Raw genomic sequence first — 70,707 nt, forward strand, 5'->3', positions numbered from 1 at the left:
TATGAATTGTTTCAATTATGGTAAACATGGTCACTTTGCTCGTAATTTCATTGAGCCAAAGGTAATGTTTAACCATAATCATCCTTTTAACTTGTACGATAGCATTTGTTTAATGCTTGCTGAATTTTTTTTTTTATAGACAGTAAACTTAGGAGCAACTAACCATATAGCAAGAGATTAAACAACCTTTGTGGAATTTCATCAAATTTCAAAGGGAAGTAAATACATATTTATGGGGAATAATGCTTTTGCTATTGTGCTAGGGATAGGTACCTGCAAACTAGATTTATAGGGCAGTCACACATTTTATCTTCATAATGTACTCTACGCTCTAGAAGGTCGGCAAAATCTTATATGTGTTCTTACTTTACTATAATTGGGATTTAATATTGCATGTGTTGGTTGTTATGTAAAAATAAATCTGGATAATATTTTTATGGTTTTAGTTTTGTATTAAATGGTTTTATGGTGTTAGACACCATTAATATATCTATTAATGATTATGCTTATATTTATGTTGTTCAAAATTACAACACAACTAATAATAATGATATCATAACTTGGCATGCTAGATTATGACACATTAGGCAATACCGATTACATAGATTGGCAAGAGCTAGTCTTTTAGGATCAGTTACTAAAAAGATATTGCCTATTTATGAGTATTATCTTGTTGGAAAAGCAACTAGCTTATCATTTAACAAAGCTAAAAGAGTTAGTAGTCCATTACAACTTATTTATTCAGACATTTATGGCCTAATAAATGTGAGGGCAAGACATGGAGGAAATTATTTCATCATATTTATATATGATTTTACATGATTTGATCATGTTTATTTGATCTCACATAAATCTCAAGCATTAGATTGTTTCATTCGATACACTAATCTTGTGGAGAATAAACTAAGCACCAAGATCAAAGCTTTGAGAACTTATCGAGTACGTGAATACCTACATGAAAAATTTATGAAGAAAAATGTATAGCTAGATAGCTAACTATTCCTTATACTTTATAACAAAATGGTATAGTAGAAATAAGGAATAAAACCTTATTTGACATGGTTAGGTCAATGATGGTGCATGCTAACTTACTGATTTTCTTTTAAGGAAATGCATTGTTAACTGCTGCCTACATACTTAATCGAGTGCCCTTTGAATCTGTCTTATCCACTCCGTATGAACTATGGAACAACGACAAACCTAATCTAGGTTATCTAGGCTATTTGCATCCATGAGGTGTGTAGCTTATATTCATAATAATTTTCATGAATATGGAAAACTTGGTCCTAGGAGGAAGATGTGTATCTTTATAAAATATTCTGAACATTCCAAATGATTTGTATTTATTGGTGAAAAAGTTAATGGAAGAGTGACAAAGATTGAATCACATGACGTTGTATTCTTAAAAAAGGATTTTTTTAATAACATGTAAGGTTAGTAAAGATTTTCAATTGTATGAAATGGAAAATCTAGATTATGGCACAACAAGCCATTTCGTAAAGGACTTAGAAGAAACTCTTAATCCTCCTAGAAATAGTGAGAGTGACATTTTATCTATTCCTACTCTCATGGAGCAAGATCAATAGCAATCTCAACCTTGTAGAAGCATTCAGGAACCATTTCCTCATTGTCGATTTAAGATTGAAGGGGAAACGTTCATGATTGCTCTATGAGATGATGATAAGCCTAAATTATTTAGTTGTACTTTGTCTGGTCTTGAAGCAAGAGAATGGATTAAAGCCATAAAAGAAGAAATGCAGTCAATGAAAACTAATCAAGTCTGGGACTTGGTCGATTTACCGTTAGGACAAAGATCCATTGGAAATAAACAGGTTCTTAAAATTAAACGTAAGGTGAATAGGTTAATAGAACGTTATAAAACTCGACAAATGCCCTAACTTTTTTTATAGACCTAATGAACTGGTTTTCCAATCGTACCTTGACAAATTCATAGCATTTTTTATTGATGACATCTTAGTCTACTCAAACGCCTTTGAAAAACATGAATAACAGTTAAGACAAGTGATACAGACTTTAAGAAATCACCAATTATATGTTAAGTTGAATAAAAGTGAATTATAGTTGGAAGGGGTAACATTTCTAAGATAAGTCATCTATGTGGAAGATGTCTTTGTAAACCCTTAAAAGGTTGAAGCAGTCTTAAAATGGGAAAGACCAACTATGGTAACCAAAATACATAGTTTCCTAGGATTTGCAGGATATTATAGAAGGTTCATTAAGGAGTTTTCTTTGATAGTGACTCCCTTGACCCAATTGACTAGAAAGGATAAAAGATGGGTATTGTCGAAGGAGTGTGAATAAAGCTTTTAAGAACTAAAAAGAAAGGCTCATCACCGCTCATATATTGACACTCCCTTTAGAAACTAAAGGTTTTGTAGTGTATAGTGATGCCTCGAGAAAAGGGTTGAGATGTGTCTTAATGCAACATGGAAAAGTAATTGCCTATGCATTAAGGCATTATAAAACTTATAAAGAGAATTATCTAGTACACAACCTAGAGTTGGCTACTATTGTATTTGCTTTGAGAATATGGAGGTATTACCTCTATGATTACCGAGTTCAAATCTTCACTTACCACAAATGTCTGAAATATTTGATATTGCAAAATGAGTTAAATATGTAACAAAGAAGATGGATAGAACTCATCAAAGTTTATGATTGCACCATAGAGTACCAACCTAGAAAGAAAAAAATTGTAGCTGCCCTTAGTTGTAAAAATAAAGCAACCCTGAATAAGCCATTTATATGGGAGGAACAACCAATAATAGAGTTAAGGGAAATAGGGATCCAATTAGACATTGACCTGGAGGAGTGTTAATGGTTGACCTAACAGTACAACCATTATATCAAGAGCAACTATTATAAGCTCATTTTGGTGATATTGAAGGGTATAAGATAAGAAGTAAAATTGATATTTAGATTGAAACCGCATTCAAAGTAACAGATGATGGGACATTGATTATGGGACAATGTGTGTATGTTCCTAACAACGAGATGGTTAAACGAAAGGTTTTGCAAGAAGCACATGAATCCAAGTTCACCATGCACCCTGTTTGTAACAAGATATACCAAGACCTAAAACCATACTAGTGGTGGCCTAACATGAAAAAAGAGATAGCTGAATAAGTGTTGAAATGCGGCATCTGTCAACAAGTTAAGGTAAAAGGGAGCAACTATCATGATCCAATATTTAATTTTTTTTTTTAGAAATTTTCCAAAAAAAATGTCAAATTCTCATAAAATATATTTTGACACAATTTGGCCAATTTCTAGTCATTTCATAATTTTCAACTATCTCTCTTGTTGTTTTCATATTGATACTTTTTTTCAAAAAAGAAAAAGAAAAAAATCAATCAAGCAAAAAAAAAAAAAATAATAAGAACCAATTTAGAAAAAAAGATTTGAATTGCATAATGTTGTTTTAAAAGAGAGGGAATTTTAAAAATTAAAAGCTAGAAGGTGGTAGAATTTTTTAGAGAAATCAAGAAAATAGTAGATGGGTGTGGAGGATTGTAGAGATTAAATATAAAAAGAATATTTTGACTAGTATAAATAAGAGGTTATACACACACAAAAAGAACAAAGAAATTAGTTAGAGTATTAGCCATTCAAAAAAAAACCCGCATCAAAAACACTCTTCCTCATCCTTTCCAACACATACCATCACCCTATACATGCAAAAGAACTTTATAAAAAAACAAGGTAGAACAACAAACAAAAAGTAATTATGTCACATTAATCAACCGCGCCTCCCACCAAGACCCTTTATCTTCCCCAATAGCAAAGGTCTACTCGAGCTTCCACTTATTCTATAAAGTCTCAAGCTCTCCATACAGGATAGCTTCTCTCCTTCATTGTCAACTATAATTAAGAATTACTCTTTTTTTCCCTGCCTTCATAAAAAATAAAAAAACAATCATCTTAAGTATGAAGTCTGACATCAACACAAACCCAAACATCAATCCCACTATAAACACCACCAACATTAGCCTTTAACAAGCCACCAAAAGCTACCAACAATAGTTAGCCATTCATCTTTCAAATCACCACCAGCAAGAACAACCTCCACATGGTAGATATAACACTTATACTTTCAGCCAAAACCTTTCCAACCAAAACCTATTAACTTAAGCTATCAACAAACATAACAACCTTACATTCTCAAGACCTATAAAATAAACCTTAATTTTTTCTCCAACAGCTACTGGTCACAACCCTTTAACCTACAAATTCCATTATGAGTCACCCTAACAAACCTCAACATTGCCAGTCACTCCATACTTCACCACCACATCCTATAACCTATTGTCCAGCAACCCATAAGCTCTATCCTTTTCATGACACCCTCTAGTTGTAGCCTCTTTTATTGTGACAGAACCATTGAGAGAAAGAGAGAAAGAAAGAATCGTGATAGTACCTCACACATCTATTATTGATACACTAGTTTCCACCATTGACAACAACACTAACAATAACCCCTCTCCTTTCTAAGTCACCCATGATTGCCTCTTTAGCAACTGACTAATGGCTCAACCTCCATAAACCTTTGAACACACAATCTATTTCCTCATCGAACCAGCCACGATCAGATCATCCAAACCAATTGTGGACAAAGAGGATCAAGAAACAATATAGAGAGAAGTGAATTTGTAAAGAAAATAAGGAAATAAAGCCAAAATTTTGTGTGTGGATTTCCTTTTTTGCAGGTATGGGTTACACTCAACGCCTCATGGGGAGGAAGAGAAGGAGGAACTGCTCCAAATCCACCTATTTTTTTGTTTCACCTATAATGATGTGTTAACCCACGCACTAACTGGTGGCATATGAAACCCACATGTTGTCATTGTTTCTATATTTACAGTGGTATCTGTGCTTGATTCTAATAGTTGTTGAACAAGCTAAACACCTCGGAAGGTTGATCCATAATCTCTAATTATTTTTTTAACAAATTGTTAAATGTGGTGAAATTTGGGACAAAATGCTCATGTTGTGTATAATCTTTGGATTTTTTAGAGAATAATGATTTGAATTAATGTGTATTTTTTATTTAAGATGATTTGGTAATTTTGTTGAATTGTGAGTTTATTTTTAGAGTTATGATTGCTAATTGAATATTGAATGTTGGTTCATGGATTATTCTTGAGCTTATATTGATTTGAATATTAAATATTGATTAATGGATTATGCTTAGGTTTGTATTGATTCATTTGATTTAGTATGTGATTTCAATGAAGTTCACCAAACTAACAAGAATTGAGTTGATTTTGGTTTTGTTGGATTATTAAGTTGGTGAAAAATGAATAAATGAATTGTTTTAAGTTGATATCTTGATTAAAACACATTATTATGTATTTCCAAACTTGGTCTTGGTCTGATTTAAAAAATAAATCCAAATTTTTGGAGGACCTTTATGCAATTACTTTTGGGTCTTTCATACTATTTTTTACCCTTTTATATTTAATATTTGGAATTGTGACATACATGCGAAGTGTTTTTCTTATATTAAATAAACCAGTTTTCTTTAAAAAAAATAAGAACAACAAAAATCTTTCTATAAAAAATACATTTAAATACTTTTAAATTACATATGATCAAGCCTCTCAAATAAGAATCACATTTGCATAAAAAATAATATATTACATGATGTAGCATTTCTTGAAAACATAAAAAAATATAGTTTTATATCTTTACATGCATTTTTGGATTTAATAACAAGGTTATTAAATCCATGAAAACTTTCTTTACATTTCAAAAACATAAAGAAAAAACAATTTTGATTATTTTTAATACCAAAGATCATATATTTTTATGTAAAATATATTTCCTGTATTAAAAAAAAACAAATGAAAAAAATATTTTAGAATTGTTAGGCTTGACCCATAAAGCTATAGTCTCCTTTACTAGGGTAATCTAATGTTAATCAATAAACAGACTCAAGGATAGAAAATAAAAATATCTTATATCAGACAAATAAATAATATAATTTATTTTAAATAAAATATACTAGAGGTGATATTGGCCTCTTTTTATACCACTAATTTTTTTATCTAAACTTTAAAAACTACTATTTTTATTTGATTTTTAACTAATAAAATAAAAAAAAAAAAATTATTCTTTCAACCCACCTACGACTGAATATCCTAATCTTAGAAAACAACTGCCACTGTACCGCACATGTGCGACACAGGGATAAAAAGGAAAAGCTACAAGGTTTTTGGCATCAGCCTTGCATCATAGTGAAAACGTAACAACGCTTTTGTAAGCAATATATAAAAGGAATTTTCCGAGAACCTTTCCCCATTGCCTCCTTCCTTCAATCTTCCTTTATTTTACCTCTCTCTTTCCTCTTATCTTTTTAGTCAAAGAAAGAAAAGGGCATAAAAGCCAATCTTTATCTTCTCTTTTGCTAACTCTCCACTAATATATATGATCCAAATATCCCATTTCTGTAGTATGTATAGTAGTTGGAAAAAAACAAGCAGGAAAGATACATAAACTGGAAATAATGGGCACTTGTTTGCCTGAAAAACTATCATCAAGCAGGGAAAAGGTGATAAAAGAACTTGTTCAAGGCCATGAATTTGCAACCCAACTTCAAATTCGCCTCCAGAAACCTTGTGGAAATTTTGATGGGCGTTTTTCTTCAGCGGGTGAGCTTGTAGGGAAGATCTTAAGATCTTTTTCTGAGACTCTTTCTGTCATTACTTCTAGTGAATCTGCAGGTGGTGAGATTTGTCAAAATCTAGCAAGTTCACTAGGAGACTCTGCGTGTTATGATGACCGGAGGTCTGAAGATTCCGGCGAGAGCACGAAGAGGCCGGCTACCAAGGATAGGAGAGGTTGTTACAAGAGAAAGTAAGCTTAACTATATATATCCATCGTTATTATGTAAATGTTAGTTATAGATCCAATTACTGCACTTCTAACTTAATTAGGAACCATCATAAATAAAGATATTCATGATAATGACTTGCACTCCTGATACCTTTAGAGGGGGAATTGTGAGATTTTTCCTTTTCTTTTGGATTGTGCTGAATTAATGTGAGATAATTGGTGATACATTTGCATGATTTATTTATTTTTAAAATTTTAATGAAAACTAATACGAACATCTTTGCTCGCTCCCAGAAAGATTTCCCAATCATGGACTACAGTCTGTCCTACGATTGAAGACAGTCATGCATGGAGAAAATATGGGCAGAAGGGGATCTTGAATGCTAAATACCCGAGGTAAATAACCCCTCTCTCTCTCATTTCATTTGATGCTTCATTATTCCGATATATAATTAGGGATCCATTAATTTTGAGCCTCGTTTGATATAAATGCAATCTTGAAAAGTGGTGGAGTCCCCGACCTTTAATTTTCATAAAGCAATCAAAAGTGAAGATGGAAAAAGGAGCACTAGTGGAGAAGGATTGGCTTTTGCTGCTATATATCACTGTACATAGTTAAAGAAATTGCAATTGTACTGTGAAGAAATTATTGTTGCGCTAATCCCACTTTGTTGATTGATCACAGGAGTTACTTCAGGTGCATCCGCAAGGATGAACAAGGTTGCAAGGCAACAAAACAAGTCCAGAGAATGGAAGACAACCCAGACATGTACCATACCACATACATTGGCAGCCATACATGCAGAAACATCCCTGAGGATCCACAAATCATCACAGATTCTGATCCCTGGGAATCTTACAATCTTACGAGTAGTGTCGGTTCTCATTCAAAGATTCCTAGATATGAAGAACAAGACCATCATCCCGTTATGGGGTCATCCTGTAAAGTAGAGCAAGAATCTAAGGAAGATCAGACACCAAGTACTGATCTAGCAGACAATGTTTCGTCTTTAGATTCATTAATGTGGAAGGATCTCATACCAGTGGATGAGCCTCCCATGATGAGGTCTGATTATGAGGTAGTGGATTCTATACATTTGTTCTCATGTACAGAGGTCACCTCTCGGAGTTTGGACATGGATTTTGTCCTCGAGTCTTTTGATTTTGACTGTGATTTTCATTTTGATTAGAGTGAGTTTTCTAGGCTACAACAATTAAATCCTGTTTAAAATTAGTATTCATATATACCCACGTACCTCAACAGAATTCTGTGTACCATTTTTCAATACATATTTGTCTATTATAATTTCTGCTGTTCGGGGTGAAGAAAGATTGTAATGATCCCTAGCTAAAGCATAAATCAGAGAAACTTAGGTTATGTTTTGCATGACTTTTATATTTTGATTTAAGTTCGATAACGCTTTCATTCTTAACTCCATGACGAAAAAGTTATCAATATATTTGACTATTTCAATTTTTTTACTTAAATAAAAAAAGTTAAAATTTATAACTTTTAATTCTAACTTATACTCATTTTAATTTATTCCAAGAGATTTATAAGAATGTTTTTTGAAATATAACTCAAAGTTAAAAATTATTTTTCATAAAAGATTGAAAACAAAATTTTAATAATATTGTTTACAATAATTTAACTATATATGTATTACGAGGGACCCCATGGCAACGATCAGCTTCCACTTTCACACTAGAAAAGTTCATGCTATTGGAGGATGGATTAATTAACCAGGCAGACGTTTTCTTGAAATATTTAATCAAAAGCTCGTCTTCATCTAGAATATTACCGACACTTTACCCGTGGTTCGTCGTTAATCAAATATTTTTTTTAACAAAAAAATATTATATATTCAAATTTATATATATACACACACACAAGTTTTTTTTATATGTTTTTGTAGTTAAAAAACTTTTAAATAAAAATCAAAAGATTTATGAATCCATGTAATCAAATAAATTGAGAATTACATGTGTTAATAAAAGAAAAAAAAATCATAAATGATAACTAAAAAAAAATAAAAAAATCAAGAGACAAGTATAGATCAAAATATTTAATCTCATAAAATGAGATATTTACCCAATTATGTTTGCTAAATTTATTTATTAAAATAATTTTTTTTAATCAATCAAACTATAATAAATATACACACACATATTAAATTGATTGAATAAAATAAAAGGAAAAATATATATTATAGAAAAAATTAAAAAAAAACTATATGGAGATTAATTTGATATGACCTGATCAGCTTGACAAGTTCAAAAACAACCCAAGTGATAAATAAAAATATAGTTTAACTAAAAAAAATTCAAGATAACATCTTTTTGAAAATATTAAAATGATAATATATTAGATCAACTCAGATCAACTTGGATTAATCTGCTAAATTTGTTACTCAAATCATGATACTCTAACGTTTAAGGATGAAATTGAAACAAATAAATTCAACTAGAAAAATGAGCCAAGTAAACCTAGGTTAACCTACTAAATATGGATTATGAGATTAGGATAAATCCATTGAAAACAAATCAAAATAAATTATAAAACTCAATTCTCAATCAGTCTAATATTGATGGATGAAATAAAAAGAAAATCAATGAAATAAAGAACTCAAAAACCCATGACCTAGATCATGAGACTAGAAGAACCTCATAGAACGCCAACTGAAATAAATTATAAGGCTTAATTCCAATCATCATAATATTAAAGGATGATTTTGAAAAAAAAAAACTAAAAAGGGGACAAACAAAATTCAAATAAAAAAATACAAGAAAATAACTGAAGTCAACTCAAGATAATCTGTCAAACTCAGGTCAATAGATCGAGATAAATTCATTAAAAGTAAATAGAAATAAATTATAAATTTCAATTCTCAACCAACTAAATATGGAATGATGAAATTTAAAAACAAACATTTAATTAAAAAATAACAAACAAAACTCTGAGTCAACCTTGCTAACCTAAAAAACTCCTGATCTGAGTTATGAAACTGTGATAACCCTATAAAAAAAAATTATAAAGCTCAATTCTCAATTAACTCAATGTTTATTAAGGATGAAGTTGAGAAAAAAATAATTAAAAAAACAAAAATAATAACACAACTCAACACAACTAACACACAAAACTCGCAATCCTGATCATAAGACTGTGATAACTTTATAAAAAAAAAATCAAAAGTCCAATACCTAGTAAACTTAATGTTGGAAGATGGAATTAAAAAAATTTTAAAAAAAATTACTTTATAAAAAGAAAATTATAAAATCCAATACTTAGTAAACTCAATGTTAAAAGATAAAATAAAAAAAAAAAAAAAAAACTAAGTTTGAAATTTTATAAAATATAATTTTTCACAAATTTTGAAGACTAAAGTGAAAAGGACATTGGCATTTCACTATTCATTACTACAGTCTTTTCATTTTGGTATTTTTTAGTATTTAAGATTGGTCAGGATAGTTAGTGTTTATACATAAATAGATTATTATTTAATTTAAAAAAGGTGGTTATGCATGTGACTAACTTGGACACGGTTTTTGGTAGCCAAACTCTAACTTCAACGACAACATTTTCATCCTCACGATGTCATCTTTATTATTGGGCAGCATGTGTGTCAAAAATATATCGAGGTTTCATCGTTGATGGTTTCTTTTTTTCCTTCCTTCTTCCTTATCTCCCCCTCGGTTCTAGAGCCAACCCATGCACATTTTCAAAGTGACTCTTTAATTTATTTTATTTTAGATTTGGTTTCTTTTTTTATTGTTATTTATTTTATTTTAAATTATCCATGGAATTGGAGTTTTCTTTCAAATTTTTGGTTTTTTTAGCTTTTCAAATTTGTTCTCATTCTTTTGATTTTCATTTTTAATTTATTTTAATTATTCTTTTGAATAAATTATTTTTTCATTTACATCCCTCAATATTTTATATCATTCTCTTAATTAGATAATTTTTTCAATTGCATGCCTCAATATTTTATTTCATTTTATTTTATATCAGATTTGATCCTTATTCTTTTGATTTATATTTGTTACTAACCTTTCAAGTTATGGGTTTAAATATTTGACCAAATTGACTTGAATCTTTTTATCCATGTATTATTTTCACAATTAATTTTTGTTTGTACCATTTTTCTATATAGAGTTATCTCAATTTTATGTATGAGGTCACAAGTTTCATGTATTAACCCACTGTTGCTTAAGAAAAAAGAAATTTAATCCATTTGTTGTTATATTATCTATTTTTTTTTTATCATTTTATCAGATTAATCAAGTTCTCTAATTATCAAATTTTTCTTAGATATGTTTAAAAACACAAACATCTTTTTTAAAATGTAAAAAAAAGTTTGGTACGGCCACGGATGCTATAGGGTGCCGCTACTCTACTTGCATGCAAAAATGGTAGAAAACAAAAGAGTGTGAATGGAACAGATATAGTGGTCGACAAAAAATCAAAGTCCGCGAACGTATTTTAAAGGTAAAGTGGAAACTGATGGAAAACTCACGAAAAGTAGAAGTAGTAAATAGAAATCGAATCTTCTAATCATTACAGTATAATTAAGGGCTAATTAATTTTATATATTTTCGACCCCTTTAATTCTAGTTTATCAATTTCTGCCCACAACATTATTCCTCACCTAACTCATTAAGTTTCAGCCATTTATGCCCTCCTTATCAAAATCTTATTGTATAAATCTTGATTATCACTTTTATATATATATATATAAAAAGATGATTTATCATCATATTCCTATACAAGTATTTCATTTCATCATATATATTGAATTATAGTTTGTTGTTGTTGTTTTTGGATTAAGATTTTACTTCTTTTGTTTTTTTAAGAAGTAAACTCAATAGAGGAAGCATGTAGTCACGAACCCTGAATAGAAATAGTTTTATTTTTTAAAAAAAATAAAAATATCCGGTTAAGAACCTAAAAAAAAAGAAAATACTATAAGCTTCTTTTTTTCCATTGATAACTTGTAGTGTTTTTTTTTTTTTTTTTTTTTTCCTCGTGCTCTCTCTACACTGTGAAGTTCTTTCCATGTTCCATAGTTGGTGTTTTTGTCTGCAAACTTTGGAAAGGATCAACTTCGGATTGAGCAAATCTAGCTGTGTTTTTCCAACCTTTCCTTTTATAAAATACTGAGTTTTCGTTTCATACACTACCTATTTTGAATCCCATATAGAAATGACACAATCCTCTTCCACCACATACAACTTTCGCTACTCTTTTAAAAAAAATTATATTAAAAAAATATCTAATCCAAATTCAATTATTTTTCATGTTAAATTTACCATGGATGCATTGTCATTGTTGTTTTTCTTTTTTTTTTCCTATCCATTCTCTTTGTTCAACATTTATCCATCTTTAAATCTATGACATAGCGCATCTAGGGTTGTAATAAAATGCTTGCTAATATTTAAAAAAATATATAATCTTATTTTAAAATAAATTAAAAATTGAATGATATATAATGGAATAATATCTTAAATATAATTTTAAATTACTTTATTTTAACAAAAAATAATAATTATTTTTTTAAAGAAGCTTTATAAAAAGAGTCTATGTACTTGGGTTGGCGGGCTGGCTCATGGCTCAAATAGAATAGCTTAAAAGTGCATGAGTCTGTAGAGCTAGACCACCATATTTGACTCTTTTTTGTTTTTATTAAATTAAATGAAAGATATATTATTTGCCTAAATTTTTTAAATGAAAATGTTATGTCACATGTAATGACAAACCATAAGTTATCTACAAGTTGAATTTTGACCTCCTGAGATAACCAAAAACATTAGGGTCCAAATTCTAGGATTTAAAAAACCCATTTCTAACCTTAAACTAGTCTTCATTGTTTGGTAAGAAAAGATTATACAAATAAAAAAATTTAGATCTATATTTTCTTAACAAAAATAAAAAAAATAAAAAATGACATTTGTTTTGTCAAATTAAACTTATTAATACTAAAATCAAATTTTTTTTTTATCTTGATTAATAGACAACTTTCTTTTTCTTTTCTAAATTTTCAACGATTCTCTATATCATTTCTCAAAATTAAAGACATATATATATATATATATATATATATATATATATATATAAAAGAAGGTTTATATCAAAACTAAAAAGTCTAAAGATAAAAAGACTCAACGAGAGTATGTGAAGACCTTTTGACATCATTGATTCATAGAGTGCTAATTTTTTTTTCCTTTTTTTTTACTTGAACTTTTTTTTATTTGATCCTTATGTTTCATTTCTAAGAGCTTGATGATCTCACGGGGAGAAATTAAATTCCTTTATTTTTCTCGTCCTTGATTTCATGAAAAATTGTTCGGGTTTCTTACTTTTCGAGAGTTTTTATTTTTGCCTCATTTTTTGCCCTTAATTTTTTTCATTTGATCCTTATGCATATCATTTTTTTTTCTCGGGCTCAATTGCACGAAAGACTTTTCAGGCTTTCCATTTTTCAAGAGATCAATGCTTAAGGCACTATAGTTGATCGATTTATGTTTTTTTTATATCATATAGGGTTTTGATCGGTTCAACCTTATGTGTTATGGGTACTTTACATCATTTTGTTGCAAAAAAAAAAAAAAAAAACTCACGATAGAGTCTCTTTGTTATACCTCAAATCTATACCCACAGCAAATTAAGCATGGGCAACGAAACTAATTCAAACTTTATCTCATGCAATGATATAATTGGAAAAAAAAACATTTGGTGACAAATAAATAAATAAAAAATACTATTGAAATCTACGATGAACATGTTGTGTTCCATAATGAGGAGATAAGATACATCTCCTTCTCAAAATATCTATGAAAAAATAATATTGAACACGAGAGATTCCATACTTTAAGTCATAAGAAGTGTTTAAATCAAGGTTTTGAAAACCACCCCCGGTCATCAAATAAGAGAGCAAAGGGGTTCGAGGGTTAACTAGGGATAAAATCAAGTTTAAATCAAATTTAATAAGCTTAAATTATTGAATAGGATGTAAAGTATATAACAAATAAAAAAAATTGTAAGATATGTTTCATACAGAGATATTATCACGTTAGAATATTTGTTGTTATTATACGTGTACAACTGCTTAATAAAAAATGTTGCACAAATTATTTAATATATAAATAAGCGCAAATTGATCACAAATTAGTTAAAATTTATGGCCTCGTTCTTTTTCCAATTAGAAAAATAACAAATAGGAAACTGCTAGTTATATATTTATTTATTATTAACGGGAAGCATGTATGCAGTAGAAATAATAAAATCAAATAATTTGAGAATCTTTATGGATCTTAAAATAAATATATAGTTATTTAAGAATTTATTACCTGAAGACCTAATCTTCTTTAACTTTGAGTAATTCTTTAAAGGCATGGTTATCACAAACAATAATTCATCAAATTTTCCAGCCTTCAATGGTAATTCATGTGAATCACTAGTAAGAAATTTTATATCTAGAGTGCTAGGTCCATATTCTATAACTTAAGTAGTTTTTTTGTCTAACAAATAACCATACAAAAATAAAGAGCATATCTTACTATTTATAGAAAAATTAAAAAATCATATAAATTGGTAAAATATTAATTTTATCCTTGAAAAATATCTATCTATTAATTCAGGAAAATTATAGAAATTAACTCAATCAAGTCCTTACTTGATTTTTCTAGGTCTAAAATATAATCCTTGTATTAATTATATCCTAGTCCTTAATTTATAAAATATATTTTAATAAAGTCATACTTAATTAAATCATCACAGTTTAATTTATGATTAATGATTCTTAATGTGTGTATCCAATAATATTTTGGTCCAAATAGAAATTTTAATTTTAATTAAATAGAATTAAATAAACTAAACAATTTAATTTATTATCAATTCAACAATTAATTAATTTATATTTGAAGATCAGGTGCATCATCTAGCAATGTGCCATGATCCCTAAATATTAGACAAGTCATTAGTGGTTTAACTTAACCTTTCAGTGATCAGTGTCTCAATGTAATTAATATATTTTTATAAATAATATTTTGATTTAACATTAAAGCATATATTATATCTACCATGTTAAATCATGTGTTCTTTACATAATAGTCATTGATCGTTTAAATAAAATTTGAAAACTCTTTTCAAATCTTATTGCACATTGATCAATGATATTCTTAGTCAATATTATTTGAGAATAGATAAAGTAATTTTTCTGATTCACCTAAATTGATGAATCACTTGAAAATCTCTATATAGTTCAAATAAAAATGTCTATCAAATGATCATTAACATTTCAATCATATCATAGCTGGTCCTTCATTTCATTTATGCTTGATATCTTTATAGGAATTAAAGTGGTTAAAAAATTATTTTCTACGACTGTATAAGAAATTTTAGACCCAAAAAATAAAAATAAAAATGCGTCACTTTTTTAAAGAGGAAGGAGGAGAAATTTCATGCTATGGGAGCAAAAAGTTGTGAGGAAACATCTTGTTGGAGCAAAAACAAAACTGATATTTTGGTCTATAAGGATCATAATAAATAAATAAATAACAAAATAAAGGGAGCTGGATTTATTATATCCGCGAAGGGTGGGTGAAAAACATTTTATCTATGGAGGGCCAGCTAGCTCTTGCTCGCATCTGCCTGGGTTTGTTTGCACATGAAAAGACTACTTCGCCGGCCGTTCAAGAGAGAAGGAGGATGAAGTTATTTTCCGATGCCCCTTCGGTTCATTTCATCCTGATCCAGACGTCCATGGACAGACCAAGATAACCTTCTCTCAGCACCTGTTTAATTTAATAACAATTAAAACTACATGACATTATTTTAAATTTATGTGCTCAAAACCCACAAGGTTCTGTTGAGATTTGTTCCCTGACAACGAAGCATTCAACCAAATAAAATGAAGAAAAAATCCCTTTCAAAATCATATTCACGTACTCAAATAATAATAAAAAAAAAAAAAAAAAACACAGTACGACCACGTCTACAATTCCAACTATCTAGCACACTCAAGGCTTATTCCAACTATCTAGAAAACTCAAGGCTTATTCTCAATTCATTAATTAAGCGATGCCTTAGTTAATGAATTGAGAGGCTTAATTATAGAGTTGAAATATATCCCCCCAAGAAAGAGACAAGAGATTCACGTATTCTAACTATCTAGCACGCTTAAGGCTTTTTATCGCTTGCGTGATCCCATTTTTCTTCCAATATGGAAGGGAAAAGAAACTCCATGCTGTTGGTGCTACTGCTGCCGGAATTAAACATGGCATCAGCCATATCTATTATAGGGTAGTCAGCTTCTTTACTGTATCGACCAGCGGTACTGGAGGGACCTTCGCCACCACTACCAGCACCTGCAGCCATGCTGCTACTGCTGCAACCAGCGCTACCTCCAGAACCCAGACTAAATTCCAGCCATCTAGCGAGAGTAGTTGCTGCAGATGGCTGAGGCTGGGCACTCATAGTCTGGGCCATCTCTTGTGCAATATCTGTTGCCGGTGGTGGAACTGATGGTGCCGTGGCAGACATGTGGCAAGTGTGCTCGCCACGGTACGCCACCTCGAATGTGTAGGGATCGTCATCAAGTCGCTGAACTTGTTTCTTGGCTAGGCAATGGTACAGCTTCTGGTGGGTGCACCTGTAGTAAGCCCTGAGAGGGACAGAGTATACAGTTAGAATAAACAACAAATGTTAATGGCATAAGTGATTAGTTAGCCCTAATAAATATGATTTTAATGAACCTGGTCAGTTTGATTTTTCTAACATTCATTCTTTCAAGTTTAATGCAAAACGATGATCTTCTTAGGGCGTTTACTAAACTCGTTTTTGCCAATAAGCAGTCAATGGCTCAATCTTTTAGATGGTTGCGTATACTAAGTCAATGTCTGAAAGAAAGGTAAAACAAAAACCTAGCATGAAAAAAACGCAATTTCAATATATTAATTATAAAAAGACTTAATTTCCATGACGTCTAAGAAGAGCATTCATATACATATTATGCTTTGATTGTGTCATATATCACGTGTTATCTAGAGGAGTTAACAGTATTCGTGCATATTTTGATTCATTACCTCGGGAACCTTGAACCAAGTATCTCTTTCTGTCCATATTTCCTCCATGTGAAGCCGTCTTCTGGTGGGATTTCAGTATTGCCAAACTGCTGAGCAGGTACCCTCACTGTCCGTCTTTCGGCTTCATCCTTCCTGCATATTTACAACCATAATATATAGTGGCTAGGCAGCCATTAGCCTAACAAAACGAATCCGAACTTGTTGAGAAGCGGTCTGATAATTCCTAAGCAGGATTACCATATATATAATTGAAGGAAAGGTATGCATGAATTAATATACTTAAAGTTTTGAATCTTCAGACATGTTCACAGAAAAAAATATGGATAGCACGAACGATATGCTACCGACCCTCTTTCCCAAGAAAAATGGGTTAAATGGAATTGCTTTTATGATATACTTTCCTTACAATTTCATTCGTATGTGAGTCGTAAAGCATGTCTAAAAGCAATTCACATTGAACTATTGCAGGTTTACAAAGATGATTCTGAAGTGAAACACAAGTCATCTACAATACGCGCACTCGAAGATGTTACGGTATACTAAGGTTTTGATGTTATGCAAACTAAACATAAGCATTGAAATTTCTCACCTTCTTCGTTGTCTTTGTGACGATGATGAAGAACCTCTGCCAGGATCTGATGCATCTATTGCTTGAACATGATCTGATCTACTACCCAATTCAATAAAAAAGTCTCCTGACCCCATTTGCGTCTTCTCAGCACCAAGGACCTGTGATTGATGAAACAACGTCTCCATGGCTGATGGGCATCTAGTCCTTGGCCATTCCTGGAGGGTAGGATCAATATTCTGCTGTTGCTGTAATTCCCGTGGCTCACGAACCAACATGTGATGAGTATATGAAGTGGTGTCTTGTTGATGAACATTTAGCCTTTCCCTGGCATTAATAAAAACCCTAATGATATCTTCACATGACTTGGAAAATATCTCTGGCTGGCTGGCTAAGTTTGCTAGGTTTAATTCAAGGTCTTTAGCTAACTTGCACCCATGAAGGATTAAGGAAATGGTCTCGTCCATATTGGTTTCTTGTTGTTTTCGAAGGTTTTTGAACATTAGAAGAGATTTGAATGGGGTTGATAATCAATGGAGCTTTGAGGGAGGAGTGCTTTCTATGTTGGTGCTCGGTGCTTAATCTTAGAGAAAAAGTGGGCAAATTATTCAAAGTATTTATGTATCTTTTACACGGTACGAAAAGGAGATTAGGACTTGGAAAGTATGACCAAGTCACGGTCTCCTTGGCATGCACTTCAGTTCAAACCTTTTGGTGAGAGTCTAGGCGAAGACCGTGCCCCTGTTGAAACCCACTTTGTTTTGGACCTTGAATGGCTTAATTTCCTAATTTTGAGGTTGATTGCGACCATGACGAGAGCTAGAAAATTCCCCCCCGCTCTGTGTGTTCTATTGAGGGCATTAAACATTAAGGCCCTTGCTGCGCAATATTAAGACAGGAAAATGTCTCGCTAGCAAATCTCGGGAAATAAAATGATTATTATTTTATATATATATATATATATATATAGAGAGAGAGAGAGAGAGAGAGAGACACACACACACAATTATGCAAATTAAACCCAATTAATAGTTTCAGTAAATAACCTTCGATGCAGCCCTTTGAGAAACAATTACGTAGATCGATCCATGAAGTTCAAATCATTGCTATAAATTAATTAATGCAACACTCATCGGTCTGACAGTGCCTTGATTATTTCAGAAGCGAATTTCATCCTTATTTATTTATTCTTCCTTGAAATTAGAAGGCATGCTATCTTATATATAATAAGTACTGGAAGGCCAGAAAATAGTAATCTGAGGCTCGCTCTTTGGCCGTGATAAATCAACAGTAATCGAGCTGAGGGAGGCGCAATGGCGAACACGTTTGGCATATGATTTTCCTCAGGCAACTCGCCGCTGGCTAGAAATACTAGAAACCTGGGCGCACACCACATGGTCGATTTCTCGAAGATGGACTTTTCGTTAGGTGCCCTGCGTCGTGGGTCATGACCGTTAATTGGTTTGGTCCTAAACAGCTACAAGGACATTCTTGCATGCATAGAACCAGGCAAGGGTCAAACCTCCATGGGTCCCTTGCCATTTCTGCGATCAGCAGGGCGGCGCGCTGGGTTTCATTAATCAGGGGGTTAACTTCCTTTGTACAAGGGGTTTTCAATCTTCCACCTCCAGCTTCTCCGTAATCATTGCCTCGTTCAAGGAAGACTTCATGACTTACTTTGTTCTCTTCCACACTTTCTGGAACCGTGCCAAAGCGCAACTACTATGGCTATCCTGTTTTTTATTTATAGAATTACTGTGGGTGTGCAGCGTCGCTGCAATCTTCATCTTGGATCGAGTTTTGACGTGGAAAAAACAACAAATTCTTATTTTTTTATGGTTTAAAGGGTTGAAGTTCACATCTAGAATTTTCATCATTAAAAGCTTTAATTGATCTATAAAATTATAATAAAATAATTAATTATGTATAAAAAAGATAATATTATCTCTATAGACCATATCTAATATAAGTTGAATAGTTCATTTGATTTGATTATTATTAAGACTTTATTGTATTTTTTCTAACAATCAATTTGTTTAATAGTTAAAGTAGATTCATTTCAGTGAGATGAACAATCATTTTATAAGCCAAACCTAACTATTCTAGAATTAAAAAATATTTCATTATATTTTTATTTTTTGTTCCTTTTAATACTAGGAATATATCTATGAGTTTGTAAATCCTAAAATATTAAAAAAAATTGCTTTTTTGATAATTTTATAATTTAGACTAAGTTATCCGTGAGCTTACTAAAGTTGTTATTAAATTCATGATAACTTGTTATTATATCATAGAATATATTTTTAGTTTTCTTCTATTTTTCATTCATATTTTTTATTAAAAATATGAACATGATTTATTTTTATTTTTTTGGAGAAATTGAGCAATAATACAAGTTGAAACCAATGGTTAAAGATGTTTTTCATCACTTTTTTTTATCCATTTATCTATAAGGCATTCTAAGAAAATAATAAAAAATAAAAAAATTATGCACAAGTCACGCACAAACCCCTTTCACTAATTAAATCACAAACCCTACAATCACTCACATTTACACCCGCAATCTTAACAATTTATCCAAACATCAACATCGACAATACATCACAACAGTTTCCACAAGATCATTTCAGTGAGATTGCAGGCATTTACATTGATAACACACTGCACGAATCAAGACGACTTGAGACCTCCAACGACCGAACCTCCCCAACACATCTTTTTGATCCATCTCAATATCCAAGTATCCACCGTGAGAGTGGAATCCTCTTGTTTCTCTCACCTTTGTACAATAGTAACAGATGCCATTAAAGACAATAAATTCGCTTCGATCCACAAACCCTTGCTCCAATCAAGTGCATTTACATCCTAAGCATGTCTACAAGCTCTGTGAATTGGCTATTTCAAAATAGACGCTGCTGCAGAAACTAATTTACCCAACATACATCGCAATGCGTTCTAGCAGGCAACGGTCATCTTGAAGTAGAAACAAAACAGATAAGAGGAATATGATGTACAAATGAATGGTATTACAAATCAATTATGTTGGCAGGCAGTACAAGATACAACTCCTGGCGACTAGGATCCATTCTGTCTTATAATGTGAAAACCAGTCACCATAACAAAAATTTACAGAACTTGATTTTTCATCCTTGTTCTCTGTCCCTGAATTACATCCCAGATGAGGACGTCCGGTTTATCCTTTGCGCACCCAATTTTGGAGCAGCGGGTTTACCTCGGCCTCTACCAGCCACCAGTGGTTTGGCCCTTGTAGTGGGTGGGGGAGCAGCAATCGCAGCCCAGGGATCATCATCATCAAGTGCTGTAGCTGATTTGACATTCAAAGGCTTTTTATTGGTTTTTGGAGCAGGGGCAGCTATAGAACCCCATAAATCATCATCTTCATCTTTTGTCGCCGTCCCGGTACTTTTTGGTCGCACACTTGCAGCTGAAGAAGGGGTAAAAGTGCTAATTAAAGAGACTTGCTGAACGTCCCATCAGGAGAACAGGTGGCAAGGAGATGTAACTTAATTGAACTAAAGTTATGTGTATGATGGTATCACCTTGTGCCTTTTGCTGTGGAACTGGCTGTGAGACAGGCCGCTTCTGAGCTGCTTGAATGCTTGCAAGAGCTGGAGAAGGCTTTGGCTCTTCAAGAGGTTCAATATCATCCCACCCATCTTTGTCACTACCCTGCTCTTCATGAATTCCATTTTCAATTTCTCCCCAGCCATCTGTTGAAGTAGGGGACTCTGGTACAGGTTGATCAGCCAAGTCTCCGCTGGAATTTACCCGGGCTGGTGCTATACTTGGAGAGTCCATCACTATGATCATCATACAAAACGGTGATCAGATATTGAATTGATAGATAAATGCATCATAATAAAAGCAGGCATAAGCAATGCTGCAGCAAGCATTGCTGAATCAACAGTGCATTTCACCATCTAATATCAATGTGCAGTTCACACAGCATGATTGGCATGCCCTCAGAAAACACATTGGCCATTAAGATACTTGACTATTGGTCAAATAGACACTCTCCTCCATTCAAACCCATAAAAAATGCAAAACAAACAATCAAGATGTATACCTGAGCTGGCATTGGAGGTTGTGGAAGATAGAGGAACACCAGAATTTGCAGGAGCAAGTGGAGCTTGTTCTGAAGGTTTACCTTTGCTAGTCAAGGAGCTCATGGCCCATCTGAATGATAAAAAATGGTTTCAGATTAAATACAAAATTCATGAAGAATGTAGCCAGGAGAAATGCATGTTAAAAACAAAAACTTGACAAAAACATCATTAATGGAGCAAAGCATTACTTTATGCATAGTTTTAACTGCCTTAAGTTAGACACTGCAAACAGAAATGCATTGATAAGGTGTCATGCAATCATTGAGATTGGTGTGATGTAACCTGTAAGCATTTGAATACACAATTTTGATTTATTAATGTGCACCGCTAAGACTAAGACTAAAAAAAATAGATCATTCAACCAAGTCGTGCTTAACAAATGCTGTCAAAAGAATCTGATTGATGTGCAATATATTAAAAATATAGGATAAGAGAGTACAAATAAACTCTAATGTCAACCTCTAGCAGAAAAGGAACACAACAACAGTGGGGGAGAAGAGGTTGAAAGGGGAAAAAAAAAAACATACACATTCAGAATGCACAACATTAAGATGTGCTCCTAGCTATGATAGTACATAAAAAAAAAAAAAAAAAAAAAACCCTACTCAATTCACCAGTTACATTAGGTGATTAAATCCCAGCTATTAAACCAGTGCCAAGTTAGAGCATTTCAAAATGTTCCAACATGACGAGTTCCAAAACCACTTACCCAAGTAAACTAGCATTTCCTGGTATTGATGAGATTCCTGTGCTTGCAGCTCCAGCTGTGCCTCCAACATTTGTCTACAAATGACCAAAGAGGAAAAAAATCAATATAACCCAATGCTTTGAAATTAAAATCAACAGCATCTTGCTGGAAGCAAACCAGATCATGGACACCTCTAAATTTGACCAGCTATGTCATGGAGATCGTAAAGGAGAATAGCAGAATGAAGGACGTTGACAGCAGACTTTACTCAAGACTTTGGTCTTCTTTAACCAATATAATTAAGAAGCAATTTCCGAGGAATTGGTACGACAAGATTGACATGCAAACAGATGTTAAGTTGTCACTGTAGCAAGCAGAAACTATGACATGTAAATGGCAACCAGAAAGCTTTTCACATTTGATATCATAAGCTTCTCCCTTGAGCATACTAACAAATGGATGGTTGCATATAAAATGGTCCATTGCCTGGGTGAGGCAGGGGCAGGAGAAGGTTCAGTGAACCAGATAGCAAATATTTCACAAGAGATACCATTTCTGCATGAGTGCGTGCAAGTATTGACTGAGAAAGCAGCAGAACTTGGTCTGTATAGGCTGTCCATCAAATATCCTTTATAATGCATGTGCACTTAGTAATCTCTTCAAATTTCTATGTGCCCATATTGAAAACAGAAAACATGTTGAAATAAAAGCAACAACAATTCATAAGCACACCTCATGGTATTGCTTCACTATTTGCAAAAACTGTTCAGCTGCTTGAAAAGATTTTGATCGAACATCACTGTTGAGAAGAAAAGGAAAGAGAGCATTTCAATTCTTGTGCAATGCAGGGAAAACACTAAAATATGTAAAAATCATCCAGAGAAAATATAACCTGTCAGGATCAATGGTAAGTACAACAACATTCGGAAGAATCCGAGTTGCGATCTCGTTAATGTCATAATAAGAACTAGTGGCACACAAAGCCATTACTCCTGCCATAATACAAGTTTATTTTAGGCATTGTGCAGAACACCAGGATGTAAAGGCACTAGATTACATCTAAAAAAAAAATATTTCGCATAGGCTGTAGGAAAAAAAAAAACTTGAAAGGAATGAAACTTTTCTCAGAATAAGAACTTGATCAAAAGAGCAAATAGTAAATTAACAGAATGTACAGTCTTATACCTGCTCCTCTGGCAGGAGAAAAAGTATCACGCAGTGCTCGAACTGTAAAAGCATTAATTAGAACTCTCTTCCTTGTCTGCTTGTAATTCAAACAAACAAGAGAACATTTTCACAAAGAAAATCTAGTAAATTCTCAATTAATCAATGGTTACATAAAATCAATAGAACCACAAGATTGATCATCCTCAACAAGAATAGAAAGATTCTTGATGCGTAGAATTAAAGACAACATGACAATTAGCTCATTCTTACCCCTTCATTCAAGTGGCTTGCGATATTCCCAAGTAATATGGTGGTATTTGTTCTAATTGCAGGCTCTTCATCAACCTACAAAAAACAAACCTATTAAACTACAGATACACAGAGTAATATAAGAATACCTTTTGTTTCAAAATAGGACACAGGGAAAAAGGATCATCAATTGAAAGGAAAGAACTTCAAAGTAAAGCCAAAAGAAATGCAGCCTAAGGCAGTCTAAATGGTAACAAAGTAATCTAAACAGACTTCAGTTGTATCAACAAATAAATCATACAGACCTGTAACTTCGAAAGATATTTCAGCAAGGAGCCTGAAATAGTACGTTGAGAAAGCTGCAATTCAGGTGAAACAAAAGCAACATTCAGGAAGAACTCGAAAACCACAATTAATTACTTACACAAGCATAACACGGAATCAACCAGTAAACCTAAAGCAGAAAAACAGCAATAATAACAAGGATCACATATGGCCATTGCAAAAGTCATACAAGTACCTTAGGTGCCAAAACCAGCATAGATTTAAGAGTCAATTCACGAAGAAAAGCAGATGTATCAGAGAACCCGGTAGCAACATGAGGGAAAACCTGGCCACATTATCCCCATTGAGAATTACAATATTATGAAGACCACATTCCAAATAAAATTATCTAGTTTGCTTGAATAAAAAAAAAAACATGAAGTCACTGATCAATGATGCATACTTGCTCATCAACAACTTGTGCTGACAATGACTCTCCATATTGATCAATATGTTGCAGGAGACTAACACGAACAGCACGATCATTGGAGGAAAAAAGTTTCACAATAGTCGGTAACACCTGCAAAAAATAGGAACTTACCTCCATGACATGACAGTACTATACAAATGATGACAACATCTTGACACTTCAAGAGAAGTGTTATAGAAATCTTTAAACCGACCATGACTCATGAAAATAAGATAAATGTAAACAGACGTGAAAAAAGAAAAGACCTTGACACTAAATTCTTCAGATGAAAGCCAAGAACCCATTTTCAACAATGCAGTCAAAGCAGGGGCAGCAGCAGAGCCAAATTCAAGGGCAGAAGCTAATAAAGGAAGTAACTGCAGAAACCAAGATAAATACCAAACAGGAAAAAACTATAAGAGTAGGAAATTTATGTTTACAAAAACATTAGAATCTGAACTTTCCCACCTTTTTCAGTACAATTGGGCGAGGAAGTTGCTCTGCTAAATTTGGAAGTTTGCGGAAGAAGGTATCCTTCTCGACACTGTCTTTTAAAGTAAGAATTTCCATAAAATGTATGGTGTCCACCAACTTATTCTGGAAGTATTCTGCAAAATCCATTAGTAAAAATATCAGTACAGTAAAATGGAAAGCTAAAAGCAAAATTGGAAGTTATAGAAACAATGGGAAAAAACACGTGTCTGAACTCATGCAGTCCAATTGAGCATGGGGATCTAAATTCAGGCACAACGAGAACAACATTTTCCTACAAACATTTATCTAAACTGTTGCAAGCATGAAAGCCTAATCAGCTTCTACTATTCCGTTCATAAGAGTTTCCAAAATCAGATTTGACTCCTACTTTCTCCCCTCCTGCTCTGGTGGCCAGATCAAATAAAGCTCCTCAACTCTCTTCCGAAACTAAGAAGACAAGGCCAATGAATACAATAGCTCAGATACATAGCTAGAGCACTTGAACATTGGGATCAGCATATCCTATAATTGTCCATCTGTTACCCAATCATTTTAGTGTGGCCAAGAATCCTTCTTGGGTTATCAAATTGGAATTGCTATAGGGAACGCCATAAATTTAGTTGCCCAAGCCCTCTTTCTGCAATGAAAATGCCATCTTAACATTTTATACTTCTCTTCTGCAGCTATACTACACATACTAATGGCAATATAACAACAGAAAAATCTACCTTTAATTGGTTAAGATAGCTACAGGAGCTAAACTAGATTCATAGATGGAGAGAATTCCTAATCTCATTCTATAGAGGATGCTTGTGAAGTAAATAATTGTGATGAATTCAACAGAATTCATAATTTTACCCAACATTCATGTATTAGAAGTGAACTGAAATGGCTTTTACAAGCCATGATTTTGGTACACTTTCAAATCCTTGCCTAGAGGATTCAGATTTGCTCAAGAATTCTGATGCAGGGCCTATTTTTGGAAAACCAAAATCCCCTAAAGCATAGGAATATAAATACAGGTAAATAAAAAGGGGGTACTAAAGGCAATTCAACCAGCCCAATTACTTGTGTCTATATTGTTGTTTGGTTACAATTTCTTAAAAGCCAAAATTACCCTTAAAACTTTTATGAATGCACATTTTGAGGTGGATAATAGGAATTTCATCATTTTTTTGTTCTAAATTGACAACTTCCATCCTGTGGAATTCAAATCCTTACAAATTTATTATAAAAAAGAAACAAGAATTTTAGCAAAACAAATTCAATTCCAATGAATTTCATACGGATTTGATATCAGACATGCTGTTAGTAGGACTAAAGAGTTCCTCCAAGACCATAAACTACAATTAACTCATAATAGAAACTCACCACTATTTTCTAAGAGCTTTGCTGTATTCATCCTGCGAGAGGGCATAGAACTCAACAGGCGCTGATAATCCTGAAGTAAAGACTGGGGAAGGAAAAAAACATAGGTAGTGCAAAAGAAAATAAATTATGAGTTGAAGTCAATCACCAAGGACAAACTAAGATACACAGAAAGAAGCCATGAAACAGTGCCTAAAACTATTATCATGGCTAATATGTGTAAATAAATTCCTGAAGGCAAACCTTTGGAATGGAAGATGTGTTACGCAGCTCTTCTGTTTTGCCCAACTTCATACCAGAAAAGAGTTCATATATAAGACATCCTATCAATCAAAACCAGAAAGGAAAAAAGAAAAACAATCAGATTGTCTGCAGAAACTTGCATAGAAGAAAATAAAAATAACTAAAGATTATTTTTCCCACACATTTCTTTGCACACATATTAAATTTAGGATGCTTTAACAACAAACAAGAATTGCAATGAAAAGTGCATAAGGATGACAGATGACAGATGAAAAGCTAGTGAATAAAAAAAGTTGAACTTCAAAAATTTTCTCATAATAAAATTGACCCAGAAGCATGAAGCAAATGATGCAGAATGATAGTTGGGGGATCTAACAATCTAAAGGTGTGTGGGAAGATATAACTTATATAATAAAGGGAGGGTTATTCAAGAAGACTAAAGGGGAAGCGAGGAAATTCCTGGGAGAATATGGACTATGGGGCATAGCATAAGAGTATGGCTAAGAGGAATTGAAATATAAGTGGAAAGGAATGTGGGGGGTAAAATAGTTTTCAATGGTTCGCATGGATCAACTACAATAGCATTTCAATAAGAATTGAAAGATTTTTGAAGATGCCTAGAGTAATTCAAAGGTTTTCTTGAAGAGCTTGTCTTATGTTAGAGGACTTATTAGAAACAGAGAAAACTTCAAAAGTCATTCCATTAGTAATATGGGTGGAGAGGCACTCCCTTTGTCCAATGGGAAAGGGAATTGACCGATACAAATACTTAAAATAATAGACTAGCAACAAGTTTGCTTTTCCTGTAAAAATGATCACATGTTTCTCGATGGAAATATATTGTTGTTAAGTGAAGAAATATGAATGTTAGATCATTTGTTTTTTTTTTAAATTGCCATGTGACACACATGTGGCAATCGAGGAGATGGGTCCACATAACCAGCATCATATTCACATGAACCTCCAAAACTAGGATCTACAAGGAAAATAAATTTAAATATGGATTATCTTGTCCCAATGAAAGGCAGAGTTCCAATTAATTGAATAGATCAAGATAGGCATGCCCAACAGACAAATTCCAAGATCCTAGTTTGTCAATGAATACAACGTTAGACCACCATTTTAACTGACCAAAGTATGATATAATTAAGCAACCATCTAAAAATGGAGCAAAATAGACTTACCTAAGCCCCAAGAATCAATGGCCCAAGGTGGAGATTTTCTGATTGCAACCCAATCAGACTTAGCCAGCTCCATTGGTTTATATTGTGATCCAATAAGCCATTCATATTGCTGGAAAAATAAAAAAACATAAACAGTATGTTAAACCATCCAGTTATAACCATTGCTAGTTTTTAAAACAAATCCAAGTTAAGCTATGAAAAATAGAAAGAATATCGGCATTGGTAAATCCTAAATCTACCATCCACCACCATAAAGAATTATATAGTTGCATAATGGAAGAATATGCTGAAAATTTATAACATAATTGAAACATTTCATCAGTGAGAAACATGAGGACAGAACAAAACAGGCTGTGTAAGCCTTATTCTAAATTACTAAAAAACTTTCTTGGAGAACAAGTTTATTCGTCAATGTAAATCAATTGACAAGAAACAAACTTCTTAATGCAGTTCTCAAGAAGTAATCAGAGTCTATCCTACTTGCAAAAGCTGCTCAATTTTGAAATTTGGGAATATAGTACAAAATAAATCTACTATAAGAGTAACAAGAAATTTCCATCATTCGCTCACTTCCAGACACTTGAATTACCAGCATTGGTCCAGTTGCATTCCCATTGCTTCCATCAAACTCAGATAGAACATCAAAAGCATGCAACTTCCAATCTAAAGTTGGTGTAACAACAACACTGGCCAAGCAAACATTACCATGTACCTGCAGTGATCAAAGATAGTCAGAAAGTGATGCAAACAACGAAGAATAGAGAAAGGAGACAGGAGTTGATCAATTTTGCTGATCACATATGGAGTTGGAAGTGCTTACAAGTTTACAGTCATTATTCAAGAAGCTCACAGCTTTAGCTATCTGGTTCAGCCCCCAGGCATAATACTCATCCCTGCCAGGAAAAGAATTATAAGGAAAAATAGAAGGAACCCTATCATTCATTGGTAATTGAAAAAGGCAGGATTGCCCCAGAAATGACAAAGTGGAGGAAACAGGCCAGAGCACTCTTGGATAAGGCTTAGCCTAGTTGAGACGGGTTCAATTTGTAATTGTCATTCTCAACATGTGCCACCATCATATGAATCGTGTGTTATCTCATGTGGACAGCATGGTAGATTGTAAACAAGGAATTAAAGGAGGAGATTGTAAACATCCAGCTAAAACAACATGATCCTGAAACAGAGCCTAGGCTGTGTGCTTGTGCACTACCAAATCAAAGAGCAGTTATAAATGAAAGTGCTTAGAATGGTAATCTGCATGCTACAGCAAATATAGATTATCATGATAAGAATGAAAAGCAATGCATGAGTTAGAAATCATGTACTAAAAGGGGGAGGCAGCCATCAGAGATGGAATGAGCAAAAGAGTAAAACAACTCCAGCAGATTAGAGCAGTCATACCTTTGTGCGCCTTCTAAACCTAGTTCCTTGATCTTCTCAGATAGTGGCATAACAGGCTCTGTTACAATATATATAGTGACCCTTGAGCTAGAACCTTCAACACTTTCAACTTCAGTACTGTGAAGAAATGACAAGATATTTGGATGTCTGACCTGGAAAGAAGCAACAGCAGCTTCAATGCCAGTGGGGAAATGGTGTTTGAAAAGGTAAATTTCAACAAACAAAAAAAAGATAGAAATAACCCTTATGATCACACAACAAATTTCTTCTCTTATCGACAACATAAGAATGGGTCGAAGATTGTAAGCACCTAATGTTATTGAAGTTTGCCCACGGAAACAACAAGCCTCAAAAAAGATAAGCCAAGAAAATAGGAATCATAAAAGAGAAGCTTTGCAACTGAACAATTTCAAGAAGAAGTAAGCATGCCAAAATGGGTTACTGTGCTTGAGAAGACCTCAGCCTAAATAATAAGAATAAAAATATAGAGAAAAGGCAAACTCACAGTACGAAGACGCTTGACACCATTACGACCAGCAGCTAAATGGCCATCCAGTGCATTACTTCCAGAAAGAGAAAATATGGACACCGCAGATCCCCCATCGTCATCCTGAAAATCAATCAACATGAAAAACAAAAACTAAATCCTCCAGGTTCACATACCACAATGAATTACATTTTAAACATGATCAAAAAGAATTAATTCGTCGTCCAATAGCAGTAGTACACTACAATAAGATAAATAAATCCTAACGTAAAAATCGAAGGATTTTAAAATGAACCTTGGAGGTTCCGCGATGGTGAGTCCAGGATCCCCAAGCGGAAGGGTAAGGATCGCCGATATTGTAAGGGAGATCTTTCAGTCCGGTACCAGATCCACCCACCACTCCTTTTAAGAATCTCAGCATCTCCTTCTTTCTGTTGCTGTCTTATAATATGACAAATCAATCACCAATCCACTAAGATCTAGAAGGGTTGGAGATGGAGGAGAGGTGAGGTTTTTAGTTTTAGTTTCTCTTGTTTCTCCGTCTCTGCGCATGTATGGTATTATGACACCACCTGTGTGCCAAAATTGAAAAAACAAAGACAAAAAAATGAAAGAAATTGGAATCTGTTTCTGTCTACCTGTTATCTGACTCTGACCTTGGGTTGGTTCAACAAGGTGCCTCTCGCTTTGTACGCTCGTGCGAGCCTTTAGCTTTGAGATCGGAGCAATACTGCTTGTCACTGGTCATCTTTTGACGAACTTCATTATGATTAACTTACCCGTGCTCCACTGTGAGCTCTTTTTTTTATTATTTTTTTCAACTGATTTTACCGTTTTAAATAAGTTAGTTTTAATTAAATCGGATAATAAAAATAAATTAATAAATTAATTTAAATCAATTCGAGATAGTAATAATTTTAATAATGAGATTTGAGTTAATATAATTCTAATAAGATTTGAGTTAATTTGGTTTATCTCATTAAACTTAATTCAAATTATAAAATCAGAATAACTTAATATAAAAATAAAAAAAAATTACAAAGTTATTTTTCTTAAAAAAATTAATATCAGCATGTTAACTTTTCAAATCTGTGACTCGAGTTATTAAATCGAAAACACTTTATCTAAAAAAACTATGAAACTCAATTTTCAATTTATCAAATGTTGAAGGATGAAATTTAAAAAAATATATAATTATATAAAAGGATTAAAAATAATAAATAGTAATTAAATTAATAAGGATTAAAATTGAAATAAAAAATAAATTTTATCTTTGATTGAATAGTGAAATTGAAAAGAAAAAATAATTTAACAAAAAGCTGAAAAAACAATAAAAAAAAATGAGAGCTAAATTGAAAAAACTAACATTTTATAAATTAGGATTCATTGATGAAATTGAGAAAAAAAAAATCAAAGTTTTACCAAGCAAGAAATTAGAAATCAAAATAATAAAATATTGAAAAGGAAATTCCTATAAATTAGAGGACAACTTTAAATTTTTGTATGGTTATTGCAAGTTTCAAAAAGATAAGAGAGAAAAAAAAAAAAAAAAAAAGAGGAAAGAAAGTGTTGTCGGCAATAAACCATGCTACCAATGACCCATGCACCGCCTCAAAAGAAAAAAGACATAACAACACTTCTAATGATATGGTGGAAGGGGATTTTAGCTACTTAGAATCTCAATATGCATCACCTAAAAAGCGTAGACACTTCACATATGTCAATCATTTTTTGTATTTTTATTTCGTATATTTATTTAAATACCAAATTGACTTTTAGTTAAACTGATACTAAAAAAAAAAATCATTATGAAAAATATAAAAAAGCCTTTTGAGACCATTTTTATTTTATTGTATTGCTTCCAAAGGCATTTTTGTCATGTATTATGCTTTTTTTTTATTTTTTTATTTATAAAATACCAAATTACCCCTCAGTTAACCTGATAATAACAAAAAAAAAATTGTGAAAATAAAAAAAAACCCATTAAAGTTACTTTTATTTCTTTTGAAATGTGAAAAGATTTATTTATCTATAATTAATTTGATAATGACTAGTAGTCTTTTAAAAAAAACTCAATACCTAGCTAATTTTAAGGTTCTATTTTATAAGGATAAAGGCATGAAAATATTGTTCCATCGAATAGTGCTGTCACACATAGTCTACATTAAAAAAAAAAAAAAAAAAAAAACCAAACATGGGTTGTGTGCCATAAGTTTTGGCAACAAATATATTTTGATACATAAACTTAAAAAAAATAATGCAAATTATATAATTTTTGTATCTTAATATTTTTTTTCAAATTCAATTTTAGTACAAAAATTTATTTTTTGTTATTTTTTAGTTCTTAGCTAGAGAGGGAGAGAGAGAGAGAGGCCATTAGATTCCAATTGTAAAGAGAGAAAAATATCATTAACATTGATTTAGAATTACCAAAACAGTTGATATTTGTGTCAAATGATTCTATTTAAAAATAAAAATTTATATTAAATGTTTTATGTATGATGAACATTGAAGCATGTGTCTCCCTTATTTATTTATTTTTATCTATTTTTCATTTTTTTTTTTTAACATTCATTGGATTACTTTTGAACCGGCTAAGTTGATTAGATCATGTCAGACAAACTTTTACATAGTTTAATTTTAAACTTAAGTCAGGGAAAAAAGTGATTTTGTCTTGTTGTTTTGATTATTGTCCCTACATATTAGTAACACTAAATTAAAAAAAAATAAAAAGAAAGATGTTAAAAAGCTAAAGATCCAGTTGTGTCATGAAAACACTAATTCAATGGAGATTGAATCAAACCACGTTGGAATCGCTTCAAAATTGATATTCTAGGGTTTTTATTTTGGTACAATAACATCTAAATATTAAATTTAAGGTTATTTGAACTTTTATTTGGTTTGTATTTCGAATTCAGAAATTAGATTACGTAAAAGAGTCTGATTTACGTAAACTTATAAAACATGTTTTTCTATTGTTGAAATCGATTTATTTAGTATACTAAAGTTATGTTTATGATATTTGGGAGTTAATAAAATTATTTTTATTAGTTTTGCATCTGATTTATTTCACCTCTTTAAAAACATAAAACATTCATATTTTATATGAATTTATTTGCGACTTACAAAATCATAATCATAGTTTTGTTTTTATTTGTTTTTTATATTTCTTGCTTATTGAGTCATTACAACCTATTTTCAAGAGCGGATATCACTAAGTAAGAGAATTTTCTTGTTCAGCATATTTTTCCAGCTTGATCAAGTGAATTCATTGTTCATAATTGAACAATTACATTAGAATCCAAATTTCCTTCTCCAAATTTTTCATGGATCTCATCTATCATTTCAACTCATATCAATTTGCTTCTTAATCTTCAAATGAAACTTAAGCAACACGTCCTTTGCTGTCAAAGCAATTGGTAGAACATTAACGAATTCCTTCTGGGGAGCAAATCATCCCTTCCAGGATGCCATTCTTACAAGGCCTCAACACTTTCATAATGACCTCCTTTCTTTCGCATGTTCCTCCTAAGACTATTCAATAAGTCATAGATCTCTATTGTCCTCGGAGATGAGCTATCACCAGAGAAGAAAACATCAATGCTATTCCCTACTTCAATCCAACTGCACCCAGGAGTCTTCTTTAAGCCTTTTTCTTTCATTGAAGCCCGCAAGTTTGCAGCCCTGTCCTGCAATTCATTTTCTCCATAAAGATTCAAAAGTTGAACATAATTGCTGCCCCTACTGGGTTCGATATCCAATAGCTTATGAGCTGCCAGCTTACCAAGCTCAACATTATGATGAACTCTGCATGAGCATAACAAAGATAGCCAAATACTCCTGTCAGGTTCAATAGGCAAGTTTTTCACAAAAGCATAAGCATCATCCAGGCGTCCTGCACGGCCCAAGAGGTCAACAATGTTTACATAATGCTCCATTCTTGGCTCAATCCCATGCTCCACCGTCATCAATTGAAAAAGTTTTAGCCCTTCCTCAATGAAACCACAATGGTTGCAAGATGTCAGAAGAGAAATGAAAGTAATATCATCAGGAACGATTCCAAAACTTCTCATCTCATCAAATAATCTCATTGCTTTCAACCAATCCCCATGTGATCCACAACCAGCAATCATTATATTCCAGGTCACCAAGTTTGTCTGAAGCATGTTTTGAAAGATATGCTGGGCATATTTCAAGAATCCACACTTGATATACATATCAATCAGAGCATTCTCTAGTTGAAGGTCATATGGAATCCTCTGTCTTTTCAGATACCCATGCACTGCCTTTCCTTTACGTAGTACTGCAACTGACGAAACAGAAACAAGGACACTTGTAATAGAGACAGAATCTGGAAACAAGCCATACCGTGTCATTTGAGAAAAAAGACTAATGGACAAGTCTGGGAGGCCATTCCTGCAATAGCAAGATATTATAGAATTCCAAGCTACAAGGTTCTTAAGTGGCATATCAGAAAATACATTTCCAGACATCTTTGGGAAATTAAATTTGGAGTACATATCTACCAGGGAACTTGCAACGAAAACATCCTGTTCCAACCCACTTTTAATAGCAAATCCATGGATAGTGCAACCGAGATTGACATTCTTTAGTCCTGTACAAGCACTCACAACGCTTGCCATAATATCAGAATCTGGTTTCTCCCCATATACTGTCATTGAGTTGTAAAATTCCAATGCCTCCATATATTTCCTATTTTGGCAAAAACCTGATATCATGGAACCCCATGCAACTACGTCCCTTCCTTTTATTGTGTTAAATATTGAATTAGCATCATCACTATTACCGCATTTTGAGTACATGGTCATCAGAGCACTCTGTAGAGCAACATTACTTTGAATAGGTCTTTTTACTAATTCTGCATGAATCAACCTACCAAAATCATATGAACCAACCAAACAGCAAGATGATAAAACATTTGTCGCTGTAAGAGAATCAGGTGGAATTTGAAGTAACTTCATCTGTTTGTAAATTTTCAAACCATCATAAGAGCGTCCATTACCAACATATGCCGAGATCATTGCATTCCATAATTCAGTCTTTTTCACAGAAACCTGATCAAAAACATTTTCGGCATCTTCAACCAACTTGCACTTGGAATACATAGTCAATAGTGAAGTACAAACATAAGGGTCATTCTCAAAACCCAGCTTCACCAGATCACAATGAACCTGCATGCCAAAACTAACAAATTCACCCTGACAACAAGCACTTAGAGTACTAGTAAAGGATGCCGAAACAAGTTTGACATTCTCATTCTTCGCTAACAAATATACTTCCAAGCTATTTTCCCACAAGCCATTCTCACCAAATCCTCCAATCATCACATTCCATGCTACAACATTGCCCTTATCTTCCAAAACTTTGAACAAACGCCACGCATCCAGAGGTCTTCCGCAACTAAAGTACATATAAATCAGTGCACTGTCCAAAAAAGGGTCACCGTAAAGCACTTTTCTAACGCTATAACCATGAATTTGCTTCGCATATCCCAATTGCCCATCAGACGCACCAAGTAGAATACACAATGAGTAAGCATCAGGCCTAACACCAAATAATTGCATTCTACAAAACTGAGCTATACCCTCCTTTTTATGTCCAAATCGAAAGTACCCATCAACTATAGAATTCCAAAAGGTTACATCTTGGCCTGACACTTCACTCTCAGGCAATTTATCAAACACATTAACTGCATTTCCAAATGACCCGCATTTAAAATAGAAATTGATAAGTGAGGTAGTGATGTAAGGATCAGAGTAGAAGAAGCCTTTGGTGATGATTGTAGAGTGAATTGTTTTTCCATATTGAAGATTTGAAAGGAAACCACAGGCCTTTAGGAGAGAAGGGTATGTGAACCTGGTAGCGTTTAGGGGATTTCTAGAGTAGAATTGCAAGGCATCTACATATTGTCCTTGTTGAACTAAAGTTACGATTTTGGAATGGATCAAATCTGAGTGTGCTAGATTTGAAAGTTTGCGAGAAATTTGGTGAATGAAATACATGCTAGCATGGCCGGCCAACACAAAACACACTAGTTCAATAAGTAATGCAAGGAGGGATATCTCTAAAATTCTGATTTTGGTTTTTCGATTTGGGCGTGGGCGTGGTTTCTTCACCATAAAAATTCTGAACAAAATGCATTCTGAGACAGTTTATTCATCCTCGGCTGAAATGTCCGGCAAGCCACGTTCGCAAACGAGCTCAGACTATTAGGGATACGCCATGTTTCTCCAAGTCTTGTAGATAATCCACTTCAACTGGTTGCAGAAATAGCAACGAGTCTCCTTCTTCACCCAACAGAGCAGTTAAACCAACCCTGCACCATGATTTATTGGTGGAATCAAGCTCCAATGAACCATTTATCCAATTCCTAGCAAAACCAAGAATAAAAGTGTGAAAAAAAAATGCAAAGAAACACAACAGAAAGAAATGCCTCAAAACCTGTGAATCATACTGATTAATACATCTAACTTTCAGAAAATCCAAGCCTCTAGTAGCAACATCCATGGACAAAAGAAGAGCCGATCTTTCCATTTTGAAGACTTGAAATATGGTAATTCAGTCTTCCTTCTCCCACTCCCATGCAACTGAAGAGTGTTACATCACAAGAACCTCTGTGTTTTTTGCTTCTGATTGCGTTAAATGTTATGAAAAAAATTAAGATTACTATTTTTTTAAATATTGTCATGAACTTTACTGTACTGAGTTTAATAATATATTTTTTTAATTTAGTTATAATATATATATATATATATATATAAAGATAAAGATAAATTTAAAATCAAATAAATAAAATAAAAAGTGAGGCCAAGCATGCTTGTGGAAAAAAAATAAAATTAATCATCATTAAATATCAAAATATATTATACAAACCCCCTTTCCCTTTTTTTGCTTTTAGTCATCATATTTTTTTTCTTTTTAATTTTATTATTTTATTTTGTGTTTTATTAGGATTTGTGGGCTATAATTTGTTTCGACTTTTTTTATATGGCTATCTTAATCATACAAAAATCTTGTCATTGGATTAATGCTCGATTTCACGATAAAAATTTTAATTTTATTGTTTAAGAAGAAATTAAAATTAAGATACCGTATTAAAAGAGAAAAAAGATTGGAAGCCTTTTTTTTAAAAAAAAAAAAAAGTTGTGTCAACGGCTTTGTGCCTTGGGATTTTGTCAAATTTTTTTTTTGGTCGCTTTAGTTTGATGAGTAAATGATTTAGTTCAAAATTTTTATTTTGTTTATATTTTAATTTTCGAGTTCAGAAGAAAAGAAAGAGTCCCCAGATTATAGTTAAAGTGAAAGAAAGTTGACAAACATGCTAATTTTTTAGTGCAAAACCAGTTATTCTTGGTGTTAATGGATTCAAATCTTTTTTTTTCTTGGTGCCAAAAAAAGTAGATTGAACTTTGAGAAAAAAAAAATCTTTATTCAAGTTGGTTTTTTTTTTAAACCAATGAAATACTATTTTAATATAATAAATGGATTTATTGAAATTTTTATGGTGTTTCTTAGTGTTTTTTAGTACAAATATTGGGTGAAAATAAATTTTTTGAGGCCTAGAAATCAAAACGTTCTAACTTTCTAACCACCTACCATTGTTGAATTTCAAAAAAATAAATGATGCTTCCTTCACCCCTTTAATTAGAAAAAAGAAAAAAGAAAAAAAAAGAAGGAAGCCTCCGTGCACGGGTCTAAATTGGCAAGCCCCAATGCATGAGCTTTTTTTTTATATGGTCCAGGGTCCAGGCACACTCGCCCACCCAACATATTTTTTTTTTTTTTTAAATTCCAAAATATTAATTTCTTAAAAAATAATTAATTTAAAATATTATATATTATTTTTTTAAAATTAATTAAGGATATATTTTAGATATTATTTTATTAAATTCCATTTAATTTTTATTTTGTTTTTGAATACGACAATAATTGTAATCTTAGAAGGCATTTGTTTTTTACAATCTATTATAATTATTTAAAAAAAAATTATTCCACTGCTTTACTATTATTGTCTATTTCCAGTGTCTTGTACTTAGATAAAAAAAAAAAAATTAAAGAATAAAGTTATTAATTCATTAGGGTTTGCAAGTTTGACGAGTAAACTCAAATTAATTTAATATATCACAATCTTAGTTTTTCTAAAAAAAAAATTTAAAATTAAATTATATTTCTATTGGTCATGTAGATTGTTTTTGGACCTGTTAAATCAATCAAGTCATATTAGATCAACTTATACATAAATTAATTTAAAACCATGACTAAACATGGATTCAAATTAGAAAATTTTAAAGTTAACTAATTGAATAAAATTTTGAAATAGTAATTAAAATTTTTGCTGCCATTGAAAAACATGTTATAAATGTCTAAATATTTTTTTTATGTTAAAAAATGTTTTGGTGGGATCCAAGTATAGCATGAGATAATTATCAAGTAAGCAACTAAGCAATTTTGTGTAGATGCAAATATTATACAATATACTAAAATGAAATGGGTAAAACATTGTAGGAATGATAATTTTGTAATTATTTCAATTTTTACTATTATGGTATTGTAGCAGTGACAAAATTATAATTTTCTACTTTTTTCTTACAATTGAGGGTACAATAGCGGTGGGAAATTTGCAAATATCTTTCAATTTTCACTATAATTTTTTATTTTTTACTATAGCAGGTAATATAACATAAGTAATTTTTATTTGAAAAAAATTGTTTGGGTTTTATTTTTTTTCAAAAAAATTCCTCCTTTTTTCCTTAAACTTTGTTTTAGAAAGAAATTATTATTTTTTATTCTTGACAATTGAAATATTTTATCATTCTATACTTATAGAATATCCCTTCTCTCTTATTTCTTAGATTATATATTTAGATTTTTTTTAAATAACAATTTTTATTTAATTATTTTATATGTAATTGATGTTTTGAATAAATTATTCTAATTCATCTATACTTTTTTATGCTTTATAAAAATAAAAATTATTTATTCTTGGTATGAAATAGTAATGTTTAAGATATAAAACAATATGTGCATTAAAGTAAAATAATTAGGGTTAAATAACATGCTTATCTTTTACTTTTATAGGAATGATGGAATTTCATTGCCATTATCGATTCATATATTTAAGATTTATTTTGTTTTGTATAAATAACATTTTACATGATACAATGAAATGCATTCGTAATATTACCATGTTTTTCTATTATTTTTAAAATTAACTTGAGATCCTACACGTCTTTATTCACATATATGATCTTTATTTTATGTTATTATATATAAACATTAATTTTTCTATTTATAATTATATTTTTTAGTCAATATTAAAAAATACATTAACAACATCTACATATTCATGTTTTCTAACCAACAAAAACGAGTTGAATAAATACATTAATATTTTTTTATTAGCACAATTGATTCTTAATTTATTTAATTAAATGTATGCATAAATTTGTTTTAATTTATTATTAGGACTTTTCTAGTAAAAAAAAAACACTAAAAAATCCTTTATATGTTTTTTTCATAAAAAAATAAAATTATTTGAGCGCCAATTAATAGCCGCAGTTATCTCATTTACAACTTAAATTGCAGTGGACATTCAATTTAAAGCTTCAAGTACGTTTTGTATCTCATTTGGACGCAATTTGTAATGGCGTGACCCATACAAGAATAAAAATAAAAATAAAATGAAATGCATGCTTGAAACATGAGCTTGAAATGCATGCCTGCAAAAGGAAAAAAGAAAAAAAGAAAAAAGAAAAGGTTTGTATTCTTGAAGACAGGAACAAGTTGAAATGCATAATTGCCTGCGACATGAGCTTGCTAAAACAATGAAAGACAAGCCAAGGGACAAGGAGCATGATTAAATGACTTTGAGCTGTACGAGGAAAGCTGCACAAAGATCCAAGAAGAGTAACTGAGGACCCTCGACTCTTTGTAGATCAACTAAGTATTTTTCCTCAGTTTTGTAAAGCTGTCAAAACAATGAATGCATCAGCCATATCAGAGCATGCCCTGATTTCACACCAGGCTTACCTTTCACCAGCTTTTCGACCCTTTTGCCTCCTGAATCTCTCCTCGTTCATATGCATTTAAAAGCAAAAACAAACATGATGAGTGCATTACCTGCACTTCAAACTTCACCACATTTGGCGGGTTCATGACTGCATCTTTCTCGACAATGGAGGGCTGCGCAAGTAAATCAGAATTATGAACAGGGTGGTCGTTCACTGCCATGGCTTTGCCTTTGTGAGGTTCAAGAGTGCCAGGAATCCACCTGCACTTCATCCTGTAATCGCCAATTTTCTTCCAACACACAGTCAGTTCTTGCAGAGCTCTGAGAACTACTACCATTATTTCATGAGGAGGAGCTCGATACTGACAAAGTGAAGGCATCGAATATAATCAGGTATAACTGTAAAATGAATATAGCCATTGTTTCATTATATATTCAATTTCTCATGTATCTAAGATGACAACCTAGGATCTCTACCCAAAGTTCCCCTGAGAACCAAACAACCTAAGCCAGCCCCAGGCAGTTCATGCCACACGCAAGCTCGAAATCGGCACTTGAATTTGTACACTCTAAAAGCGCAGGAACTAACCTGAATTCCAAGAGCCCATTTCCTATTACCCGGAAACTGTAAAGCCAATCCTTGATTAGTAATATGTCCTGGAAGTAAGTGCCCTGTTGATGAAGAAGGTTCATCTGGATGCATTGAACTGAGACTACTTTCCTAGCAAAGAAGAAAAAAAAGTTGAGACTTGAGAGCAATGCAAATCAAATGGAAAGTATACTAACAGAATATATAACATTAATCATCATTCAATGAAAATGCTAAAAATAGAAGTGGTAAAAATATATATCCCACCTAGTGCAGGGCAGAGGGAGATTAATCCTCTGACTTTAGATAAATCATATTCCTCAGTTTTAGTTATCGCATGCCCAGGGACAGATCCTCAAGACATGCCAAGCCCTTTCAGAAACTACTATCCACTTGAAATAACTCTTTACCAACATAAATTAAAATGTCGACAACATTTTCCCCCCTGTAAAGTAAACATGGGAAAGATAAACACACCGTAGTCTCTTGGATCTCAGCTCCAAAATAACCATTAGAATCACGGAGTTGATGGTCCAATAACAAATGGTATGCAACGGTTGCCTGAAAAAAATTGTAGAGTAATCCTATATAGCAAACTTCGATTATTGTATGCAAAGAGTTTTTAAAACACTAAATGAAAAGTTTCAAATTTTCCAAACCTCATTTTGCATCCTGCATATAATGGATTCGATTAGTTGTTTGCCATCAAATCCCAGCTTGACCACTTCCTGAAAAATCTCTACATCAATCTGCAGGAATGACAGTTAATAGTTTGAATAAATTGGATCGATGACTTGGAAGGGAGGGGATTGAATTGTCCCTCCTTGTGAAGAAAAGACTATTAAACATGCTTATAGGGTTCATTTCTCTCCCTTTTCTTCAAAACCTTTTTCTCCAAACATTGTGTGAGGTATTAGGCACAGTACTGCTAGTCCTAAGAGCTTCACCTAGACACTAAAAGGATCCATTTGGATCCAGAATATCAGTATAGCCTCTCCAGAGAACAGCAAGGATCTACCTGTTATACCATACTTGTAACTAATGTAGCATCATGTCAAAACAAACCAGTATGGACAATAAAATCCATGCTATTTACCTTTTTAACATACTAAAATCCTCGAGTCAGCTAAGCCTCATGCTACCTTCCATTAATGACATATACTTCTCGTAACTAGATCATTCTTTATCACTCAATCCAAGACATTTCAGGTGTTACACGATAAATTAGATTTGACCACTCTTCCTCACCATTATTGAATCCTCCGGTTGATGCTAAATAAAAGCTATGTACAAGGACTTAGAAGAAACAAATCCATACAGTCACTATTAATTCATAACTCAAATCTTCGGTAGGAAAACCTTTTTAGCATGTTGCATAGTATCTGGCAGGGGAACAGCCAAACAACGTGGAAGGTGAGCTTGGAACCACGGATGCTGACGAATTTCAGGCATCCTCATTCTTCTCGTTGGATCAACCACAAGAATCTTTGAGATCATATCTGTTGCACCAGGTGACAGATATCGGGGAATAGAATATATGCCACCCTAAAGAGAACACGATGTATGCTGAGGATGCTATAGAATTAATCTTCATATAATAATGACATACAATAGTTGAAGGTAGAATATCAGTAACTAAACGCTTATTAACAAAGAAAATAAATGGACAATAACTCAGAAAGCATATATAACAGACTGATAATTAAATTCATGGTCTGGAAATTACTCCTTGATCGTGAAGGAAGTGTAAAATCAAAGGAAATAATAAATATAAGGATAAAACAACAATAGTTTTGTAGTACAGAAGATTGTTGGGAAATAAAGAGGTAGTGTTTTATACTGTGAATGTGGTGGAAAATGGAATAGCAGAATACAGAAGAATCAACTACAACAATCATATGAGACAGGAATAGGTAGTAAAAAAAGATGGTCATTTCAGGGCAACAAAAACAGAGAAACCCAAAATGACTCGAGTCAGCGAAGATGTGAAGGGAAGTTAAACGTAGTCTTCAATCACAACAAAAGGTTTCTGACAACAGAATATAACAGTAAACCCTAAGCAGTCAGCAGAAAGCAAAGTTTCTAATGATGCATACATAACTGGTTCTTGAAGCTAAGCTTGAAAATAAAATGGCCAGCCCAAAAATTATATAACTGAGTTGAACTATTTGCTGAAGACTTTAAGCTGATTTACACAATCCACAGATAGAAAAGAAAATGTAAAGTACCTTTATTTTCTTGAGGAGATTGGGAATGCTTTCATCATCAAATGGTAGGGAACCACAAAGAAGAGCATACAATATAACACCACAGCTCCATATATCCACTTGAGGCCCATCATACAATTCCCTAGCTAGGACCTATTAAAAGAACAGATAACATTACCTATGAATAAAAATCACTACATGAGACAAATGTATAGACCAAACGAGGTACAGAAGCCTCCACCTGATCCGTACCTCTGGGGCAGCATAGTTGTAACTTCCACAATTTGTCTTTAGAAAATGACCATCTTGCATTATATTGCTCAAACCAAAATCAGCAATCTTCACATTGTGCTTACAATCTAACAGCAAATTCTCGGGCTTAAGGTCTCTATGAACAACCATATTCCTGTGGCAAAATTCGAGACCAGAAATTGTCTGCAAGCAGAGAGAAGTTTGGCTCACTGAATCAAATTGGGAAATGAAGAGAAAATGCGGAAGAAATCTAATGCATAATATTAGTCAATCCTGCCTGCTGGAAAAAACTGCGTGCCTCATCTTCTTCTAACCTACCCTTCTCCAAAATATATTCAAAGAGTTCCCCACACTTGGCATACTCCATTACAACAAATATATCAGATGATGTTTCAATAACCTCATACAGTCGTATAATATGAGGATGCGTTAGCATTTTCAAGATTTTGATTTCTCTCCTCGCTGCAAAAGAAAAGGAGAAAACATAAGACAACTGAGGTAAAACTGAATAAACTCTGAACTGAAAAGAAAATCTAGAACAAAATCTTCCTTGAGTCCTCCCAGAGGAATATAATAAATGTCTAACATCTTGGCATAAAACTTTCATATTTCAAGTTCAGATGAATGACTTTCATTCAAATAGAATTATCCAATCACATAGATTCATTTTGATAGTGAAAGGCTGTGCACGGCCTATACCTTTTTCTTCCATCCCCTTTTTTTTCATCTCATGGCGATTAAGTATTTTGATGGCAACATGAAGACCTGTCAATTTATGCTCAGCAAGCTTCACCTCTCCAAAGGCGCCATATCCAAGAGTTTTACCAAGCTTGTAATTTGGTGAAAGCATCTCCACACGGCTGCGTTTTTTACGAGATGATCCTTCCATTTCTTGTTCCAGACCATGAAAAAAGCAAAAATTAGACCAACATGAAAGCGAATATACACACATGACAAAGATTCCTATACCTACACAATGATAGCTGTCTGGGCTCCTTTATGACAAATCTTTCTTTCAAATACGTTCTCTTCAGGACAATTTGTAATACTAATGAATCAAAGTTTCAGCAGTAGCTTCCAGCTAAATAAGTTGAAAGGGTTACTTATAGTTCTTATGAGATATAGATGCAAGAACAAAATCCTATTCAAACCCCGGATGGAAAGGATTAAATGTGGGAGAAAATTATCCTTATAGTGTAATCCAACCATTAATGATAATCAACTAGAATTCGAGGTCCAATTAGAAGGCTTCTAATCAACTCCTCCTTCTCTTCCTTCTATATAGCCAGAGGCCAGGAGAAGGTGCATCAAATAATTGACGGCACACTCAAAAGCAGGCATGTCTGGACACCATCCAATACAAAAGAAACATTTTTCACTCTTGTTTTTTTTTTTTTTGGTGTGTGTGTGTGTGTGTTTAGAATGTTTTAGCAGATAAGCAGAGATGATTATTATGAACAGCAAACGTGATTTCATTAAAACAGTAGAAGTGGAGAGTTTGATGGCTTATAGATATCAGTTGAGTAAACAAACCATCCTCCATGGCTACTGGAAAGAAAGAAAAAAGAAATCATCAATTTAGTTAATCCCGCTCCTACATGACTAAACAAACCAAAACTGGCCTTAGCTTTAAAGCATTTGATCAGTTGTTAACGAAAAACCAGGACATAAAAGAAGAACCCGGCATCTCTCGACGTCATAAAATAAACTGAAATGCTAAAATCAAACAAACATTTTGAACTAATCTTACCTACCGAATCACTGTTACTATGAGCTGGAAAATATGGCATCAAACAAACGAAATGGAGCTCAAAAGAGAGTTTATACACAGATAAAGAAATCAGAAATTGAAAATTACAAGGAGAATCTTTTGATTATGATTAACGGGAGTACCTTGATTTCTTGTTGTCAAAACCCAAGAGCGTAAAGGGTCTCTCGCCAAGGAGAAAGAAGGCAGATTAGTGGAAAACTAGGGACTGATGTTGACAAGAGAAGAGGTCCATAGAGATACTGCCATGAAGGGGACTAAAACATGGATGGGCGCTTACATGCAAAGTCCTTATTGAAAGTACAGCTTTGAAATGAATTTTTTACATGGCTATTCTGGATGAGTTGACATTTTGTAAAGTAGTTACAAAAGACTTGAGCCTTTGTAGTACAAAGGACAAAAAAAAACCGACAAGTCGAGGGCAGAAAGGTTGAAGATTAAGAATATTATAGTAAGCTTGTGGCGGGACTCAGGAGGTGTTCCAAGGGTCATAGCAAATAGTAATATCTGGAGAAATTGGACGGGAAAAAAGGGATCAAGGTTGGTAACAGCAGGGTTTGGGGAAGCTATCTGAAGAAATTGAGGGGACAACACACAAAGAGTTTCTCACTTCACACATGGTAAACATATGATAAGATCTGTAAGTTTTATATATACAATGATGATGTTTATTTTATTTATGTAAATATATTTAATTTATTAATAAAAATTATCCATCAAGTATATAATTAATCAAAATGTTTTATAAAAACATTTATAAAATTATTATAATTATAGAATTTATATTACATCAAAATATTCTTTCTAAAATATTCATTGTTAATTTTCTATTAAGACTATGTATCTCAGTTTATGAGAAGAATTATTTAATTTCATAAAAAAAAAATTAAATAATTGTTCTTATACATTGAGGTATACAATCTTAATAGAGAATTAACCAGAAATATTTTGAAAATAATACTATGATGAAATAGAAGTGTTAGAGATGATATGTTCACCGAATTAACTCGGATGAGAATTTTATATAGAGAGATCACCCATGTTTAGAAAAAAGACTCACATGACAATTGTATAAGTGATCTTTAGACTTGAAATTACTAAGTTAACTTATATATAAAGTGTTATATTTTGATCTTACTACATATTATCATAATCAAGGGTAACAAATAAGCAAACATTGAGTATAATACGAACTATATAAAGATTTTTAAGTAATAAAAAAAAAATTCATTATTTTTTATGAATTACAAAAAATGTTTCATTTAATCTTTACTAATATTGATTGTAAATTTTCATTTAAATTGGAATGAGATTTATAAAGAGTTTTAAATTTTATTTAAAAAATCAATATTTTTAATATATAATATCATACATGATTTGACATAATATATATACTCTATCAAAATCATTAACCCATCGCCTGCCAAAGGAAGCAACTTCCTTGAAATCACCTGCAACGTCAGCAGACGCAACAAAATTACCAGGGCACGAGTTCCTCAACAAATTCTATTTCAGGAGTTATGATGGATATAAGCAAAAAATGGACACCAATCTTTGGCTATCAAGCTGACCAGCACATTGTGGAGCCATGGCACCAAGGATCAACATAGAAAACATCAGATGAGAACTGGAATATTGCTGTTCCATAATTTGATGAAGATAGGGGATGGATTGCGCAACTGATCAGTTCAGTCAAATGATAAAAAGTAAGGGCTTTTTTCTTTTTATTTCATTTCAAGCTTCAAGTAAAATTACAGAGAAAAAAAACGAAAAAATGAATTTTAAGTAGATGTCACAGAACAAGTATAAGGTAGAATTACAGAATGGATGTTGCATGACAAACTAGAAAACAGAGTCTCGTGTAACGTATTATGACTTTCTAGTCACTGTAACAAGCATCTAAATGTACATACTCTTCTATTTCATAGATCACGAATATGATATGATATAAATTATCTGAATTCTGAAGTGACAAGCCATGTCTTCGTGGCACATGGAAACCAGCAATGAAGACGAAATTAGTTGTGGTATCTATGATCCCCAAGATTCAGAAAGTGCCATGGGGGAAAAAGAATTTGACTAAGCTAACTTCTGCACAAAATTGTTCTTGTAATGAAATTATATTGCATGATCATCATTCATCAGGACAAAGTGCGCCATCTCAAACTTCCTCAACCTGCAACCAAAACATTTGCTTACAAATAACAATTCAAGGCCACTATTTAATTCCTAAAACTGAGAGCCAAAATAGACAAGAGAAAGTAAATTGGATGAATCATAAGAAACTTTATTGAACTGAATAGAGATTTTGAATGACCTGAGGGAGACTCATCAACTCAAGAACAGCTTTCTTCGGAGTCAATTCATTATCTATGATCCGAGCCACTGCTGTTAATACTGGCATCTTAACATTATATTTCTGGGCCAATGCAATCACTGCTCCAGCTGTTGACACACCTTCTGCCACCTAGACAACATGGTCATCTATTAGCAAAATTTACATTATCAACAGATAATAAGTACATAAAAGTATTTGCAAGCACCTGATTCATAGAACTCAGTATATCATCAAGCTTCTCCCCAGATCCAAGCCGTACTCCAACTGTTCTGTTTCTTGAGAGATTGACAAAGCAAGTAAGCATAATGTCTCCTGTTCCTGACAGACCAGTAATTGTTGAAGGTTTGGCACCCATCTTCAAGAATAAAAGTGGAGAGGAAATTGTGAGAATGAGAACAGGGGATACAACCCATATCTTCACCAACAACATATAATAGATCTAAAGTAATATGCATTCGAAAGAAATTAGTTTCCTAAGGAAGGAAAAAACAAGAATCCAGAATGTAAATTAACACTGTATAGCCAAAGCAAATGCACATTAGGCTGAATAAGAAATGTTATTCACTAATTTATTAATGCAAAACCTGTTTCCGGATCATCAAGGTAAACAAAACTTTTCCAGGATAGATCATTGTCCAGAATCCAGAGCTATTGAGTGAGCACACATGAAAATAATAGTTACTTTGTGCACATTAACTACAAGTGATATCTAAGATTTCAAATATAAACTGTGACTTTACAAAATGTCTTCCTAAGCAACCATTCTTTTCCTTTCCTTTCCTTTTTCTCTCCTTTCTTTTGGCCCAACATGTAGTAGAAGTCTTTGTTGCCTATTTATGGCCATAACTCCTTACCAATAACAGACATTGATAATACCAGAAAACTTTTGATTGCTCCATGACGGCACTATAGAAAAAACATAAAAGCTAATAGAGATGTTAATTTTCCCAAGAAATCCTGAGAACAAGATACAGGATAAAAAGAAAACAACTTACTACTCTACCCAGAAGGAACAAGAAACAGACTATATTAGAATCTGAACAAGAAAAGGCTCTTCAGATGTTACAGAACAAGTGAAACACCTTTGTAGCTAGCCATCGGATCTCTGAACAACCTTGTGCAACTAGAGCTGCCATAGAGTTATTGCCAAGATTCATTCCTTCAACAATTCCAGCGGCTATGGCAAGTACATTTTTTAGTGCCCCTGCAATTTCTACCCCTGTAACATCCCTGGAGTAATCAGAGGTTACAAACTGAACACGTACGAGTACACGCATTCTCTCAACTTTCAGAAATATAAACCAGTAAAACTTTCACCACAAATAGATGCGAGGCTTTCTTTAGACAATGAAACAGCTAATATGATGAATCACATAAAAATATTACACATGTCGTTGCTAGAAATAGACCAATTTGATGCATGGAGTCAACTAAAAAAATAATGGGGAAATGAGGAATTAACATTATTAAGCAATCTATGATATTTGTCCAAGTTCTATTTCATGCCTTGTCTCACCCAGCAGTTTATCCAATCAAGTCTTTCCATGGGCCAGATGCTGTTGAGTAGTTTTGAAGTGGGATTCAGAAGAAAGAGAAGCATGTAGGTTTATGCATATAAAAGTTGACTCCCTTTAATTTAATGAAATTAGTATACCTTGAAGTGCTGATTCTCAAGTGAGATGAAGCTAATAGCTGCTGAGTAGCATGTGCCAATTTCTTGTCCTTTGATGCCACCACCATTGCTGCAAATGCAAAAGGCAATAAAAGACCAAACAAATCAATACCATCTAAACATGATTAAAAGTAGAACACATGGTTTCTGCAAAGGTATCATTTAAAATACTCAAGTCACCTGTCGGTAACTTGTTCATCAATTCCAGAGCAAAAGAAGGCCCGGATAACAAAACAAAAGGTTGGTAAGGATTCCCCAATGCTTGGGGAATAATCTGAGACATCATCCTCAATGTATTAAGTTCTAAGCCTTTACTGAGGGATATGAAAGGCAAGCCAGGATCAACATATTCTGCAATGCCCTCAAGAAATGATGAACTAAACTGCATTAAGAGAGCCAAAAGTTATGAAGAATAAAATGCAATTTTAATTCTAATATCAACGCATCAAGAAAACACAGAGCAGTGCTATCAAAGAACCTGCACAGGCACAGCATGAAGGCAAAAGTCTGCATCAAGCAAAGCAGCTTTTGCATCGGTGGTGGCAATTACATTATCGGGCAGTTTATGTTCCGGGAAGTACTTGCTAATTGCAGGAGAATGCAAAAAAAATACATTACAACAAAAATTTAAAAAACACATAACATTCTAGAAATGAAAGTAAAAATGGAAGCATACAAGACCAAGTCCTACCAATTACAGTGATTTTCATTTATAGACTGACAGAGTAAAGGGTCACGCAGAAGCATTTGAACTTCCAAACTAGACTTTCTGTAAGCAACATGGGCAGCCATTGCTGTACCAAAAGATCCTCCACCAAGCACCACCACCTATAAAAACACGATCAATATGAACATAGAGCCAAAAAATTCTCAAATGGGGCAATTATCCAAGTAATCTTGATTCTTGAAGCTTGCTAGCAGGAGTACAAACTTTGCTACCATGTGAAGCAAAAGCAAACACACATGGACATAGGAGTACTATTCTAAATTTTAAATAAACATACTAAATGAATTCGAAACAGAACTAACAACACAACAAAAAGAGGAAGAGAGAACCTTGTTAGTGCGTTCAAGAAGGTCAGTCTTGTTGTTCTTGGAGCGCCAGGAGCGGGACCAGCGGACGAGCTTCTCCCAAGCAATTTGAACTACTTTGCGGCGATCCTGCTGGGACCCCTCATCAGGAGCATTGGTACTTGCTACAGCAGTGGAGTGGGGTTCCTTTTCTTTTTCTTCTTTTGAGATTGATGAAGAAGTAACAGTTGAAAGAAAGCAAGATGTGGTAGGGGGAGTGAATGCTAGTGGTGGTGGTGGTGGTGGTGTTTTGGAAGGGAAATTATGAAGTCTTAGAGAAGTTTTGGAGAGAAATTGGTGGTGGTTACAGTTCAAGAATGGAGGAGGAGGTAATTCAAGAAGAAGCGCCGCCATTGGTTACGAAAATGAACTTAAAAACAGGAATTAGAGAGAGTGACGGAGACAGGCTCAGACCTCCTGTCCTCTGTGTTTTACTTTGTTATGATTGATTTTATCCCTTCTGTTTTCTCTCTGGTGCTGCCAAATATTGCAAATTGCTAATTGCAAAGCGCGCGTGTTAATTCCAATTTTTATTTTTTATTTTTAAAAAAAAATGAACACTCTAAATTAAAAATAATTACAGAATAACAAGATTTAAAAAAATTTAATGAAATAGGTAACTTTAGAATTAGGAAGTATGACATTTCATGAATGTCATGATTTAATTGCAATATTGTGAAATTTAAAAATATTAGTAGAATAGCAAACTATTAATTGCAAAGCGTGCTTCCTAGTTCCAGTTTTCAAGTTGAGCCAAGTTAAATAGCACTAAGCCTTAGAATCACTATCTTTTCTACTACAAATTTGATAATTTCATCTTAATTTTGATAGATATCAACCAACTATTTGATAATATTATTATTAAACCTAATTTAATATATTAATCTTAAAAACTTTTTATCTGGCTATTTATTTAATCTAAATTTAAAATTAAATTATATATAAGTTATTTCCATATGACCTAGTTGACTTGAAGGATCCAATACAACCAGAATAACAAGTAAAAAAACTAGTTTGGCTTTTAATTTTTTTTAAGATAACATATATTTTTTTTAATATTGAGACAATGATATATTGAATCAATTTCGACTTCACTGCTTAACCTACCCAAACCCGCAACCCAAATCAAGGACTCCACTATGTTTGATAATTTTTTTAAAAAAAAAAAACAGTTACTTTTACTCAATTATACACAAACAAAAATAGACACTTAAAAAATTAAGTATGAACTAAATGTTGGAATGTTTGTTTAAGATTATGATGACCTCATAGAAAGTAAACTAAAAAAAATTATGAAGACTAATTCAAAATCAACTAAATATTAAAAGATAAAGTTGAAAAAAAAAAACTCAATACAAACCCAATCTTAAAAGATGAAACTAGAAAAAGAAAAGAGAAAAAAAAAAAAAAAAAAAAAAAGGAAAGTGAAAAGGAAAAAAGAAAAAGAAAAAAAAAAGGGAACTACTTCATTGTTCATATGATCAGTGAAGCAATTTTGAATATTAAAAAAATCCAAGAAAAAAAAAAAAAAAAAAAAAAAGGAAAGTGAAAAGATAAAAAGAAAAAGAAATAAAAAGGGAACTACTTCATTGTTCATATAATCAGTGAAGCAATTTTGAATATTAAAAAAAATCCAAGTCACAGGGATTATTTAGCGTTGTTATTAAACTTGACCTCATGGGTCAACTTTGAAATCTCTCAATGCGACTCTTTACTTAGCTCGGATTTAAAATTAAATTATATAAAAGATGTCTTGACATGACCCAATCATCTTGGCAGGGCTAAAGAAAACCTAAATGATATGTAAAAAGTGTTGTTTGACTTAAAAAAAATTAAGATAATATAATTTTTTTAATATTGAGACGGTGACATATTGAATCAACCCAGTTTTGTTGCTTAAACCGCCAAACCTGGGACTTGGGCCTCGAACTCGGACTCCATTGGATTTGATAATTTTTTTTTTACTTAATCATACAATAATTAAAATAGATACTTGTAAAATCATGCACAAACTAAATATTGAGATATTTGTTTGAGACCACAATAACCTTATAGAAAACAAACCAAAATAATTACAAAAACCAATTTAAAATTAACTAATTATTGAATAATAAAATTTGTTATCCTTGAAAAAGAATTTTTGAATAAAGAGAAATATAAAAAAATTGATTTGAAATAAGATGGATTAAAAGAAATAAATAAAATATTAATAAGAATGATGGAACAACTTAAAATAAAATATTATAAGAATGAGGGATTTGAAAGAAAATTAAAATGAATCATTGGACAAAGAGAAAACATGAAAGAATAAGAGGGGCCATGATAGGCAATGGTGTGATAAAAAAGAATTGTATATATAAATACAAGAAGTGGTTAATTCATAAAATTTATTGGATCAAGATTGCTTAAAGTTTATAATCCAAAGGAAATACTCAATATCACATAAGTCCTAATAATTCAAAACTCAATTCCAAAGGAATTATTTAATTGATAACATAGGGTATAATAAAATTTATTTGTATGCTTCTTACCTCTCACAACTTACATATTTTTCTTCATTCATGTAAACTTATTTCTCTCTTTTATATATATATATATATATATATATATATATATAAAAGAGAGAAATAAGTTTACATGATTTCATTCTTAGAAAAATATGTAAGTTGTGAGAGGTAAGAAGCATACAAATAAAGAGGGAAGAAACCTATGCATGAAAAATTGAAAGAAAATGTGAAGTGACATTTTATTTCATGTTTTGTTGATCAGAAGGGTTCGAGTTTTGATTTGAGAGTTTTAGAGAAAAGAAAAGGTCTTTAAAGTTGTTGTATATATGTGGTGTCAAGAAAATCGTCCTCCTAGGTAGGAATCTCTCTAGTGATGAGGAAAGAACAAGGAATTCTTTTTATTTTTTTAGTAAAAAAAAGACGAAGTCACCACCTAATATTTTGGTTACTAGAAACCTTAATTAGTCTTATATTCTAGATAAAGGGACTGATTACATATAGAAAATGTATTAGCACTCCAAGTATGCCTTACCTGAGATAAACTACATTATTTAATTGTTTTTTATATAAACTAAGATAATATTATGTTTCTAACCGTTGGTCTGTCTGAGGTTTAAAAAAAATTATTCTTAGTAAGAAGGTCTTTATTTTATTAGGTTAAAACCTAACCGTTCTAATGTCAAAATATAAAAATAAAAGGAACCGTATTTTATTTAATATAGAGAATAGGTCTTATGTATAAGTTTATAATCCTGAATATTAGCAAAAACAAAATAATTTGTTTTTGGTGTTTTTGAAATGTAAGTCAAGTTTAATAGATAATCATAAAGTAGTTATGATAACCATTGATCAATTTTTGTCTTTTTCAAAATATGATAAAAATACAATTTTTATTTTTCATAAAAAATATGCATGAAAATTTTAGAATTTGGCTACACACACACAAAAAAAAGAAGATATATATATTTTTATATTTTTTTGAGATAATGGAAATTTTTGAATTTTTTTTTGAAATTTCAGTGAAAACCAATTATTTTTAATACCGAATCTGTATTTTATAGTATAAGTTTACAACTCATTATTATATGAAATTATTGGAAAAACACATGAGGGACTCACATATAATTTTAAAATGGCCCTGATTTTTTTTTTTAATTTTTTGAAATTTATTTTTGATTTATTTGGAAAAAACATGAAAATAAAAAACAAAAAGAAAATAATAGGATGTGTTTGCTCCACATGTCGTTGCTAAAAATTAGCTTTGACAGAATTGTTGTCACGCCAAATATGGCTTTAAGGCTCTTCATAGGCTTAAGCCCTGATCCATGGGCTGAGCTCCATAACACAAAACCAAGCTTGGTCCAAAAGGGCTAAAAGAGCTAATGGCCCAACCTTCTTTTTTCTTTCAAAGAAAAGGAGATTAAAAGTCCATATCCATAAAAAAAGAAATCCCTTCATCAACCTCATAATTGTATGCTAACACCTTCTTGTTTCCAGAACATTTAAACATTCTTAAAACTTCTGTCACATTATTTCCTTACCAAACAAGAGCATTAAACTATTATATGCAAATAACTACCATGACCGCAAATTCAACGAAACAAGAAATGATATATACCTCACTAACTCTGCTGCACCGGTTTTTGGAGAGTTCTACGCTGCTGCTAATGGTGTTGCTGCTGTCGTTCACGGCTGGAACAGGAGGTCATGGTGGGGCTGCTGAAGACTTTGCTGATGTAACTCTCGTCCACAATGCTGGTGCAGAGCTGCTGCTGGAAGAGATATCACCGTGGCTGCTACTGGACTGAAGTTGTGATGCTGCTGGAGCTGAAGGAGGAAGTCGTACTGCTGGTCGGCTCACGATGCAGATGAGAAAGAAGAAGCTCGTGAACTGGACGAGATGCTGCTGGAATATGGAGGACAACTCACGGTGCAGCTAAACAAGAAAGACACGGTGGTTCTGAGGGAGGCTGGTGCTGCTTCAATGGAGGTCACAGTACAGATACATCAACGGAGGTCACGGTGGTGGAATGGGCGTTGCTGCTGGAAGACGTTCTGAGACGCTGCTGCTGGTTCTTCCTCAAACTGCGGAGCTGGAGGTGGTGGAGCTTGCTGCAGTTGCGTAAGGATTACGCTTCCTCAAACACGGATGGTGCCATTGCTCTTGGCTGAACTGGGCTGTTGCTTATGATGAAAGAGCTCTCGGTTACTGTTGCTGTGAGGATGAAGAAATAGAAAGAGCTGGTGAGGGGTTTTGACAGAGAAGAGAAGAAAAAAGAAAAAAAGAAGAAACGAGGCTGGTGTTAATTTCCTTGCCGTGATAAGGGTGAAGGCTGAAGTGTGATGGGTCTGTAGGCATGGAAGAAAATTGCAATGGTGGCTGGCGTGGAGGAAGCTGGCGTAGTTGCTTCGCTGACGGTGGAAGTGTTAAAGGAAATACCTACACAATGCCAGTAGATTCTTTGCCTTGACAGTTAATGTATAGAGATTTATTTTTTTCTTTATTGGGATATACTAGCTGTAAGCTATATAATTAGATCAATGTATATATGTCAGGTTAGCTGAGCACTGAGATTAGTTTGTATTCTTTCCTCCTGTATTCTTTTCTTTCTTAGCTTATAAATTCTGCCTATATAATAAGAAATTTTTAATGAAGAGACACACGATTTTATTTAGAAAAGATTTTAAACTGTCATGTATTATATTAGAGCTACAACTCTAAATTATTATATATTTTCTCTCAAGTTTTTTAGTCTCAATTATTCTTGATCAAAATTCTCTTATCTTCAGATAAGTCTAATGTTTCTATGAATCATTTCAATTGCAACAACTACTCTACTTGGATATTTCATTTCAGGATTTTTGTCAAAGATAAAACAGCTAATTTACCAATGTTTCTCCATGAAGAAGAAAATCCAGCTAATACCTTCTACAATAGAGATGCTAAAATGGAAAGCTAAAAATAAATAAATAAAAATTATTTTAGCATTTCAATGCTTGTTTTATATGCTTTTAGGGGAGTGCTAAACCAAATGCTATTTTACCATTTCTCTTACAAAAATGCTATTTTTATAAATCTTATAAAAATGCTAAAACATTATTCATTGCTATGGTATTTTTTTTTTATTAGATTTTTTTTCCTTTGATTTTTTTTTTAAATCTATGTTTTTTTTTTTTTATAAGATTATCCTAGTCTCGTGATCCATGTCATAAGTTTAATGAGTTCACGCGGGTGGACTCAGTTATTTTTTTTTTGTTTTTTTGAATGGATTTTTTTTTAAATTCATCATTTAATATTGAATTAATTGATAATCATCTGGGTTGTTTATAGAATTCGTCAAGTCAACTATGTCATATTCGGTTGTTAAAATATATATATATATATATATACACAATTAATTCTTCTAAGTAATTTTTTTTTATGATTGGAATACATATAAAAAAAAGTTATAATTATAATATTAAAAAAACATTATATTACTAATCGAATCTCTTCTAAATATCATTAACAAAACACTAAAAGGGTTTCGTAAATTACTATAGCATGTGAAGAAGATTCATTGTGGATTTAAGCAGTGTAATAACAATTTTTACCTTCATCATTCTTAACAATTGCCTTTGCACTAGGGGTAAAATCATATTTTTCATGGGATTCAAATATCATTTGAGAATTAATCAGGGGCAAAATTGTTGTTCTGTGTATTTTATGTACAATAAAAATACTATATTACCCTTGAGAGCTCAAAGAAGTAGCCTCTGGTCCAAAGGCAGGTTTATTTGCATAGGTAATTAACATTTGTGCCCTTCAGGCGTAAAAAATATTAGCCTTTAAAAGAGGGTTTGTTATGTCTTTACACATTTTATGTACAATAAAATTTCATGTTTCCCTTTTGACTTTGAAAAATTAAAGGTTGTCTTGGGAGGGTATTTTGTATTTGCATCATAATATTTGTATGCCCTTACGACCTTTTTAGTAAATTGCATTATTATAATATTAATAAATCGATAAAGCAGGCCTACGTGTGCCACTCACGCATAGGCACGTCATTGCCTCCTACGCCATTTTGATGGCGTGTGAGGGCACATATGGTGGCTAAAAAGGCTGATCACCCACTCACCTGACACGAAAAGTGGCACTGCATCTTTTAGGGTGGCATGCTTTGTTATTTGAGTGGCAATTCGGCGATGATTGATATTTTTCCTCCTCTTCTTTTCTCTCTCTCAAGCCTCGGTATACATGCAATGCTTTGACAAATTCAATGGTGTCTTCCAGTTTGTATGTTTATTTTTGGTTTGGTCTTCATTCTTTTGATTTCTTCTTTTATTTTAGACTTTATGCTTCTTTAAGTTTGTTTTGTTTTTAATTTCATCCCTAATAATTTAATCTCATTAGTTTTTTTTATCCAACCTGGTTGTGATTCTTTCCATTGCTATTATTTTTTTTATCCTTTTCATTATTATTTTTGTTATCTTGTTCTTGGGATTTTGATTTAATTTTATTTGGTTTCCAATTATGGTCCTTATTTTTTATTGCTCTTTTTTTAATCCTTTTCTTCATTTATTTTGTTTTTCAATTTAATCCCTTATTAGTTTCTTTCAATTGCTTTTGTGGATTGTGTAGTCCTCATTGTTTTAATTTTAGTCATTCTAAATTTTAATTTTTTTATGGTTTGAAATTTTTCTTTGTGGTTTTTTCTTGCGTGTCTTTTATAGGATAATCTCAGTCTCATAACCCTGACCACTAGTTTCGACAATGAACCCGGTTAAGTTCGATCTTTTTTAGGGTCTTTTTAAAAAAATCAATTTTTTTTCCATTTTCATCATTTAGCATTGAATTATTGGGCATTGAGCCTTTTGATTTTTTTTTAAAAAAATTTTATTGGGTTATCTCTTACTCATATTTAGATCGCAAGTTAACTTGGTTGACTTTGTTTTTTTTTTTAGTTTTTTAATTTTATTCTTTGCCATTTAATTATTGACCCTTGAGCGTGTTTTATTAAATATTATTTAAAAACAAATGAACGTGTCAAAGTGTGATGGGTTATCTCGAATGCAAGGTGGTAAAGTTAACTTGAGTTTAGTTTGCATTTTCTTACTAAGTTTTTTTATTTAACTCTGGTATTTTTTGCTACGTGCTTCTTTTTAAAGTATTATTTTTTTCCTTGATTTTTTTAAGAGTTTTTATTTTTTAATTTCATCATTTTGCATTGAATAATTTGCCTTTAAGCTATGTCATTTTTTGCTTTTCTTTCTGTTTGGTTATTACAATGGCTGGTTGGTAAAGTTAACCCGGGTTAGCTAAAGTTTTTGTTTGCTTGGTACTTCTTTTGAATTTTTTTTTATTCCAATCTCATATCACGGGTTGTGGGTTTATCAAGTTAGGCAAAGTTGACTTAGGTTTGCTTCTTTGAAATTATATTTTTTGAATTTTTTTCATCTTTAACATTAGGTTATTAGGTCTTGAACTTTATGATTTTCTTTTGCTTTTCTTTCTACGGGTTGTTTCGGTCTTATATCCTGAGTCATGCTTTAGTAAATTTAACATTTGTGCTTGCATTTTCTTACTAAGTTTTTTTTTTATTTATTTAACTTTGGTATTTTTTGCTTAGTGCTTCTATTGGAAATCTAATTTTTTTTTTTGATTTTTTTTATGATTTGTTTTCTTCAATTTCATCGTTTGCATGGAATAGTTTGCCATTGAGTTTTGTCATTTTTTCGCTTTCTTTTTCCTGTTTGGTTATTATGATAGCTCGTTGGTAAATTTAACTCGAGTTTTTTTTTTTTTTTTTTTTGTTTTTTTTTTTGCTAGGTACTTCTATTGAATTTTTTTTTTATCTCAATCTCATATGGCGGGTTGTGAGTTTATTAAATTAGGTCTCGGGTTTGCTTCTTCGGCATTATAGTTTTTTTAATTTGTTTTTATCTTTGACATTCTATTATCAGGTCTTGAATTTTGCAATTTTCCTTTACTTTTTTTTTTTTGTATGGATTGTTTTGGTTTTATATCATGAGTCATATTTTAATAAATTTAACTCGTTTTATCTCAAATTATTATAATTTAAATATATTTCAAAATTGTCCTATAATATAGCACGCACGAGCTTTGCAGCACAGACATGCATGACATCCTTTCACAAGACAATGGACAAGCTATAGTACAATGCTACATTTTCAAAGTGAGTGAATTTTTTTAAGCTCGTGCGTGTGATATTACCGGACAATTTTGAAAAAAAATATTTTTTATTTAATTATATAATAAACAAAATAAAATTTTAAATATTTTATTGAAAACTATGGCAAAATTGAATATAAAAAATATCAAAATATTTTATATATAATTGAAGAAAAAAACAATTAATGTGATAAAATCATGTCAAAAATCTATTAAGAAGTAATATAAAAAAGAAATTTTGTTTTCGTTGAATATTCATGAGCATTTTATTAATTGTTTTTTTCACATATGAGGTATATAATACTAAGAAAATTCTTAACATTCCCATAAAAATCTATATTATTATTTACAGATTATGATAACTTAGATAATAATATAAATATAAAGTTAAATATTTTATTTATAGTGCATTTCAATGAAAAGATAAAAAAAATAATTTTATAAAAAAAAAACCATAGAAATAAACCATGCATCTAACAATGAGATTGGGCTTTTATGTCTAGCCTAATAACAAAAAATAGTTTTTTTAGTCCTCTTTTTCTTATTTGTTTAAGGGTGATGATATGTGAATTTATTTATTTTATTGAATGAAATAAATAAATAAAACAGACACACGTGTTGTCTATTGGTTTAGATTTTGGCTATCGGGGAGGTAGCCAAAAAAGTCAGGTTTTAGATTTTCTGAGCTAAATATCTATTTTTAAAAAATTATTGTCACTGGAAATCACCTAATAAACATCTTAAGAATCTAAAGCTAAAGGACTGAAATGTAAAATAAATGAAGTTTAGGACCGAAACATAAAATCCTAAAACTAAAGGTACTAAAATGAACTTTTTAGAGTGCAATCATAAGATTTTTTTGTAACAGAATAAAGTACAAAAAAAAAAAAAGTCTAGTGACCAAATTAAAAATTAAAAAATAACACTATTTATCCAACAATAATGCAGATAAAATGATGAATGCTTCTAGTTTTTTTCATTAGATAAATGGATCGCGCTACATTGCGGATGGGTTAAGTTTTTTACCAATGTAAAAAAAGAATGTTCATGTGATATCAACATTTTATAAGGAGTAAGAAAAATCTAAGAAATTGATAACTAAAACTGATTGCACTTGCTATTAGAGTAGTGACAAAAAAATAAAATAAAATAATTATAAATTGAGCATCTCATACTTACTCTCATATAATTAATTTAATTTAATTAAAAATAAAATTTCTTTTAAAAAATCTAGATTCAATAAAGGTAAATTTTTTTTCATCAACCTTCTTACTCTCAAAACCACAAAAAAAATCTCATAGAAAGGAATAATAATAAAAAAAAGAAAATGTTGACATCGCATGAACATTTTTTTATTAAATGGATAGATGATTTTTTATTAAACCAAGAGAGAGGGAATTTTTTTTTTTTTAAAATAAAAGATCACGCTGGCGAAACTAGCAACAATTATGCCACACACGCTGCTTTTATACTGAGGGGACGTCGAGGCACTTTAATCGACGCCTTAGAAGCAAGGTTTTGACCACTAAACAATGTCGCACACACCATCCATACCTAGCAAACATTATTCATGCGCTTCCTTTTTTTGTTTTGCGTATTTATGAATTTATCTTGTTTTCGTTAATAACACCTAATAACTATTAAATAACCAAGTATAAAAGACAAAAACAAAAAAGTTGGTATAACCAATTAATTTAGAAATGTTAAGTTGTCAGCACCTTGAGCGCTATAATTAAATTAATTAATCAAGAAAATCCATTGAAGTGTTACAAGAAAGATTAATACAAAAATATTACAAAAAATCCGTTGCTTTAACAAAAAAAATAAATAGATGACCTAGTGATGTTACAAACAAATGAAACGACATCACCAATGGCCCTTTAACAAGAAATGTTAGTATAAAGACCAATGATGTTAGTTGGATAAACATTCACTTTTTTCCAACTAAAATGATGTGAAATTTATCGCCTTGTTTCCACCCACCATAAGACCTCACTACTCCACATTCCCCCATGATGACAGAGAAGATGTTTTTATGAACAAAAAAGAAGAGAATTTTTTGAACATGCAGTGAATATTTGAAGGGATTGCAATTTGCAAAGGAAAGAGGAGACGTAGAGGAGTGTCTAGGGCAATGGGATTTAAAAAAAGATTACAAAGCAAAAGTTATGTCGATCTCAACCTCTCTACAAAGTTAATTAGGCTTGCTAGTTGTTTGCATTTCTATGGCAACCTATGCTCCGAAGCTATTCTTTCAAAATTCTATTTATTTTCCTTGATTTTATATTGTTTTTCTTATTTAGATTAGGAATTTCAATTTAATTAGTATTTTACCAATTAAAACTTTTTCTTGTATTTAAACAAGCTTTGTAGGATTTTTTTTTTATATATAAAATTATTATATAAAGACTTTTTAGAAAACTATAAAACTTTAAGTCTTTTCTCTATTTGTAATTTTAGAGACTGAGAACCCTAGTTTTTTTTTTCTCTCTCTACAATTTAGGATTGTGAAACTTTAGGGATTGATAAATCTTATCTATGCTATATGTTACGTCAATTAGTATTATAACAAGTTAGCCTATTCGATCGATGGAGGTACTGGTAACAACTTTCCAATCTATGATGTAATAGTGGAGGTCGTCAAAGAATTGTAAGGGCTCAAGAGGCAACGCAAAATCTTTACCACAAAGAATTGATCAATGAAAGCATTCCGAAACAGACTTAACTCAACATCTATCAATTATGATGAAAATTCATAAACAAGAATCATGACATGCTTAAACTCTTACCTTAGAGTGAATCAAATCGTAGATCTATTCCTATGAACTAATATACATATATCCTGTCTATTTAAAAAATGGTGTAAACATTAGGCAATGCATTGAAAACTTAGTTAGCAGTCAACCTTTTTATAGAGACGTTCCTAAATCCAAAGAGATTTAGAAGTTTCAAGGTCAATTAACGGTGCATGAGTTGAAATTAAAAAAACAAGGACTAAATTAAAATATGTAAAATCCCAATTAAAAACCTTTGTTTTTAGGGTTTAAACAGGCAATATGTCACTTATTTTAAATGAAGAATCGAGTGACACATCAACTACCTCTATTTATTATCTTTTTTAGTAGTAAAAGATGACCGAGATGTAGTTTCAAAAGAATAAATGTGACATCTTTGACCACTTCAGGGGCTCTAACCACCACCATTCGATAGAAGGGCTTACCCTTTACAAGGCCATGTCACCCTTTTTCAATGTTTGTGCCCTCACTTGCCATATAGAAACCCACAAGTTCTTGTCCCAAAACAACATTGTTTGGTTTAGTATTTAACAGTGTTACACCTAATTTTTGATCGATGATGGGAAAGCTACAGACCACCAAATCAAGTATGATATACTCATAGTTGAAGAATAACAACCCCTCTACAGAATCTATGGCTTGGTTGGCTATAATGACCTTCTATTTGCCACGTTTAATTCATGGAAGGTGCATCTCTAATCAACCATTTCGACCAAGTTTCAGTTATGAAGTTCCTAACTTTTTCAAGAAGTTCCAAGAGTTTATTAGACATCAAGGGAGAGGGAAAAAAAAATAAGAAGAGAGAAGAATGGTCTCTTAACAAATCAAAGGCAAAATGAAAAGAATATATCATATGATCTAGTTTTTAAAAACCACCTTCAAACCCACAAATGATTTAACAACTATATGCCCTTTTAATGCTATAAAAAGAGAGGATATTTTAGGAGAAAAAAAAAAGCAAGAACACACAAGCATTAACAGAAAATACCATAAGAAAAAAAACTATAAGAATTATGTGCTAAGTTGAAAAGGAAAAAAGGAAGATAAGCTAAACAAATCCCATATTGAAATGAAGTTGGAAATCAAGAGGAAACAAGCAAACAACCTAAAAAAGGAATCAGCATTGCCCAATACAAGGTATATCTTTGAATCTGATAAGGGTGTAGCTCAATAAGTACACCCACGTTTTCTATTTGTCTTTTAAATTCATGTTTGAATGTTTATTGTGCACCCACTGTGATTGTTTAGTTAGTTTAATATGCCATAGATACTTGTGCTTAGATAGTTAGTTATGCTATGATTTAGTATGCCTATATATGTTCATATTTATGTTGATATTTTAGTTTTGGTAATATGATGATAAATGTTAGTTTAAAATGCATTTTAACAAGTTTTAATGTTTAAGTTACTCAATAAAAATTATTATGGTGAAATATGTTAAAAGGTCATATTGCATATTTTTGTTGATCTTAGACTATTTTGGTGGCTAGCTATGCTTGTTTGAGATATAAACATGGTGTTTGAGGTTATAAATAAAAGGAATAATCAATGCAACAATGTTTGTGTCTAAGGAGATGCAATTTTGGTTTTTTTATTTTTTTTTATTTTTTTATGAGTGATAGGATTTGCTTGCTATTTTGCTTTTGATTCTTGTTTCTTGTCATTTTGGATGGTTCAAGCAAGATATGGCAAATATATTTGAGTTATGGTTACAAGACTTAGGTCATTTTTTTTGGTTTTTTATGTTATTTCTAGGTTTCTGCTCTTTTTAAGGGAGTGAGATGAATTTCTAGGTTTCTGCTTTTTTATAGGTTTATGATGAATTTCTAGGTTTTTTCACCTTTGAATGTTCTTGAGCCTTTTTCTTATTTTCTCATATTTTGAAGTTCTAGCCTTACTTGTGGGTTTTGGTTGAGACTCAAATTCATATATGATTATTATTCTAAACCATCATTTTAACTTTTTGAAACTTATTTTGAATCAATCAACCCCTAGTAGGTTTGAATATTTGGGTATGGTTCTTTTTTATCAAGTATGATTTGTTGAAAATCAAAGTTTGTTATAAATGTTCGATACTCGATTATGCATTAGTTTTTCATGCTAGATCTTTATGTGCTTTCAATTTGACGTGATGTAGTATGTAATGATACTTCATTTTCTATGTTCATAAAAGTGTTCTTGACAAAATTAAAATAAAAAATATCTTTTGATCTTCATTTCTTTGTTTCTGATTTTGGTCTTGTTTTTTGTCATAGGCTTTGGGCTAAGAAGCTCAGCTCATATGGTTAGGTTAAGCCCAACCTAGGCTTAAAGCATTGTTTGGTTTTGCAAAACTTTATAAAAAAAAAAATGCTTTTTTTTATATATATATATATATCCTTGTTGACATGTTTGACAAATACACCATAATGAATTGTTGACAGTTTTCTTTGATGAACTTGTTTCTTGTCTTGCCAAATAAACCCCAAATAATTTCAAAAAATTCTGAAAAATTTAGGGAGCGTTTCAAAAATTATTTGTGGGTCTATCACATGTTTTTCAAGCCATTTCATTAAATATCTTGACTGTAGACTTACACTATAAAATGCTGATATGATAATTAAATATACTTGTTTTTCTTTAAAATTTAGGAAAAAAAATCCAAAATTCTTTATTTTAAAAAATACAAAAATATGTTTTTATTTGTGTGCATATGACCAAATTTTAAAAATTTTCATGGCGTATTTTTTTTTGAAAAAAATGAATTGTGTTTTTATCATACTTTAAAAAATAAAAAAAATTTAGTTAATGGATATTATAACAACTTTGTGATTATTCATTAGAATTTTGTCAAAATTTTAAAAACACTACAAAAATCAATTGTTTAATTAATATTTGGTGATAGAATTTTACAATGTAATGCATGTTCATGATATGAAATTAAATGAATTGAAAAAAAATAAAATGTTAGGAATTAATTGAAGACTTTAATATTTAGGGGTATAAAATTACGTTGTAAAGTATATTCTAGGTATTAAAGATACAAAATAAAAATAAATACACCATTAAAATTTAGGCCTTAGAATATTTAAGTTTTAGCCTGATAATGAAGAGATCTCCTTATTGAAGGGGATTTGTCTTGAACCCTAGAGATTGTGATATGAACCAAATCATATATGAATTTGACTTTAAAATATCTGCTGACTAGTTTTACAAATCAAGCATATCTCTTAAATCGTACATCGGAAAGAGCTGATATTTTATAGGGAGATGCTAGACACATACAACTATATTTTAGTGATTTTTAAGTTCAAATTGAGTTAGGGAACATATTATTTAAGAGTGTTGAATTTACTAGATAAATCTTATCAAATCAGCTAAACTAGATTTTTGTGTATTATTTGGGACATATTTGGAGCTATAAATGAAATTCTTCTTCAATTCAGGTTGGTCTAGAAAGTAGACATTGCAAGCTTCCTAACCATATATGATAGGCCTAATAATTCATCCAAACAAGAGAAAACATGTTTGAAGTCATGATTGAAAATCTGCCAAGAATATGTGAAAATTGGAGATTCAGGCTATATAGAGGAGTTTTGGCATAAAGACTTTATACCCTGACTTCTCATAACCATGAAATGCATTAAGACTTTATACTCCTACTTCTTATAACCATGACATCAAATGCTTTCATTGTCTGGGTTTTAGTCATGTTGCTTCATAGTTTTCAAGTAAAAGAGAGGTTATGAAAGCTAATAATGAGGTTGAGATCGATAGGGAGGATAAAGAGAAGAAGATGCCACCATTGGAGGATGCTAATGATGTTTTGTGTTGAGTATCCAATTGAGGGAGAGGCACTTGTGACGAGGAGAGCACTGAATATACATATCAAGGTGGATGATTTGGAAAGTCAAAAGGAGAACATGTTCCACATGAGATACCATGCTTATAATAAGGTATGTAGCTTCATTATAGATGGTGGTAGTTGCATTAGTATAGCTAGTACTGAATTTATGAGAAAGTTAAATCTTTATGCTACCAAACATCTCATACCTTATAAATTACACTAGTTATTTTTTCTATTGGTAAATATTGTGATGAGGTGTTATGTAATGTTGTGCCAATACAAATTAGTCACTTGTTGCTTGATAGATCATAATAGTATGATAAAAGATTTATGAATGATGAAGTGACAAATAGGTATTCAATTCAATGTATCTTTTACACCTAAGCAAATAAATGAGAAGTAACTAAAATTGAAGAATGAGAAGACCATAACATATATGATCTTTCCATATAAAATTCTCATGCGATTCAATCCAATGTACATGTCATATAGCAAACATCTACATATTAGTTTTAGATATCCATCATACCTCAATTCATGAGAGCAGCTACTTCCTTTCATAATATATATATATATATATACACGGTTTCAACAATTCTAATTAACATCCAGTTTTTATAGAACATTGACCAATAATATTTATGAATAATTCTTTGATGCAATAAGAATCTTATAATTATAACTTTATAATTTTATTTGCAAATTATTTTTGTTCTATAAACTTTATCTTTACTCTAGATTTATTAATTAAATATTAGATTCATTAATCAAATATAAATGATTATTAAAAATAATAAAGCCTTTATTATTAATAAATATGTTTTATATGAATAAAAACAATGCTACATGTAACCAATTAATTGAATATATGCAATATTCACTAAGAGATAATGGGTCAAAATATCTAAGAAATGAATATCATGAGTCGGGTGGCAGGTCGAGATTTTTTAAACCCAATCAACTCGACAACATGTATACTTTATACTTATTTTGTCTTGATATTTTATAGTTTATGAATTAAACTGTTATTTTTATTAACTTAAAAATGTTTTGGCTCCAAAATTCTTTTTAATAAGCTTTATGTTGATTTCTTTTAACCTAACAAAAAATAAACATAAAAAAAACGATGTAAACTAAAATTTAATAATGGTTCAAATAATTAAAAGTAGATCTAATATTATGAGTGTCATGATACCTACAATCTATATTGTAGCTGTAGCTCACTTATAAATATGAATATATAAAAATTATATATATATATATTCACAAAAATTATTCCAACACAATATATCCAACCCTTGTAAATCTAATAAAAAATTAAAATTTTAATTTATAAAATATTAAAAAATAAATTCTATATAATAATAAACTCAAATCCAATCCATCTATATTCATCAGCACACTTAGGTCCCGTCAGCAATACATGATCCATCGCCAATTTTTAAGGAATTCTCACTGACAGTGGAGAGGAATACGTGTAAAAACCACGTGGAAAACCCATCCACTTAATATAAGTAGCCACGTGTCTACAAATCTCATTAAATAGCCCCAACGTACCAGCCTGCTTCGTATTTTCTCTGCCCTTTCCCGTTAACAAAAACACAAACTTTATTACACCTCCCCCCTGGTCTCTCTCTCGCTCTCTATCTGGAGCGATCCACAGCTCAAACACCAACGTACCCTTGAAGCAAACTCTCTCTCTCCCCCTCACTTCCCGATGCTTTTTAACGGCAACTCTAACCGAAACCCTAACTGTTTCACCGGAATCTGGTGAACCATTTTAGTGTCCTGTTCACTGAGCTTTAAATGCACCAGCTTACTGCTGCTTATTTGGTTATCAGATCATCTGTTTACTTGCTAGAAGTTTTTATCTTTTTTGTGAAACTTGAAGCCAAAAGTTAGGGACATTTCTGGGCATTGGTCAGGCGCAGGGAGAACTATAACATCATCTTCTCACTTGAGCTAAGAAATGTTTGGGTTGTTGTCTCATTTTGCCAAGTTTGACTTCTACTTGTCTCTCTACTTCAAATCTAGACGTTAAAAAATAACCTCTTTTTTTTTTTTTTTTCGTTTTTGAGGCCAATAGAATATATCACTAGTTTTTAGCTTTTCCCTTCGTTTTTTCTATTTTTATTTACTTAGTTTCAATGGGCTGTAGTGGTTTTTGAGTTTCTTGATAGCAATTATCAATGTCAAGGACAAAAAAGCTGCTGAGCTTATTAGCTTTCTTGGTTTTATCTTTTCGAACTCAATGTGTGAGATCCCTTAACCCATCATTAAATGATGATGTTTTGGGTCTAATAGTGTTTAAAGCAGACCTTCAAGATCCAAAGAGAAAGCTCTCATCTTGGAACCAAGATGATGACACTCCCTGCAACTGGTTTGGTGTCAAATGCAACCCCAGATCCAACCGGGTCACTGAGCTCTCTCTTGATGGGCTCTCTCTCTCAGGTCAGATCGGCCGTGGCCTCATGCAGCTCCAGTTCCTTCACAAGCTCTCTCTATCAAGAAACTGCCTTACTGGTAGCATTAATCCTAACCTTACTCGCCTTGAAAACCTTAGAATCATTGATTTGAGTGAAAACAGTCTCTCCGGGACAATACCGGAGGACTTTTTTAAGGATTGTGGAGCTTTGAGGGACATTTCTTTGGCTAAGAATAAGTTTTCAGGGAAGATTCCAAATACTTTGAGCTCATGTGCTAGTTTAGCATCCATAAATTTGAGTTCGAATCAGTTTTCAGGGTCTTTGCCTGCCGGGATTTGGGGTTTGAATGGGTTAAGCTCACTTGATTTGTCTGGTAATTTGTTGGATAGTGAGATTCCCAGGGGGATTGAAGTATTGAACAATTTGAGGAATATTAACCTGAGCAAGAATCGGTTTAATGGGGGTGTTCCAAATGGGATTGGAAGCTGTTTGTTATTGAGGTCTGTGGATTTCAGTGAGAATATGCTTTCTGGGACTGTTCCAGACACAATGCAGAATCTTGGCTTGTGTAATTATTTGAGTTTGAGTAACAACATGTTCACTGGTGAGGTTCCAAACTGGATTGGTGAACTCAATCGCCTTGAGACTTTGGATCTTTCTGGAAATAGATTTTCGGGTCAGGTTCCAACTTCAATTGGGAATCTTCAATCATTGAAGGTGTTTAATTTGTCTGCAAATAGTTTAAGTGGGAACTTACCAGAATCTATGACCAATTGTGGAAACCTTTTGGCTTTGGATTTTAGCCAGAATTTGCTGAGTGGCGACCTTCCTGTGTGGATTTTTGGTTCAGGTTTGGAGAAAGTTTTGCAATTGGAGAATAAGCTCAGTGGAAAATTTAGCTCTGCTCCAAAGCTTCAAGTCTTGGATTTATCACACAATGATTTTTCTGGTAAGATTGCATCTTCCATCGGGGTTTCAAGCAGCTTGCAGTTCTTGAATCTGTCAAGAAACTCTCTCATGGGTCCTATTCCGGGGACTTTTGGAGATTTGAAGGAATTGGATGTTCTTGATTTGAGTGATAACAAGCTAAATGGGAGCATTCCTATGGAAATTGGAGGAGCTTTTGCTTTGAAGGAACTGAGACTGGAGAGGAACTCGCTGTCGGGGCAAATCCCAAGTTCCATAGGGAACTGTTCTTCATTAACGACTTTGTAAGCTTTCCTTTCTCAATCTGTTATGTTTTTTGTTTTCTTGTCCTTGTTCAATTTGGTAGAGGCAAGAGTTAGATGAGTTCATGAATTCTGTTTCAATTTCTCTTTGTCAGACAGTTAGAGCCACAATTTTCTGCGTTGATCTCAAATTTTTCATAAACTACGACAGTTGCTACTGTACGTACTACTTTATTGTTAGGGTTGATGGTGTTTGCTTTCGAGGATTATACGTACAGTCTCTAGATTATGATTTTGGACTCTTTTTTTACCAAATTAGTTTTAGAGTTTAAATTTGCAGTAGCTTATTGCGTAACTAAAAGAATGTGATGTTCAAGTTATTTGCATTGTTGTATGTGTCTTCGTTTCAAAATAGGAGAAGTCCCTTGTCCCTTAACATTTGTTTTCTTTTTTCCTTAAAGAGTAAATATTGGTTAAAGATGGTACTGTCTTCATCAGTCTAACTCGTTCTTGTTTTTCTGTTTCTTTCGATGAGGTAGAATCCTATCTCAAAACAGCCTCACAGGCACGCTACCCAAGCAGTTGGCAACCCTTCCCAGCCTCTCCTCCTTTAACATTTCCCACAACAATTTGCAAGGTGAACTACCAGCAGGCGGTTTCTTTAACACCATATCACCTTCATGTGTCGCTGGAAATCCATCCCTTTGTGGGGCTGCAGTCAATAAGTCTTGCCCTGCAGTCCTTCCCAAACCCATTGTTCTCAATCCAAACTCTTCTTCTGATTCTACTCCAGGCTCACTTCCTCAAAATCCTGGTCACAAAAGAATCATTCTAAGCATATCTGCTCTCATTGCCATTGGTGCTGCTGCTGTCATTGTTGTAGGTGTGATTGCCATCACCATGCTTAATCTCCGTGTTCGGTCATCAACATCTAGATCTGCAGCTGCTCTCACATTATCTGCAGGTAATGGCTTTAGCGATTCGTCCACTACAGATGCCAACTCTGGCAAACTTGTCATGTTTTCTGGTGACACTGACTTCAGCACTGGAGCACATGCTCTGCTCAACAAGGATTGTGAACTTGGGAGAGGTGGGTTTGGAGCAGTGTACCAAACTGTTCTCAGAGATGGGCGTCCTGTTGCAATCAAGAAACTTACTGTATCGAGTCTTGTCAAGTCCCAAGAAGATTTTGAAAGGGAAGTTAAGAAATTGGGGAAAATCAGGCACCAAAACCTTGTGGCACTTGAAGGTTATTATTGGACTCCATCCTTACAGCTTCTCATATATGAGTTTGTCTCTGGTGGTAGTTTGTATAAGCATCTGCATGACACACCAGGTGGGCATTTTCTGTCATGGAATGAGAGGTTCAATATAATTCTAGGGACTGCAAAAAGCTTGGCACATTTGCATCAATCAAACATCATCCACTACAACATAAAATCAAGAAACATCCTTATCGACATTTCAGGTGAACCAAAAGTTGGTGATTTTGGCCTAGCAAGGCTGTTGCCAATGCTAGACCGCTATGTTTTAAGCAGCAAAATTCAGAGTGCGCTTGGCTACATGGCACCAGAGTTTGCTTGTAGAACAGCAAAGATAACCGAGAAATGTGATGTTTATGGTTTTGGGATTTTGATTCTGGAGATTGTTACTGGGAAGAGACCTGTCGAGTACATGGAAGATGATGTGGTAGTGCTTTGTGACATGGTTAGAGGTGCATTGGAGGAAGGCAGGGTGGAAGAATGCGTTGATGGAAGGCACCTGGGAAATTTCCCAGCAGATGAGGCCGTTCCAGTTATGAAGTTGGGCTTGATTTGCACATCGCAAGTTCCATCAAGCCGGCCAGACATGGGAGAGGTAGTTAATATATTAGACCTGATCAGATGTCCTTCAGAAGGCCAAGAGGAGTCAGGATGAACATGAATTATGATGTTAAGAAATTAAGAGCTGGGATTTATAACTGGGTTATCCGGGGAAGAGGAATCCGGTTTATTGAACTAATCAACGAGGAGAAAATCAGCTGCTGGAGGTTCTTTTTCCCTTTGTTTTGTACTAGTTCTTCTCCTGATTGTTTTTTAGTTTATGTTTGTGGTTTATTCTCGATGTCGCTGTTAGGTTGCCGGATTCCTTTTCACCGGGCTCGAATAGGGGACCCTTTTGGATATTGTCACGAAGTTGCTTCTAATTCTCCAGTCTTGCATTTTGCATCTTGATTTTGTTTCTGGTTATGAGCTGATAGTAGAAATGGTTTGACTGATTTC

General features: G+C 32.4%; 7 protein-coding genes across 20 annotated transcripts in view; 2 read left to right on the plus strand and 5 right to left on the minus strand.

The window, feature by feature from the left end:
• Positions 1-6,402: 6,402 nt before the first annotated feature.
• Positions 6,403-8,257, plus strand: LOC118034432 (WRKY DNA-binding transcription factor 70). The gene is made up of 3 exons (XM_035039720.2): positions 6,403-6,876; positions 7,150-7,251; positions 7,541-8,257. The coding sequence occupies exons 1-3, from the start codon at positions 6,527-6,529 to the stop codon at positions 8,043-8,045; spliced, it is 957 nt and encodes a 318-aa protein (XP_034895611.1). The 5' UTR covers positions 6,403-6,526; the 3' UTR covers positions 8,046-8,257.
• Positions 8,258-15,783: 7,526 nt separating this feature from the next.
• Positions 15,784-18,069, minus strand: LOC118034478 (WRKY transcription factor 55). The gene is made up of 3 exons (XM_035039779.2): positions 17,525-18,069; positions 16,936-17,067; positions 15,784-16,514 (listed from the first exon to the last, which is right to left on the minus strand). The coding sequence occupies exons 1-3, from the start codon at positions 18,004-18,006 to the stop codon at positions 16,031-16,033; spliced, it is 1,098 nt and encodes a 365-aa protein (XP_034895670.1). The 5' UTR covers positions 18,007-18,069; the 3' UTR covers positions 15,784-16,030.
• Positions 18,070-20,509: 2,440 nt separating this feature from the next.
• LOC118034479 (uncharacterized) lies at positions 20,510-30,417 on the minus strand. Of its 5 annotated transcripts, none has more exons than XM_035039782.2 (22): positions 30,263-30,417; positions 29,920-30,061; positions 29,643-29,747; positions 29,138-29,289; positions 28,557-28,629; positions 28,326-28,448; positions 27,737-27,845; positions 26,553-26,632; positions 26,313-26,394; positions 24,936-25,075; positions 24,734-24,844; positions 24,462-24,578; positions 24,255-24,344; positions 24,040-24,093; positions 23,756-23,830; positions 23,504-23,579; positions 23,211-23,310; positions 23,051-23,117; positions 22,340-22,413; positions 21,591-21,700; positions 21,064-21,324; positions 20,510-20,948 (listed from the first exon to the last, which is right to left on the minus strand). In XM_035039782.2, the coding sequence occupies exons 2-22, from the start codon at positions 30,043-30,045 to the stop codon at positions 20,671-20,673; spliced, it is 2,403 nt and encodes an 800-aa protein (XP_034895673.1). In that variant the 5' UTR covers positions 30,046-30,061; positions 30,263-30,417; the 3' UTR covers positions 20,510-20,670. The 5 variants fall into 5 exon arrangements, with proteins under 5 accessions (XP_034895673.1, XP_034895674.1, XP_073260125.1 ...); XM_035039783.2 differs by having other exon boundaries at positions 29,920-30,065; positions 30,263-30,399; XM_073404024.1 differs by having other exon boundaries at positions 29,920-30,196; positions 30,263-30,396.
• Positions 30,418-32,864: 2,447 nt separating this feature from the next.
• Positions 32,865-36,283, minus strand: LOC118034481 (pentatricopeptide repeat-containing protein At2g40720). 3 transcript variants are annotated; one of them, XM_035039785.2, is made up of 2 exons: positions 36,110-36,283; positions 32,865-36,015 (listed from the first exon to the last, which is right to left on the minus strand). In XM_035039785.2, exon 2 carries the CDS (start codon positions 35,762-35,764, stop codon positions 33,101-33,103), a length of 2,664 nt encoding a protein of 887 aa, XP_034895676.1. In that variant the 5' UTR covers positions 35,765-36,015; positions 36,110-36,283; the 3' UTR covers positions 32,865-33,100. The 3 variants fall into 3 exon arrangements, with proteins under 3 accessions (XP_034895676.1, XP_034895677.1, XP_034895675.1); XM_035039786.2 differs by having other exon boundaries at positions 36,100-36,283; XM_035039784.2 differs by having other exon boundaries at positions 32,865-35,961; positions 36,087-36,283.
• A 3,107-nt stretch (positions 36,284-39,390) lies between these two features.
• On the minus strand, positions 39,391-45,098 carry LOC118034482 (SNF1-related protein kinase catalytic subunit alpha KIN10). 4 transcript variants are annotated; one of them, XM_035039789.2, is made up of 11 exons: positions 44,596-45,098; positions 43,402-43,593; positions 42,980-43,164; positions 42,703-42,885; positions 42,472-42,603; positions 41,603-41,788; positions 40,903-40,992; positions 40,721-40,804; positions 40,244-40,375; positions 39,765-40,016; positions 39,391-39,612 (listed from the first exon to the last, which is right to left on the minus strand). In XM_035039789.2, exons 2-11 carry the CDS (start codon positions 43,589-43,591, stop codon positions 39,502-39,504), a joined length of 1,545 nt encoding a protein of 514 aa, XP_034895680.1. In that variant the 5' UTR covers positions 43,592-43,593; positions 44,596-45,098; the 3' UTR covers positions 39,391-39,501. The 4 variants fall into 4 exon arrangements, with proteins under 4 accessions (XP_034895680.1, XP_073260004.1, XP_073260005.1 ...); XM_073403903.1 differs by lacking the exon at positions 44,596-45,098 and adding an exon at positions 44,453-44,544; XM_073403904.1 differs by lacking the exons at positions 39,391-39,612; positions 44,596-45,098 and adding an exon at positions 44,453-44,544 and having other exon boundaries at positions 39,849-40,053.
• A 1,135-nt stretch (positions 45,099-46,233) lies between these two features.
• Positions 46,234-50,014, minus strand: LOC118034483 (glycerol-3-phosphate dehydrogenase [NAD(+)] 2, chloroplastic). 5 transcript variants are annotated; one of them, XR_004685036.2, is made up of 9 exons: positions 49,537-50,012; positions 49,172-49,308; positions 48,959-49,064; positions 48,661-48,862; positions 48,463-48,550; positions 47,891-48,038; positions 47,014-47,163; positions 46,788-46,930; positions 46,234-46,646 (listed from the first exon to the last, which is right to left on the minus strand). XR_004685036.2 is itself a non-coding variant. In XM_035039791.2 (9 exons), exons 1-9 carry the CDS (start codon positions 49,903-49,905, stop codon positions 46,632-46,634), a joined length of 1,365 nt encoding a protein of 454 aa, XP_034895682.1. In that variant the 5' UTR covers positions 49,906-50,011; the 3' UTR covers positions 46,234-46,631. The 5 variants fall into 5 exon arrangements, 3 of the variants coding, with proteins under 3 accessions (XP_034895682.1, XP_073259912.1, XP_073259911.1); XM_035039791.2 differs by having other exon boundaries at positions 46,788-46,937; positions 49,537-50,011; XM_073403811.1 differs by lacking the exon at positions 46,234-46,646 and adding an exon at positions 47,663-47,714 and having other exon boundaries at positions 46,798-46,930; positions 49,537-50,014.
• Positions 50,015-66,420: 16,406 nt separating this feature from the next.
• Positions 66,421-70,707, plus strand: part of LOC118034440 (probable LRR receptor-like serine/threonine-protein kinase IRK) — a 4,722-nt gene continuing 435 nt past the window's right edge. Inside the window, exons 1-2 of the mRNA XM_035039729.2 lie at positions 66,421-68,488; positions 68,986-70,707. The exon at positions 68,986-70,707 is cut by the window's right edge and continues 435 nt beyond it. Of these exons, the coding sequence (XP_034895620.1) occupies positions 67,041-68,488; positions 68,986-70,363 (2,826 nt within the window). The 5' untranslated portion in view covers positions 66,421-67,040 and the 3' untranslated portion in view covers positions 70,364-70,707. The remainder of the gene's footprint in view (positions 68,489-68,985) is intronic.

This window comes from Populus alba, chromosome 13, assembly GCF_005239225.2.
Source record: "Populus alba chromosome 13, ASM523922v2, whole genome shotgun sequence".
NCBI lineage: Eukaryota > Viridiplantae > Streptophyta > Magnoliopsida > Malpighiales > Salicaceae > Populus > Populus alba.

Coding starts and splice junctions, on each gene's coding strand:
- LOC118034478 (XM_035039779.2), bottom strand. CDS start 18,006: ATGTTCAAAAACCTTCGAAAACAACAAGAAACCAATATGGACGAGACC. Junction 17,068..17,524: donor TCACAAAGACAACGAAGAAG/GTGAGAAATTTC, acceptor GTAAATATGCAG/GAAGGATGAAGCCGAAAGAC. Junction 16,515..16,935: donor CTTGGTTCAAGGTTCCCGAG/GTAATGAATCAA, acceptor TGTCCCTCTCAG/GGCTTACTACAGGTGCACCC.
- LOC118034481 (XM_035039785.2), bottom strand. CDS start 35,764: ATGGTGAAGAAACCACGCCCACGCCCAAATCGAAAAACCAAAATCAGA.
- LOC118034482 (XM_073403903.1), bottom strand. CDS start 44,492: ATGCCATATTTTCCAGCTCATAGTAACAGTGATTCGGTAG. Junction 42,604..42,702: donor ACAACTATGCTGCCCCAGAG/GTACGGATCAGG, acceptor TTCTTTTAATAG/GTCCTAGCTAGGGAATTGTA. Junction 39,613..39,764: donor TGGTGAAGTTTGAAGTGCAG/GTAATGCACTCA, acceptor TTGTTTTGACAG/CTTTACAAAACTGAGGAAAA.
- LOC118034479 (XM_035039782.2), bottom strand. CDS start 30,045: ATGCTGAGATTCTTAAAAGGAGTGGTGGGTGGATCTGGTACCGGACTG. Junction 29,748..29,919: donor ACCATCGCGGAACCTCCAAG/GTTCATTTTAAA, acceptor ATTGATTTTCAG/GATGACGATGGGGGATCTGC. Junction 24,345..24,461: donor CACAAGTTGTTGATGAGCAA/GTATGCATCATT, acceptor TAATGTGGCCAG/GTTTTCCCTCATGTTGCTAC.
- LOC118034483 (XM_035039791.2), bottom strand. CDS start 49,905: ATGGCGGCGCTTCTTCTTGAATTACCTCCTCCTCCATTCTTGAACTGT. Junction 48,551..48,660: donor GATGAACAAGTTACCGACAG/GTGACTTGAGTA, acceptor TTGCATTTGCAG/CAATGGTGGTGGCATCAAAG. Junction 47,164..47,890: donor TCCGATGGCTAGCTACAAAG/GTGTTTCACTTG, acceptor TTATTCTTGAAG/ATGGGTGCCAAACCTTCAAC.
- LOC118034432 (XM_035039720.2), top strand. CDS start 6,527: ATGGGCACTTGTTTGCCTGAAAAACTATCATCAAGCAGGGAAAAGGTG. Junction 6,877..7,149: donor AGAGGTTGTTACAAGAGAAA/GTAAGCTTAACT, acceptor GCTCGCTCCCAG/AAAGATTTCCCAATCATGGA. Junction 7,252..7,540: donor TTGAATGCTAAATACCCGAG/GTAAATAACCCC, acceptor GATTGATCACAG/GAGTTACTTCAGGTGCATCC.